Raw genomic sequence first — 72,089 nt, forward strand, 5'->3', positions numbered from 1 at the left:
CTATTTTTTTTTTGATAACCGTGGTGTCCAAGCCACTTTCGTGCAGCTCGACTAAATCTACGGGATACTTGCCACCTCCAACCAGCAACAGATACTAGGTAACTCTGTCCACCAAGGCTAGGAGGACAGATGGGAAGAATCACCTAATATTTGTTTCCTCTGCTGGAATTCGACCCTTAGACCTCAGTTTCTCAATCCAGTTCATTGACCACTAGGTTACAACTTACACCCTTGGGTGCTTTGGCACCTGCTACCTTTGTGTGATGTGAGTGCTTGTGAACTTGCCTGATGGACATGCTGGTTTCAGGGGAATTATCAATACCGTATCCTCCTCAAAGGTCATAATTTTTGTCTGCTTTAGCATTTCTACTCCGGGGACTGTCATCTAGTACCTTCTCTGCAATGATCCAGTCACTTTTTTTTGCTGTGATATTTGTACCCTTTCTATAGCCAAATAATGTCTATGACTCCAGATTTTTTGTTCAACATAAAATCTGAATGGTGCCATTATTTCCCTACTTAATGAATGAAGAGGAGACATCACTGGTGGATAGAAACAGAAGAATGTTTGCAGATACTTTGATGAAGTTAACTTGTGTATATTGCTGTTTTGACAAATCATCAAGGTAGCCCTTTTGGAGTCAGTTTTGGCTTAGATAGTCGATCACCTGCTCCTGTAATTTTGACATAACTACGTCTATGATCTTCTTACTGTCTTGACTTATTTGCTTACGTAGAGTGTGCTTTACATGGTCAATCTGCATTTAAGTAACATGGCATTTCCTAATATGATATGATTTAGCTTCTCTTGTTTTTGTTATATGTAGCTCTAGTATTTAGACTTATCTGGATAGAACATTCAAACTTTCAACATTCACTGGTATCTCTTGATTAATGAGTTCCATAAGGATGGATTATGATCCATATGGCCCCGAGATCTGATTTGCTTTGAGAGGTGTACCAGGATTGACAGCAAGAGTTGGTAGTGTTTTTCCTCCATTTCCTTCTCTTTCTTTCTTTTGTTTAATGAGATTTTGTCGTGAGATTCCGTATCAGTTGCATTGATTTCAGAGGTACTTGGCCAATGCACGTGCTCAATGCAAAACAAATACATGCAATGTCTTGTTTAAGCTTTCATTTTCAGTCTGCCTAAACTTGTCCAAAATAAGTGCTGAAGTGTGTCTACCACCTCATCTAAAAGCTTAAAATTTCATAAATTTATTTTATTATGGTGTGGGCCTGACTCTTTTTCATGGGACAAACATGTGGAAATGATTTTTATTAATCAGTGCAAGACTTGAAATTCATGATCTATACTTGCTCAGATGTACAATTATTGCCTGTGAGATTCAGCTAAAATATTATTCTTATCTTTCCTAGAAAAGCTTATTATAGATGAGTGTTTCTTCTGATGTACAATTCCCCCATCTTATTGCTTTTAAGGTCTTTGGTTCAATTACTGGGGTTAGACTCATCATTGCAGCATTTCCAAACATAGGACGTGGACCTCGTTTGAGCATCGACATCCACCGAGGTGCATTGACAGAAGGATGTTTGACATTTGCAATTGTTAGCATTTCACTTGGACTTTCCAGAAGAAGTCACGCGAGTACCTTCATGAAGACATGGATATCCAGTCTGTCCAAACTGACTCTTCACATTCTTGGTTCTGATCTAACAGGGGGATGCATGAATCCAGCTTCTGTAAGTACTTCCTTGTGCTATAAAGTATATGTTTTATGATTTGAAGTTTGTGTGGACTTGACATATATTGGGTTAAATACATTTTGTAGGTGATGGGGTGGGCATATGCGCGGGGTGATCATATTACTAAGGAGCATATACATGTTTATTGGCTGGCTCCAATACAAGCAACTTTGTTGTCTGTTTGGACTTTCAATTTGCTAGTTTCCCCACCAAAGGACGAAAAAGACAAGCAGAGGGAGAAAAAGTCGGAATGATGAAGGTCCTGAATTATTGGTCTGTAACTCTATATCGTATCTTCTGGTTCAGAAACTACATGCATTAACTTCTCTTTCTTTTTAAAACTCAACTAGTATTAGGACATCATTGAAGAATATTAATCATATTAAAATTATGATCTCGCTTATTCAAGTACATTGAATATATTTGATATAACAAAAATTTTCTTGTCATCTAATTTTTATGCAAGGTACCCCATAGCAATTTTTTTTATAAAATTCAAAGAAACCATAGTTATAGATGAAATCATAGCATATCATAATTAGATCATTTTGACACAAACATATCAAAACACTAATATCTGTTTTAAATCATTGCATCTCTATTTCTTTTACTTGTTTACTTTTGGGATAATATCTGAAGCCTTCCCTCAGGTTTGTTCTCATAACACTAACCTCCTTATAGTTTATGATAAAGCGCTTACCTCCTTATTTTGATACTAGTTAGAGTGGACAGGCTCAACATTTATCTAAATTAATATTACAATAATAATAAAACAACAACATACCCATTATATTTCCATAATGCGGGTTTTGGGGAGCGTTAGTGTATACAGTCCATAACACTACCTCAAAGGTGAGATACAACGATTTTCGATAGGCCCCCGACATAAAACAAAAACGGGCTATAAACGAAATAGCAAAGAAATAATAGGTATTAACGCACTAAATGATAACATAAGCAAGACTATCACCAAGAAATACGACAAACAATAACACTCTCCAAAACAAGACCAACGCTATGACTATTAGTACGGATAACAAAACAAAGTTCTCCCACCTACTAGCAAGGGTGCCCTCTTTCCTACTATCTATCTACCCTAACTCGCCTTTTCCATACCTTTTTATCTAGGGTTATGTCCTCGGTAAGCCGAAACTGCTTCATGTCATGTCTCCTCCCTTCAATATTTCTTTAGTCTACCTCTACCTCGCCTAATTCCATCCTTAGCCAACCTCTCACACCTTCGCATTGAGGCATCCGTGCTCCTCATCATCATATGCCTGAAACATCTCAACATTACTTCCCACATCTTGACTTTCACCGAAATCACTCCTATCTTATTTCGAATAACCTCATTTCTAGTCCTATCTTTCTTGGTAAACCCGCACATTAATCGAAGCATTCTTATCTCTGACACCTTTATCCTTTAGATGTGGGATTTCTTGACTGGACAACACTACACCCCATCCAACAAGCTGATCTAACCACTAGTCTGCAGAACTTACCTTTGAGTTTAGGAGGCACCTTATTATCACACAAGATTCTGGAAGCGAGCCTCCATTTCATCTATCCTTCCCCAATACGGTGAGTGACATCCTCGTCAACCTCTTAATTCCATTGGATTATAGATCCAAGATACTTGAAAATATCTCTCTTATGAATGACCTAAGTTTTAAGCTTTACCACCACATCAGTTACATATGTCATCTCGTTAAATTTGCACTTCAGATACTTCATCTTGGACCTACTCAACCAAAATCCTTTAAACTCAAGGATCTGCCTCCAAACCTCTAACTTACTATTAACTCTGCCACATGTCTTGTTAGTCAGAACTACATCATCCAAAAATAGTATACACTAGGGTACCTCACCTTAAATTTTTCATATCAATACATCCATCACTAATGCAAATAAAAACAGGCTAAAATTTGATTGCTGATGTAACCTCATCAAGACAGAAAAGTGCTCTGAGTTTCCTCCCACAGTCCTAACATAAGTCTTGGCTCTACCATTTCACTAATCGCCCTAGTATACTCCATCGGTATACCTCTAGCCTCCAAACACCTCCAGAGAACCTCCTTAGAAACTCATCATATGTTTTTTTTGGTTGATGAACACTATGTGCAAGTCTTTATTCCTCTCCCTATATTGCTCCATCAGTCTCCTTACGAGATGAATGGCTTGAGTATCGAGTGACTTGGCATGAAGCCGAATTCATTCTCAGAAATAGTGTCAATCCTTCTTAACCTCAACTTTACTACCTTCTCTCAAACTTTCATATTGTGACTTAAAAATTTAATATTCTATAGTTGTTGCAATCATGAATGTAACCTTTGTTCTTATATAATAAAATCATCGTACTCCATCTCCAAGCTTGGGGCATTTTCACTGACCTAAAAATGATGTTAAACAACTAAGTCAGTCACTCCATACCTACCCCGCTTGTGCATTTTTAAAAATTCCCTATAATCTTATTTGGCTCAGTCGCTTTACCCCTATTAATCCTACAAATAGCACCCTTAACCTCCTCAACCTTAATGTGCCTACAATAACCAAAGTCATGAAGCCTCTCAAAGTTCTTCGAATCTTGCAACACAATGCTAGTGTCCCTGTCTTTGTTCAAGAGTTTATGGAAGTAAGATTGTCATCTCCTTCTAATAAAAACCTACGCTACCAAAACATTGTTGTCCTTATTCTTTATGCACTTCACTTGGTTAGATCCTGATCTATCCTCTCCCTGATATTGATTGGCATGTATTGCCACCTTTACCCTCTAATGCTTTGTACAAGCTTTCAAAAGTTGCATTCTTAGCCATCATAGCCACTAACTTAGCCTCTTTCCTAGCAATCTTTTACTCCTCTCTATTCTTTCTCTTCTCCTCCTTATTTTTACTATCGGCCAATTTCATGTAAGTTCTTTTATTAGCCTCTACCTTCCCTTTTATCTTCTCATTCCACCACCAATCCTCTTGGTACTTGCTAGAGCGTCCTCTCGATACTACCAAACACCTCTCTAGTTGTCTCCCTGATGTAACTGACAGTCGTATCCCATATACTATCTGCATCCCCTCTACCAAGTCCCTGGATGTTTGAGGCAACAGTACAACTGACACACATCTGCACAGCTTTATTCGTTTGTGTAACACACTAGCAGGTGTTGCTTGTACTGATTAGGACAACTGGTCCAATGACATTTCAGCCCTAATCATCACTCTTCTATAAAAGGTTTAAAGTTTTTTCTTCATGAAATAGTTTTTGCAAATCCAAAGAGTAAAATAAAGGCATCAAAAACTCTATATTCAACACTGCTCAAGTTCCTAGCTATATGTGTGTGCTTAAATAAAGAGTGTCTTGAGTGAGTTCTGATTTGTAAACAAATACTCATGTTATAAGAGTAATGAACTTTTTTCTTGTTTGAGAGTATTTAGGTAGAGTTATCTAAGGTGGATATTGGTTATAGTTAATCAATATCAGGGTGTGTCCTTGGCAAATTTGTCAAGATGAGCTTCTAATAGAGTTATTACAAGCGGAAGGAACCTAGATTTAGGTTCATTGAAGGTTGTAATTAAGAGTTTGATTATAGTGGATTTTGAGTTGCTTGTGAGGGAAAGTCGTGGTTTTACCTTCCTTGAGCGAGGGGGTTTCCATGTTAAATTCTTGTGTTTTTACTCTTCCTGCACTCTCTTACTTCCTGATTGCTTTACTGAGTTTTGCCTGTGATTGACTTTGAGGGACCTGGTTCCTCACTGTGTGGTGCAACCCTTAGGGTTTCAACAATTGATATCAGAATTGGTTCACTCTAAAAGGTTCACATCTAGAGTGTCTTGGTTAGTATGGCTACTCTACCTAATCTAGAAGAAGGGCAATCTACCACCAGACCACAAAGATTCAATAGGCAGTATTATGGGTGGTGGAAAATCAGGATGTTCTTCATTATGGTTGAAGATAGTAAACTGATGGACATAATCCTTGATAGGCCTCATGTTATTGTTAAAGTAGTCAAAGAAGGAGAAATAACTTGAATGGATTTTAAAAGGCAATCCAGTTATCTATGATTCCTTGTTTGCATTCCTAGCAAACATAGAAGATGAGAAAGAAAAGGAGGTAACTATTTTTGTTATTAAGGAGAATCTAGATAATTACACTTCCAGAAAGATAAAAGGGCTTGTTAAGTGTCTTGATCGACTTTGTATGTGAACTGGCTGCTGAAAAAAATACTTTAGAGGAGAAACTAGAAAATCAAGAACATGAATTGATTGCCTTAACTCTTCAGATATCTGAAACTGAAGAAATAGTCACTAAATTAAATTTTGAAAATTTGAATTGTATGAGTCAACTGAAGAAGGTAAATGATGTAGATTATAAAGGAAAGAATGAAGCCTCAAGGCTTCAAATTGATCTTGAGGATAAATTGAAGGCTTCACAAAAACACCTTATGTCAGAACTTCACAGGAATAAAGAGTTAGAAAGGGACCTAGTCTGTTTGAGAGAAGAGCTCAAGAAGTCTCTTAGATAGACTGTTTCTTCACAGATCTTTTCTAATTTTACTAATAAAGGTGTTAATGATGGTAGAGGTCTAGGCTATCAAGGAGAATTCCAATCTATTGAGTCTAAAGGAAAGGATGCTCATGATGATAGAAACAAAGGGAACAAACTCTTGTGCACTCACTGTGGAAGAGATGGGCATTTAAAAGAAAGATGTCAACACTGGCTTAAGGCTAAATTGAGGAATACTAAATACATTCAGCATGAGAATGTACATCCTAAGGGCTTCACGTCACTGAAAAAGATGAAGAGGAAGCTATCACTGCCTAGATGAGCTAAGAAGAATTTAATCATATCATTATCTTCCTAATGGGAACTCAAACTTAAGTATGTTCCCAAATCCAACTTGTGATCATGACTCCAGGCATGGGAAGGGGTTGCAGTCAAGAATAGCCCGTTGATTGAAAGGGTTCAAAGCTTAATGACGAAAGGTCTGGCTGTTTTCTCTCTTTCTTCTAAGACACTTCAAGATGGAGGTGTCTCATTTTGAAGTAGATGATTTTAAGGGATTTGGTCCCTAGAAAGTCCATCTCAGAAGAAGAAGCTTCAGCAGAATGAATAACATATAAATTAGTGTCATTCCTGAGAAAAAAATTGTCTATGTTTAAGAGGCAGGAATCCTTGGTAAATTAGGTGCATGTTAGTCTAACTCAATATTATACCTTTGTAGGTATACACCGAAGGGAGCAACTTTGGAAGTGGACAAATGTGACAAGCACAAATTTGAAAATTTACCTAAGGGAGAGGGACCTGGTCCCATCTCTCAGGTTAGTACCTATACAGGATGCTCTAATGATAATCATAGAATGTGGTCTAAATAAGCCTTGTGTATTTTTCTCCTCTGGAAAAGCAATCAGTTTCGTTTTACAAAATTAAGGGTCACACTCGTAAGTTCAAACATGTCATTTCAAAGGTCTTTTTTAAACAACTGACACCTCTATAAACCATCATATTAGATCTTCACTCATCTTTCTTAAAAAAGTTTAACTTATCATCCAAAATTGACTTTCCTCTCTAACCCAATTGGTCCCATTTCATCTCTCTCAGCCTCAGAACAAATGGCTAATAATTCTGCCTCCTCAAACCTAGGTAAAAGTTCTGAGGTAGAAACACCCTACAAAATCAGGCTAAACTGTAACACCCCGTACTTAATTACGTGCATTAGTCATTGTTATATGTGTTGGGGTATATGTATTGATCCTAAGTTAGGTATATATGAGTTTAAGTATGAGTATTGATTATTTTGAGATGGTTTCAAGTGTATAGTTTGATTATAGGTGTATAGGAATCGACTTTATTTATATCGGAATTTTCCCGTCGATGGTTCCATACGAAGGTTATTGAATAAGCTTTCCAACGATATAAAGATTTCCAAAAACGGATAAGCTTCGGATATAAGCGAGCTCGTTCGAAACTTTAAAACGGTGGCCGGGATGTGAACAGTAAAATGTGCAGGAAACTACTGAGGCCTGCCAGTTTTTTGGGTCAACTTTGAACGATCATAACTCCCTCAATATAATGAACTGGTTGAGCTACCATATATCAAAAGAAAGATCTTTGAGTCTTCTTTCCAATGAAATTGGTTTCATCCAAATCCAACATCTGAGTAAGGAGTTATACTCGTTTTACTTCAGCCTCTCAAAACAGATTTTTAGGGTCAACTTCAAACGATCATAACTACTTGTACAGGACGAACTGGGTGGATTAATTTATATTAAATGAAAGACCTTTGAATTATCTTTCTAACGATACCAATTTCACCCAAATCCGATATCGGAGCAAAGAGTTATGACCGATTTACTTTAGCCTATCAAAACAGTCCACCATGGACAGATTCGGATTTACTTAAATTTTTAAGGGCAATATGGTCATTTTCCATCACCTCATGGACGAAAATTGGTCATTATATACATATACTTAGCCTTATATCCACCATTTATCATCCAAATCATTGAAGAATAAGAAACCCTAGCCTAAGTTCAACTCCAATTATCTTGTGATTCAACCGTAGAAAATCCAAATTGATTCCGTAGTTGTGTTCACCGTCTCAAGGGCTTCGAGAAGCACCCCTTATTTGTGCCAACAGGACTTCGAAATCAAAAGGGCCATTTTTTTTTGGTAAGGATGTAAATTATGTTGGTGTTATTTATATGGATATGTATATATATATATATATGCATGTGAGCATAAGAAGTATGTTATTTGATTGTTGTTGAAAGATGATTGGAAATGATGTTGGATTATTCTTGTGCATGGTTGGATTATGTTAAATTGTGAAGGAATTTGGGGTGATGATGTGGTATTGATGATGTGGTATTGAGATGATGATTATATACATATACACACATAAACCTATTGTTCAAGTTGGTTTTTGGAATGTTTTGCAAATATTGGTAGTATGGAATTATGGAAGAGAATTGTGGTGTTGGGTTGCTAATACTAGATGCCAAACATTTCATTGTAGATAAGTGATTTGTAAAGGCGGGAAGTTGTGTTGAATTGGTATCCGAATCTACAACGAGGTATGTAAAGCATACTCTAACAATGTTCTTTGGCATGAAAACACCAATGTTCCATCAAGTAAGATTCCGAGGTTGTCCAAAAACATGTATTGTTCTACGTTACCAACGAAGTTGTTTCCATCCTATAAAGTGTCAAAATGTTCATTGATATACCAAAAGGCTCTTATTTCATTGTTGTGATATTGATGATTCTGAAACATATTGTTGATGTACCAATGAGTCCTTATTACATCGTTATTGTATAGAAGGTCTATTACTTGGTTCCTATTGATGTATCATTGTTTCAAGGTATCAAAAATGTGGTGACGACCGAAATAACAATCTCAAAGATTAATTGAACTAAGTGATGAAAGTTCTCTCTTATCGGGTGGTATCCCAGGGGCATAAGCCTAGCATGGGTCGATCCCTATTTCATGTGTTTATGGGTGGTATCCCAGGGGCATAAGCCTAGCATGGGTCGATCCCAGTTGATATGTACTGGAGGCATCCTAATGGTCACAGTACAGTACAGTAATGATTACAAAGACGATAAGAACGAAGGTAAAGTGATTGAATAAATACAATGTACAGGTTGTCACAAGTTCTAGTAAGTGTGGTCCACTCCTATTACGACTTATTCACTTGTTTCTGATTTCTATTGAGCTCCTATATCATATGTGATTATTTACAGCTTTACATACTCAGTACATATTTCGTACTGACGTCCCTCACGGGGGACCTGCATTTCATGCTGCAGGCACAGGTACCTCAACTCATACACCGCACAAGTAGGAGCCAGGTCATACAGCTATTGTTGGTGAGCTCCAGTTTGCTTCGGAGCTTTCCGAGTCGGTTCCTTATGTTTTGTTATTGTACATGAGTCACGTGTGGGCGGGGGTTTGTCCCGACCCTAGTTATGTCATGTATATCCTAGAGGCTTTGTAGACATAAGGAAGGGTAAAGTCATGGAAGTTTATATAGTAACGTTATATTTGTATATGTGGTGGCCCCGACGGCCAAGTATTATATATATATATTTGTGCGTGTTGTGCTGATACAGGTAATTAGACCTTTCTATATGCAACGAAGTGCTGTCCAATTTTTTTGGTGACATGTAAGTGAAAGTACAGGTATTTGAACGGGTTCTCCCGGGCCTTCTCGGCTTCGGGTGCCAGTCCGGCCCGATGGGATTTTGGGGCGTGACATAAACATTCCCAATACTCTGATCCTTCAATAACAAAAGTCATAGAAAGCATCATCTTGAGTCTCCAACCAGAAACTAAGTCAACTTTACCCACTGAGTCATCTTTACAAGATTTGAAACCCCTAAATGAGTCAGCTCTCATTGAACCTTCCTCAACTGTAAAAAGTTGTGCTCAACCAATCATGGTAGAAAATTCCAATTGAGGCTTTGGGTCACCAATCGGACAGGAAATCTCTCAAATTGAGATTTCTCACTCCCCAGAAAGCTCAAAAGTATCTGAAAATTATCAGATCCTTGGATTGTCAGAAGAACTCAAAAAGACTAATACTTCTAACAATTTTCAAGAATTAGACTCTCCTAGTCCCTCAGACTCAAACCTTATCTTTTCTCAGTTATTTGATGAAGAAATACCAGTAAAAAGAGTTGATCTTTCCTGCAATGAGAACTGTGTGGCATAAAAGGTTCTGTTTGGAAGGACGTTTGATCCAAAGATCTATGAAAATCCTAGAATGATAGAGCTAATTAAGTATGTCAGATGCCAAGGTTGGCCGGATTTGTTTGAGGAATCAGCCCCCATAGTGTCTGAAAATAAGGCCAGGAAATTTTATTACAACATGGAATTCTCAGAAGATGGGCTATGTTTGAATGCCCAAGTACAAGGGAAACCAATTAAATTGGGTGAAAAAAAATTAGGCAGAATTTTGGATGTACCTATTGTAGGTGTGAGAACTATGGTAAATCAATAGCCTACTACTGAGTTTATGATTGAAGCATCAAAGGTAGGAGGAACATCAACAATTATGGTGAAAAAAAGTTCCTAAAAAGTGATTGTCAGCTGGTATTTGAGTTCATCAACATGGTCCTGTTGCCAAGGTCTGAAAAAAAATAATTGCCTCAAGTGTTGACCTGTCTGCTCTAATAATAGAGCATATGCATAAACTGATTCATGAAAAGAAAGGCAAACATGGAATGCCATATGGATATCTCTTGAAAAAGGTGTTTAAACATTATGGTGTGAATGGAACTAAGGTAACACCTGGAACAGCGAAGCAGATGTCCAGTCTAATAACTCTTGTGAAGAATGAATGCATAGAGGGAAAAGATGGATCAGTGTCTTAAGTATCTGAGTTACTAGTTGTTCAAGATAAGTTGGGAATGGAAATGGAGGAGTTAAGGATCAAGTTAGGTGACAAAGATGTTGAAATAATGCACCTAAAGTAATCGAATCAAAAGTTGTCTTCTGAGGGACTAGGTGCCACTGATGAACTTACAGCTGAAAATGCTAAACTCAAGGCAAAAGTGGCAGAACTGACTGGTGAAGTTCAAGAACTGAATACTCAAGTGAATATACTCACCAACCAATTGTTGGATTCCCACATTTCTGAAAATACAAGAATGAAGATGTTGCTTAAGTCCTTTTCCCCCAAACCTCCCTCTACATAAGCCCTGTTACCCCTTCTCTCTCATTAAACCTGTGTCAGTTTCTTGTCTTGATTCTAATATTATCTTTTCAAGATAGTTGTTTTATGTTGATTATCTTAGCTTGCTGCACTGGTGCTAACTTTTATGAATGAATGAATTTCTATTTATGGGCCTCATCTGTTTCTTTTATTTTAAAGTGGTTCTTCATGGTAGTGTTGCCCTAGTGGCCATGAGTTAATTAGCCTGTATTTATCTTTACTCTTGGTTTACTGTTAATCCTTTTTAATGATGCCAAAAGGTGGAATATTGACTTCATATGTAAGGCCCAGGTGTGTGTGTATGTGTGCTCATGTGTGGTGCATGTTGATAGGGGGAAGTATGGTAAGGCACAGTGATAGGGGGAAGCAAATGTGCTCAGATTTTTTGCTGCAAATAACAAAGGACCAGGTCCCTGTGTTGCATAATGATGGAAGTATGATGATAGGGGGAACATTCATCTTCAAAGTGGTAATCGCACTGATTAAATATGATGAATGTGCATTGATGCTCAAAGCTTCGTGGTTGGTTTATCATCTTCAAAAGGGGGAAATTGCTATATGTAGTTTTGATGATGAGCAGATGACTACAATAGACTAGGTCCCTGGATGTTCGAGGCAACAGTACAGCTGGCACACATCTTCACAGCTTTATCCATTTGTGTAACAAACTGGCAGGTGTTGCTTGTACTGATTAGGACGCCTAGTCCAATGACATTTCAAGCTTAATCATCACTCATTTATAAAAGGAAAAAAATGCTTCTTCATCAAATGGTTTTTGCAAATCCAAAGAGTGAAAAAAAGGTAGCAAAAACTCCATATTCAACACTGCTCAATTTCCTAGCTATATGTGTGTGCTTAAATAGAGAGTACCTTGAGTGAATTTTGATTTGTAAACAAATTACTAATGTTATAAGAGTAATGAACTTTTTTCTTATTTGAGAGTGGTTAGGTAGAGTTATCTAAGGTGGATATTGGTTAGAGTTAATCAATATCAGGGTATGTTCTTGGCAGAGTTGTCAAGATGAGCCTGTAGTAGAGCTATTGCAAGTGGAAAGAACCTAGAGTTAGGTTCATTGAAGGTTGTAATCAAGAGTTTGATTATTGGATTTTAAGGTGATTGTGAGGGAAAGTCGTGGTTTTTTCTTTCTTGAGCAAGGGGGTTTTCACGTCAAATTCTTATTTTTTTACTCTTCCTGCACTATCTCTTACTTCCTGGTTGCTTTAATGAGTTCTGCTTATGATTGACTTTGAGGGACCTGGTCCCTCACTGTGTGGTGCAATCCTCAGGGTTTCAACAATCTCCTTTCCTATCTCGAGTGCATTAGTTATAGTCAAGCTACCTCATTTAATCCTCGATCGGTCCTCCATATTTCTGTTCCTTCGCTCCTTCTTGATCTCTCAATCCATCACTAAAAGCCTATGCTGGATCGAAAGATTCTTAGTTGAAATAACCTTGCAATCTTTATAAATACCCCTATCACCCTTCCTAAAGAGCAAAAATTCAATATGAGTCCTGGCAATCGAAGTACAAAAGGTAACTAAGTGAACCTCCTTCTTCTAAAAGCTCGGATTAGCTACCATCAACCCAAAAGCCCGAGCAAAATTCATAAGTGAGGCTCCACTTTCGTCCCTCTTACCGAAATCAAAGCCTTCATGCATATCGTCATAACCCCTTGATGATGACCCGATGTGAACATTGAAATCCCCTCCTATGAAAAGCTTCTCCTTGTTAGGGACACCCTTACGATCTTATCCAAATCCTCCTAAAAGCTCTTCTTCTCTTTCTCACCCAAGCCTACACGTGGGGCATAAGCACTAACAATGTTCAAAGTAGATCCTCCAATGACTAAATTAATCAGCATCATCCTATCTGACCCTCCTAACCCTACCACTTGCTTTCTAAGATCGTCATCTACCAAGATACCTACTCCATTCTTATTCCTCGCACTTTTTGAGTACCACAACTTATACCTATCTACTACCCGCGCCTTAGTATCTACCCATTCTGTTTACTAGAGAAAAACTAAATTAATCCACCTCTTCCTAAAAAATTTCACTAGCTCAATGGACTTTCTCGATAAAATACCCTATGTTTGGATAATATTTATTTATTTATTTATTTATTTAAAGAAGTTTTTCCTTTCTCTCTATTTAAAGAAAATAATTAATCTATTATATGTTGTTGCTACTTCATCCAATCTTAATTGGTTTTTTCAAAGAGTGAACTTTGACATAAAATTATGCTTTAAAGAAATAGTTTACTTATAAGGGTAAAAGAGTCATTCAATAGTTGAAGGCTATTTTGATCAATCAATATTTGTATTCATACTTTTATAATAATATAGATAGACGTAGAGATATAGACTAATATCTATGAAAGTGCTTTGCATGTTATCTCATATCAACCTCAATCATTGCAAAAAATATTAGATAATTATTAATAACTTGTATGAATTATTTTATGAGGTACAAAAATGTACTCTGATCCTGACTTTAGATCCCTACCTCGATTTGGATCCCCACCCTCTACCCTGACTCGACACACGACATGAGATCTTGATTCTTAATCTAACATGGGATCTGAATCTATACCCCAACTCGTGACTCGACCCTTGACCCAACTCCAACCCCTAAAATTTGAATTCCAATCCTAACTCAATACATGACCTGATATCCTGATTCTTGACCCGGTATGAAACCCAGACTTGTGACTCGACTCTTGACCCAACTCCAAACCCTAAAAACTGACTCCTTATCTCAAACCAAACTCAAGGCCCTGAACCTGAGATCCAACCTCGACATGAACCCAACTCTGTACTATACCTCAATCCATTAACTCGACACTCGATAGGAGATCCCAGTTCGGGATCTATCTTTCGATCTTGACTTTAGATTTGATTTTTGATTTCAATTCAGTCGTTTTTCTTAAATTTGAGAAAAATATGTATATTTGATAAATTTTTGCCAAACATGAAAATTGAAAAATATTTCACTTCTTATTAAACATACCTTTAATGGTGAATGTAATTTGGAGTTGAGCCAATGTGTACTTATAGAAACTAGTTTAACCGCACGTGCCTCGCACGTGTGTGAAGATTTTTTAAGAAATTCAAAAATATCAAATCACTTCTTAAAGATCCTTCACACTTTAGTATAATAATGTAAAAATAACATATAATTTATTGTAAGCACATATATTTTACCACCAGAAGTTACAAGTGGTTAATGGATATCACTTTTGTGTTTGTCATGCAGTACCACGTTTCCTTACTGGTAGAGACTAAGAGAGATGCATCGATTTGAATAATTTGTAGTACGATTATTTCTTTTTTATTTTTCTATATTTAAAATCTTTATTTATTTTTAAAGTTAAACCTTTAGAAAATCTTCTTATTCATCATTTTCATATTTATTTCTAGATTTTTCTAATCTTCTAAACATCAACTTTAATTGATTTAGAATTGTTAAACTAATGAAAAAGGTAATAGCTATCATTAGTTGTGATGATCTAATAAGGAAAGGTTTACTATAAATATTTAATTAATTTTCAAATCATAAATATTAGAAAAATAGTGAAGAGACGATTTTGTCTAAAGCAGAGACTTTTAATAAAAGGCAAAAAGTTCAAACAATATTTTTAAAATCCTTCACACTTTTAATATAGTATAGATAAGGATAACAGAAAGCAAAAGTAGTGTATATTAGGGTACATTTTTTGACCTATTTACATATGGAAAAAATAAAAATAAAATGCAACTGATCAAAGATTAGATATTGAATAACAACTAAAAGACTTGAACTTTACTTATGCTTGAGAGCTACTTTTTGGTTCTAACCAAGTTCGATATCATTGTGATCATTTGGTTATATGAATGGGCGTATAATTGCATAGTATCAGTGAGCAAAAAGTAGTGCTACATAAGGACAAGCAAAGGTTTAAGTTCGAGGTGTTGATGAGTGACAAATTTACCACTCATAGACATCCAAATTCATACACTACTATGGCTAAAATTGTGTATGTAAGCCCGATTTTCCATTGAAATATGTTAATTTTTTATTTTTGTGATCTTGCAGGTCCTATGATGAAGATGAATGGAAATCAAGCTGAAAAGAAAGGAAAGTAGGTAAAAAGGGACAAAATATGGAGAACAGGAGGCCCTCAGTTACCGCAATCGCAATCCTCAGAGTCGCGGTTATGGTCAACCAATCAGATATCATAAGACCCTCAAGTGACGCGATAGTGAAAAGATTCTATGTGATCGCATAAGCGCGATCATGAGCCGAAGATCGTGATCGCGATGGAGCAGCTGAATGTCCTGGGGGTAAATTTACCAATTCACGCAGCTAAGCCAAAAAATTTCACAAAATGACAAACCCTTACACATTTTTGGGGATCTTCCTACAAATTTTTGAAGCATTCATAGAGAGGGATTTTCTAAAGAGAGAAGAAACAATTGTTCTTAAATCTCCAAGAGATATTTTTTATTGTGATTTGAGATTGGATCTTTGGAATTACTTCTGCTTTGTTTTTAATGAATGAAATGAATATCAATTTGAGTAATCTTCTTTTCTCTATTTTCATGAGTAGCTAAATATCCATCTTGGGGTTATGTTTGAATAGGGTGCAAATGTGTGTGGGTCTTGATTGTAGTTTTAATTCTTTGTTAATGATGTTGGGTTTCACTAATACTTGATTGGTAAATTGAAATTTGTGGGTGAAAGCCCCAAATCTCCCTACGTCCCACATCCTTGAAAGAGGGATGTGGGTGATAAGTATTTCTGGACAATAAAATAAATTTTAGTTTATTCCTTTACATTATCTTAGAAAGAAGGATGGATTGTGAATTTGTTATATCCTAGAAATAAGGATGCCCACATTGAGGTTTTGAGTTGATTTGTTTGCCAACCCCATGAGGTATTCAAAAGAATCCATGGGTGATATTTTATTATTTTGTTGAAAGACTAACATCAAAATCTCTAACCTAGCCTACCCATGTAGTCATTAACTAGAATTTGAACTTTAATCTCCTGTACCCATACACTATTTTCCCCCATTTTCCCCCAGGAAATCATAACCCTAAGACTATTTTCTTATTGGAATTCAAGTTACAACTACTGCTCTCCATTAGTTATTCAAGTCAAATTTTATTTGAATAACCTTCCAAACCATAACCCCCCCCCCCCCAATTTAAATTTTATGTCTTGTTTTACATTTACATTGCGGGTGGATACTTAGAAACTTTCAACATATATAGGATTCAAAAACTAGTTACACTCTCAGTGGATTCAACCCCAACTCAAGTCGGCTTATTATATTGACAATGATCATCTTGCCCCAAAATAATGGAGTAAGTTGAGCATGATCAAAATGATGCCATTGTCGAGGAGTGAAACTTAGTTTTCGTTTATGTTTTGTTGATAGTAACTTTAGGTTCACCCGTGGTAATGTATTTCACTTTTGTTGTTGTTGTTTTTGATTAGGTGATTATTATTTCTTCCAAATAACCATGAGTATATAAGGGATCATCCACGACCCATCATAGGAACATATTGAAGTTACGGACTTTCTTTGTGACTAAGAGCATGCTAATGTCATCCGTATTCCCTTTATTGAGAGAAGTGGAGTATTTTATGTCACAAATATCATGCTCTACTTGCTTCATATGAAGGGTTTGCTCGGAGGTCAACCGTATGAAGATGTCAACTTCCATTTGAGGAACTTTGTGAAAATAGGCTCTCCATTTGATTTTTCTCATATCACACAAGAATCTATTTAGTTGAGGCTTTTTTCGTTCTCTATAACGAGTGAAGCGGTGTTGTGGTTGAGATATCTACCCATCGGGTCCATCACATCATGGGTTAAACTTACGGATCCTTTCTTGGATCGATACTTCCCACCTTTAAAGATGTTACAGTTGCGTGACGAAATTAAAAATTTTCGTCAACTCAATAAGGATCCTTTGTATAAAGCATGGGGGAGATTTAAGGACAAGATTATGAAATGTCCTAACCACGAGGTGCTGGAGCAGATACTTATCCAAATATTCTATTGGACGTTAGATCAAGTCAACAAAACCATAGTGGACAATGCATCCAGCGGATAACTTATGAAATTGCCTTATCAAGTTGAATTAAATGTGCTAGATCAAATGGCTAGTCTAGCTAAGGGTTGGCACATGAAGGATTTTGAGGTGGCCACGGGGTTTTCCTCTTTATCCTTTGTGTGTTAAGATCTAAGAAAAAAGAGGAGAGAGATGCAAATATGTCAAGTTGATGTCACACCTTGAACTTCTTACTAAACATGTGATAAGATCCTCTATTGAAAGAGTCAACACTATAGATACAAGGGATACTATGGCATGTGAAGATGCAAAAGAAGAGATACTTGATGACAAGATGGGATTGTTGCCAAATTATTTGAAGGGTTTTCACGTTGCTTATCAAAGGCAAGGTAGGAATAAAGGTCAAAATAATGAGAATCGAGACATGTCTCCATGTGAAATAGAGAGGTACATTAATGGGGATGTTTTGAGTCGAATTTTGATAGGAGTCAAGGGGACCAACATGATAGTGAGGGAAATAAGGAGTGACTTCTCCAAGTTACACCAAATGGTAGAGTCTTATTCAACCTCCATCCACCACCTAGAGGTAAAATTGAATCAAATATCGACGTACCTCTTGGAAAAACAAAATAAAGAGATGTCGAGTGGTATGGTAACAAATGCTTTTATCATGAGAAGTAGAAAAACTCTTGAAAGGGCATAGGACTTAATGATGACCCCAGAAAAAGAGAAAATAATAAGCAAACAAATGTGAAGAGAAAGAGGCCAAATGATAACGAGTTAAAGCCAAGTGAAGATATCATTAAAAGTTCGAAGGTGAAAGACTCCCAAGTCATCCCCATGCCACCAATTACAATTTCTTTCTTTTTTTCTCAAAGGCTCAAGAAAAAAAAGGGAAAATACCAAGTTTAAGAAATTTCTTGATAAATTTAGCAATCTATCCATCTACATTCCTTTGATAGAAGCTTTGCAACAAATGTCGGGGTAAGCTAAGTTTATGAAAGAATTAGTCTCTAAAAAGTGACTTGTGGAGGATGAGACAATAGAAGTGACTCATAATTATGGTGAAATTATGTCAAGCACGATGGCGGAAAAAAAAAGACTCCAGTGCTTTCACAATCCCTTGCACCATTGGCATGTTCAATTTTGCAAAGTCCTTGTGTGACCTTGGGGCGAGTATCAATTTAATGCCATATGTCGTATTTCATAAGCTAGGGTTGGGAAAACCACACCTACCACCGTGATATTATTAATGTCTGGACAAACCATCAAGAAATCTATTGGGATACTTTATGATGTGCTAGTTAAAGTTGACCGATTCATCTTTTCGGCCAACTTTGTGATCCTTGATTGTGCTTTAGACCATGAAATTTTTATTATTATCAAAAGGTCATTTTTAGCCATCGGGAGGGAATTGGTAGATGTGGAGTGCGGCGAGATGAAATTCCACCTAAATGTTGAAGAAATTTCTTTCAATGTATGAAAGTCTATGAAACAACCAATGGACTTGCAAGTGGTTTTGATGATCGATGCCAGCGATGATGAGGTGTTAGATTTTGTTGATGTGAGATTGGTGAATGACCCATTAGTAGGAGTCTTACGGAATTATGAGAGTGACGAAGTTGAAGCATTCGATAAAGTGGTTGCATCTTTAATGGGACTTGGATCCTACACAAAGAACATGGTGAAGTTGGATCTTGATCTAAAAAATTGTGAGAGTCCACCCCCGAAGCCATCCATCCTTAGGCCACCTCAAATTGAATTAAAACTATTGCCACCACACCTTCGATATGTATTATTAGGTGATGGTGACATTTTTTCTATCATTGTTGCTAGTGATATCAAACCTTAACAAGTGGAAGCTATCAAATTGGTAGTGAAAAAGTTTATTCGTGTCATCGGATGGACACTTGTGGATATCATAGGCATAGTCCCCAGCATTTGTAACCCATAAGATCAATCAAGAACTAGATCATGTACTAAGTATAAAACATCAGAGGAGACTAAATCCACCCATGTAAGAGGTGGTAAAGAAAGAAATTATAAAGTGGCTTGACGTGGAGTCATCTATCCAATCTCCAATAGCACTAGGGTAAGCCCGGTGCAATATGTTCCAAAGAAAGATGGCATCACAGTAGTTGTGAATGAAAATACGACCTTGTTCCCATCTATCGGTCACGAGGTAGAGGGTATGCATGGACTAGCATAAGTAAATTCTTGGATCTAGAAGGACCATTTCCCCATGCCCTTTATGGATCAAATGCTAGATAGGTTGGCCGGAAGGGGATGGTATTGCTTCTTAGATGGTTATTCGAGGTACAACCAAATTTTTATTTCCCCAGAAGACCAAGATAAGTCAATATTCACTTGCCCTTATGGCACATTCGCATTTAAACAGATGCCTTTTGGTTTGTGCAACGCAGCGATAATATTCCAACAGTGCATGTTATCAATCTTTGTGTATATAGTTAACGATTCGATGGAAGTCTTCATGGATGATTTCTCAGTAGTAGTAAACTCATTTAAGTCATTCCTTGAACATCTAAGCAAAGTACTTGAGAGATATGTGGAAACCAAACTTGTCCTAAATTGGGAGAAGTGTCATTTCATGGTCATGGAGAGTATTGTTTTGGGCCACAAAATCTTGGGGAAAGGAATACAAATTGATCAAGATAAGGTTGAGGTAATTTACAAGTTATCCCCTCGCTCCTCCATAAAAGGCGTGCGCATTTTCCTTGGGCATGCCGAGTTCTATATGTGATTTATTAAGGACTTCTCTAAAATCCTCATCCAATATGCAAACTCCTTGAAAAGGAGGAAAAAATTAATTTTGATGGCGAATGCTTGAAGTCCTTTAATTGTCTCAAGGAGTTGCTTATTACATCCCCCATCATTGTGGCGCCGTTTTGGTCATATTTGTTTGAGGTAATATGTGAGGCAAGCGAAATTACATTAGGGGCGGTGTTTGGACAATGCAAAGAAAAGTTATTTTATCTGATCTATTATGCGAGCATTACCTTAAATGATGCTCAACGTAACTACACAGTTACGAAGCAAGAATTATTAGCGATGGTATATACTTTTGAGAAGTTTTGTGCCTATTGTTGGGCACCAAAGCGGTGGTGCACATGGAATATGCCACCCTTAAATACCTTATGGCAAAGAAATAAGCCAAACCATACTTGATTAGATGGATCTTGCTCTTGCAAGAGTTTGATTTTGAGGTAAAAGACCGAAAGGGTTGCGAAAATCAAGTGGTCAGCCATTTCTCGTGCCTTTGAAATAATCTTGAAAAGCATGGGGAGATTGAGTTTGGTGATGACTTTCCTGATGAACTATTATGTCAATCTCGGGAAATGTAACACCGTAGTTTGCAGATTATGCTAATTATGTGGTGATTGGAGTACTCCCCGAGGATCTTAGCTATCATCAAAAAAAGTGGTTCTTGTTTGATGTAAAGAAATATTTTTGGGACAAACCCTTCCTACTTTGGGAATGCGTGGATGGTATGATTCAGTGTTGTGTTATGAAAGCGGAAACCTCCTCTTTCGGTGGTCACCATGAGGGGATTCGAACTGCCACCAAAGTTCTTCAATGTGGTTATTATTGGCCCACCATTCATAGATATTCCATTACGTGGGTCAAAGCATGTCATCAATGTCAAATACAAGGTGGCATCTCGAGAAGAAATGAAATGCCACTTAGGCCCAATCTTGAAGTCAAATTTTTCGACGTGTGGGGGATTAATTTTATGGGTCCTTTTGTGAGCTCCTTTGGTAACAAATATATATTGGTGGTGATTGATTATGTATCTAAATGGGTAGAAGTCGTGGCCCTTCCGAACAAAGAGAGCAAAAGTGTCACTTTCTTCTTGAAGAATTACATTTTTACAAGGTTCAAAATATTGTGTGCCATTATTAGTGATGGAGGATCACACTTTTGCAATCGGGTTTTTGGGGATCTTCTTGACAAATATGGGGTGAAGCATAAGGCTGCTACCCCATATAACCCCTAAACAAGTGGTCAAGTCGAAGTGTCCAATCGAGAAATCAAAGTTGTACTTGAGAAGACCATAAATGTAGACCAAACTAATTGGGCAAGGCAGCTTGATGAGGCACTTTGGGAGTATATGATAGCCTACAAAACCCCAATTGATATGTCCCCCTATCAATTAGTGTTCAGGAAGTCATGTCACTTTCCCGTCGAGCTTGAGCACAACGCTTTATGGGCATTGAAGAAGTTAAATATGAATTGTGAAGAAGCTTTCGAGTCAAGGGTCACTAAATTTCATGAGTTGGAGGATTTTCGACTCAAGGCCTATGAAAGATCCACTTTATATAAAGAGAAAATGAAGAAATGGCATGGTGCTAAGATCCTAAGGCGAGAATTTTATGTAAGAGATAGTGTACTTCTCTACAACTCTCGTTTGAAGCTTTTTATGGGGAAGAATCGTTCAAAGTGGTCGGGACCCTTTGTGATTTTGAGTGTTTACCCTAGTGGTGCTATCGAATTAGAGGACCACGAGAAAAAGAGATTTTTAGTAAACGGACAAAGGCTGAAACTCTACAACGTAGGAGGCCTCACGCAGCCAAGGTGGAGTTGGTGTGTTTCAAAGATCCTCAATATTGATAAAAGAGCATCATTTTGCAACGTCAAATTAGGCGCTTAATGGGAGGCAACCCATCGGTTACATGTTTATTGCATTTTTGATGTTTATAGGTGTTTCAACACAAGTTGGAAGTCCAAAAATAATGGGAAAAATAGAGTTGGAAAGTTGGCAGTTGTGTAGAAAAATAGAGAAAAATAGGGGAAAATCAATTTCAGTTATCGTGATCGCAGTACGTGGATCGCGATAGTGTTCTTGCAATGGCATCACATCGTACCATGATCATGGTATGTGGATTGCGATGGCAGTCTCGCAATCTCTTCACATCCTATCATGATCGTGATAATCCAAAAATATGCGAGTTGCGGCTTAAAGGAGCTCTTTCTAACCCTTCTTATTGTTTTATATGTTGCAATGAGGGCACTTCAACCCTTTAAGTTGGGGATGGATTTACATTTGTGTTCGCATTTCATAATCTAAAGTCTCACCCCAATCATAGAGATTTTTGTGCTTTTTTTTGATTGATTTAGGATGAGTCTTCCCTTATGACAGACTGAGTGACTACATTCTTAAGGTAAAATTTTCATGCTTGGATTTTGAGTCATAAAAGTAGGAAAAATCAAAGTACTCGTAACATTGGAGTTTCGGGATCACCCGTATACCTATGGTGAAGTCTGAGTAGCCATATGGTTTACCCTCATGAGAACTAAAATGTGAGACAGCGGCTTGATTCGGTGCCATCAATAGCAAGTTTTTGCATAGTATAAACGCGAAGCAGCACCCCCATTCATTCAAAAACTTTTTTAAAAAAAAACAAGGGCATGGACATGAACAAATTTATAATAATGCTTTTCCTCTTTCTTTGTGACTCCAAAGTCCTTAGTTGGTAATAAAGGGTAAATACCTCCTTTTGTCTCTAGTAGGAAATGCAATTGAGCATTCTTGAAAAGTTTGCATGTTATGTGCGGTGAGCGTAGTTGTTTAACTCTCATACTTACTTGTATCATCTAGAAATTATTTTGTTAGTCCCTCAAGGTTAAGTGTAATTGTGATTGGTTGATGAAATAATCTTAGGACTTCTATGTGAACATAGGAACCCACTTTAGCCTAAAGACCCTACCCATACATAGAATAGTATCCCTAGTCACCCATTTTAAGCCTTTGAACCTTTCTTTGGCAACCTCATTATAATCCTTGAACCATTTGAAGTTTACCCCTCTTTTGCAACCTACCCTCCTTGAACTTAAAAATAAAACTTGAGGCCAAAAGCCTAAGTTGGGGGTGGTAAGTCTTGGAAGGGTGACCTTGGGCCATGGTGTTGTAAGTGGATGCTTAAAAGCTATGCAAGTGAAAAAGTGAAAAAGAAAGGAACCATCAAAAATGGGAAAAAACAGATTGCATAAAAAAATGAGAAGAAAATGTTCTCAAAAAAAATGGGTGAATCAAAGTAGTGAAAGTAGGCACATGTGTGAAGTTGGAAATAAATGAAGTGGTCCATGGTCCAAAGTTCAATTGAATAGTGTGATGTAGATATTCAAGGAGGGTGTAGTCACTTTGTTCCCAAATGATATCATACCTTTATCCGAGCCTACATTACAAGCTTGAAAAAATCGCTCGAGATCTCCAATCAAGTGTAGTCAATGTAGTGGTGATTGAAATAAGAGCTAGCATATGGTAGGATACTTGTTCGCATTGAGATATTCTTTGTAAGAGTGAGCGGTAGCACTTAAATCCCTTGTTTCATGATAGATACTTTGGTGTGTGGGATTTCCTTTCGGGTGGAGGTATGTAGACTAATTAAGGTGGGTGAAATTATCATCTTCTGAAAATAAGGCAAAGGAGTATAGTTGAGTCGTTGTTGATGGAGAGTCACTGCTAGAGAGTTAGTAATTGATGCTTAGTTATTCTTTAAAGTCTTTTTCATTCTTGAAAGTGTGATTTAGTTTGAGGGGAGTTGTAAGAATAGCTTTACCCATGTTTGAGAGCTACTTGTTGGTGCTAACCAAGTTTGATATCATTGTGATCATTTGGTTGTATGAATGGGCGTATAATTGCATAGTATCAGTGAGCAAAAAGTAGTGTTGCATGAGGACAAGCAAAGGTTTAAGTTCGGGGTGTTGATGAGTGACAAATTTACCACTCATAGACATCCAAATTCATACACTACTATGGCTAAAATTGTGTATGTAAGCCCAATTTTCCATTGAAATATCTTAATTTTTTATTTTTCTGATATTGCAGGTCTTATGATGAAGATGAATGGAAATCAAGCTGAAAAGAAAGGAAACTAGGTAAAAAGGGACAAAAGTTGAAGAACAAGAGGCCCTCAGTTACCATGATCGCAATCCTCAGAGTCGCGATTGTGGTCAACCAATCAGAGATCAGAAGACCCTCAAGTGACGCGCCCGTGAAAAGACTCTATGTGATCGCATAAGCGCGATCGCGAACCGAAGATCGCGATCGCGATGGAGCAGCTGAATGTCCTAGGGGCAGATTCATTAATTCACGCAGCTGAGCCAAAAAAATCCACAAAATGACAAACCCCTACACATTTTTGGGGATCTTCCAACAAATTTTTAAAGCTTTCATAGTGAGGGATTTTCCTAGGAGTGAGAAGAAACAATTGTTCTTAAATCTCCTAGAGATATTTTTTATTGTAATTTGAGATTGGAGATTTGGGATTACTCTTGCTTTGTTTTCAATGGATGAAATGGATATCAATTTGAGTAATCGTTTTTTCTCTATTTTCATGAATAGCTAAATATCCATCTTGGGGTTATGTTTGAATAGGGTGCAAATATGTGTAGACCTTGATTGTTAGTTTCAATTCTTGGTTAATGATGTTGGGTTTCACTAATACTTGATTGGTCAATTGAAATTTATGGGTGGAAGCCTTAAATCTCCCTAAATCCCACATCATCCTTGAAAGAGGAATGTGGGTGATAAATATTTGTGAACAATAAAATAGATTTTAGTTTATTCCTTTACGTTGTCGTAGAAATAAGAATAGATTGTGAATTTTCTAGATCTTGGGCATCATCCTAGAAATAGGGATGCCCACATTGAGGTTTTGGGTTGATTTGTTTGCCAACCCCATGAGGTATTCGAAAGAATCCATGGGTGATATTTTGTTGTTTTGTTGAAAAACTAACATCAAAATCCCTAACCTAGCCTACCCATATAATCATTAACTAGAATTTGAATTTTAATCTCATATACACTATTTGCCCTTAGGAAAGCATAACCCCAAGTCTATTTTCTTATTGGAATTCAAGTTACAATTTTTGCTCTCGATTAGTAATTCAAGTTAAATTTTGTTTGAACAACCTTCCAAACCATACCTCTCAATTTTAATTTTATATCTTACTTTACATTTACATTGCGAGTGGATACTTAGAAACTTCCAACATACATAGGATTCGAAAACTAGTCACATTCCTCGTGGATTCAACCCCAACTCAAGTTAGGTCATTATATTGACAACGATCGTCTTGTCCTAAAATAATGAAGTAAGTTTAGCATGATCAAATACCCATGATATGCAACACAACAATAGAACTGCAAAAGCTTTCTGCCTATCTCTACTCTCTCATTATCTTATTGTCTCCATATTTGGTGATACTTTTAAGAGCATAAGACGTTTAAATTTATTTGGGCCTCTTTTCTCTACAAAGTCAAGCTGAGTCACTTATAGTATCTTTTAGTTTTGACCCAATCACTGAATTAGCTTGACCCTTTTTCTTAATGTAGAAATTGTTGTCAAGTTATGTCCTTTGGCTGGCATGTAATGGCTTTCGACCATTCGCTAGTAATTGGCTTAATCACATTTTTGTAATAGTTAAAACTATTGGAGAGCTCTATTCGACATTTTTGACAATTCAATTAATTTATGAATCAACTCTTTTCTTGATCGGGATCCCCCCCCTCCCCAAAAAAAAAACTCTTTTGTTGGTTTGTCACTATCTAACTAACCGTATCGTGCGGGCACCTACTCTAATATACCTCGATAGGAGAACCAAACCCTTACCACCCAATTAAAAACATGCGAAAGTCATTTAAAAATATCATTAGGCTCTTCAAATTCTATTAAACTTATTACAAAATCCTTAACATACATCAAAGAAATCTTTTTCTCAGAGGATCTAGTCTAAACATATATAAGAGCTACTAAATAGAATAAGAAATACGTAAGACCAACTTTCATGGAGGAATGATGGAAGTTGTTTGAGATCTCTATCCGCATCAAACAAGAAACCTCAATTGATCCTGCAATCAGGCTACACCCTGAAAAGATATAGCAAGAGTAGTATCAGTACAATCACTTGTACTGATAGGTATCATCAGATGGCCCAAGTTAAATCATGTACATAATACAAATAGGGTAAAAAACATAAATTCCCTAGTTAATGAAAGTAATTACACAAAATCCCCTCTTATTTTCTCTCTCCCAAATTTTGGCAAATATACTCATACATTCGCTCAACTAATGTACATTGGCGAATGTATGATAAAACATCCATTCCTAAATTTAAGGTAATTGAAATAATTAATTTCTTTACTTTTCCTTAATTAACGTCAATAATTAGCTAGCTAACTTTTCTGACCTCTGAAATCTGAAATCTTCCAAAGAACAGAATCATTCAATTTATTTTTATCTTTCTCTCTCACTATTTTCTCCCACAATTTCAATTACTTTTCTTGCTTTATTTTTTTTTCTTTTTTTCTTATTTTATTTTTTGCACTCTCTTTTATCTATCTCCCACTGATGGGAGATTAGTTGTAAATTATTTTGATATATCATGGATAATTTATTATAAATATTACAACTGAAATGGGTATCATCAGAATCGGTTGATTCAGAGTCCTTTTTCTAGGCTTAATAATTGTAATTTCTTGATTTTTTTTTGTGAATAATATGAATGTGAATTGCAAAATTGTTGATTGCTTGATCACTGTGATGTTCTTTAGCTGATAATTTTTTGTTTTATTTTTTTCTTTTTTTTTGTTTAGTTGTGTCTTTAACACTGTTCTATGAGAGTTTCCTTTGCTTCTTATTAAAGATTGCAAAAATTAGGATATCAAAATAGTGAAATATTTTTGAGTTGGTTATGGGAATTTTCAATATTACATTTGCTCCCTTTTTGTATAATATGTTAGCATAAATTAAAGCCGATGTATACTAAAATTGTGTCATTCCAGTAAACTTACGAATGTATAACATGTTGTTATACATTCAAATCATTGTATAATAAAACTGTGCCATTCCAGTAAATATTCGAATGTATAATATTTGATTATACATTCGTCTATGTATATAATGAAAAATGCCGCAATGACAGAAATTGCATTTTGTTCTGGTTTTATTATTTTTAACATGTTTGTTTAACCCATTGACTCAGTGTAAAAAAATTTATGCAGTTATGTACTGATTTATCGTAACAAAGACTGCAAGTGGGTGTTGAAGGTGTCTTCTATGAATGAATCGAAAATTGATGCTTATATAAGAAGTGGGTATTGAAGGCTTCTTATCCTTATTCATATTCCTTATACATATGTTGTGGGTGTGTATATACTATATAATTTGGCAACTATTATAGTAAATAGTTGTTAATATATAATGTGTATTACACAATTATACACTAAACTTTCATATATATATATATATATATATATATATATATATATTTAATATGATATACTATTATACTTTATTAATATGCTTGATGTTTTACTAACAACAATGACTTTTAACTAGCTACATGTATTATTTTTTGTTTAAACAACATAAGAAATGGCAGACTTATGTAACATAATTCATGATAATTTAAGTGGCCTTTTTCATTTTGTTTTATGTGTATGGTTATAGATTATACTTTTGTGTAAATGTATGATACATTCACAAAGTATTTAATGTAAAAAATATATTAAAAGTATGTTAATAATGTATGATATAGTGTTATAGTTTAAAAATATGTATGACGTTAAATATTTTCTTTATTTTCTATTAAGTCATGAACGTTTAACAACATGTATGATGTTATGTAATTGTAATACTCCGTACTTCTACCTAACTTAAATTCATCCCGAAGATGTCAAAAACATGCTTTAACTATGAATACACTTTTATATATGTGAAATTTTTAAGATTTGACTTTTTGTTGTGTGAAAAATTGAATAAGCCTTCCATCGATACCAAATTCGTCTAAATCCAATAACCGGGTAAGAAGTTATGGCGATTTAAAGTTTCAGTCGTAAAACACCGTCATTTCAGCCAGTGGCGCATCGCACCATAAGCCAAAATGACGTTTGTCAGTTTCCAGTAAGACTCTGCGATTACACCGCATCGCGGAGGGCTCCTAAATCCCAATTGTCCTTTTTCCAGTGAATCTCTGTGATGTCTCCGCATCACGCCAAAATTTCAGGTCGCAAATAAAGTGGAAATGCGATAGCTCCGTGTCGCGCCATCTCCCAATTTTCCAGTTGTCAAATTTCAGAGACATGGCGCGATAGCACCGCGTCGCGCCAACTTGCCAAATCGAGAAATTTTGACGAAAAATAAATATTTTATCCAAGGATAAATTGGTCTTTTCACAAGGTTTTAACACATTCAAGTGCGGGATTTAATCCCTAAAAATGTTTCAAATCATTATTTACTCACTTTTTTCCCAAATCAAGAACATTCTCTCCCAAGAAATAAAACCCTAGCTTTCAAGAAATCAAAGCCAATTTCGAGAATCTCTCCAAGAACTTCAAGAAAATTACAATCAAGGTATGCATAGTGTTCATTCATGGATTCCTTTCGTCCATGAAGCCCAAGAATCAAGTTTTAAATCATGTATTATGAGTATTATGTTGTGGGTTGATTATGTTTATATGATTGTTGTTGTATGGTTCTCAACTTGGAATCTCAATGTATTTTTTTTATGAAATTACATTAGTATATGAGTTTAAATCCATGAATTGAGTAGTTATGAGGTGTTAATTGATGATTATACCTATGCCCTAAGTGGTGCATGTAAGGTGTTTGATAAAATGCCTAGAAGTCTAGAAATTAAGACTAGAAATTATGTAATATAGCTCAATAGTTACTTAAGTGATGGATTCATGTTTTACTCTTATGTTAAAATTACTCCCATGCTATTGATGTGCAATGTAGATGCTTGTTGAAATGTTCATGATGCTAGAATGCGGAATTATGACATTGATTATATGCATTCCTCCATGTACAAGATTATGATAACCATGTACTTCATGAAATTCCAAACTTATTGTTTTATGAATTGTTGATATTGGTCATGTTTTCACAATATCCTCAGTCAAGCCATGCTCAGTAGAATTCAGTCAGTCATGTGACTCAGGAAAACTCAGTAAACTCAGTAATCTCAAAAGGCTCAGTACTTCAGTAATCTCAGTAGTATACCGTTAGTCAACGGAACTCAATGAACTCAGTCCAGTTCATTTCAGTTAATCATGTTCATTACCTATTCAAATAGGAGTAGGATTTAGCACCGAGTGAACCCAAGGATGAAGACACACACTGACAGTTGAGGGTGTGATCCTTAGAAGCAATCCTTGCGTTCCAGAACTATGTAGCCAGTATAGGTTGAGACATCAACACTGACAGCTGAGGGTTGATGAGGTGAATAAACACTGTCAGATAAGGATCCCACCGTTCTCTTTTGGGAACACTATCAGATGAGGGTTATCCACAGCTTGTCTTTACCAGTGGCGCGGTATTGACACCCTTCCAATTGGGGTTACAGATTGGACCTCAACCTAGCTATATTGATTTATTTGGGGCATGTCGGTTAGATGACTACTTCCCACAGTTACAATTTCAGACTCAGTCTCAGTAATAAAACTTAGATAGTTCTTCAGAATTTTAGGACTGTCAGATACAGTCAACTCAGAATAGTATGAAACTCAATTAGTTCCATCAGAACTTAGACTGTCAGATACAGTCGCTTAATATTAGTTATATCAGTTATCAGTGACTCATGTTATCAGTAATCAGACTCAGTAGTCAGTACCATCATGAATTCAGTCGCAAACACTTATTAATGCATGTATTCTCACGTTTATATTATTCAGTCAGTTAGCATTGTTCATGCATTTGAACCCTTTGCATTCAGCCTACCTCGCTTGCATACCAGTACATTCAAACGTACTGACGCATTTGCACTATGGTGTTTTATACCATAGGTTCAGAAGTACGAGCTCCGGAGCATTAGTCGCATTCCAATTTCAACAGTCAGAGTTAGCAGTGAGTCCTCATCCTTCGAGGACATGATAATTACTTTATTTCTTCATTAGTTTATTTTAGTAGTTGGAGTTAGTTGGGGAAATGTCCCATCAACTCCTTATTCAAACAGTTTAAAGGCTTTCAGACTACAGTGTTTTCAGACTAGATGTTTTCATACATTGTTTCAGTGTTGGTATTATCGTACCACATTATTCAAATATGATTTTATCAGATGTTTATCAATTTTGAACCTTATGGCATGTTGCAGCCTACTATTTTCACATTTATATAGTATATTATGCAGTGTTCAGGTACAGATATCAGTCATTGGTTAGCTTGTGGTCCTTTGGGGTTATAAGCACCGTGTAACATTCCGGGTACTAGATTCGGAGCATTACAGTAATACATATGTTTTAACGTATGAGACACTTGTTCAATGTATTATTAACTTATAACATAATTTACCTACTGCTAAAAATTCAATATGTTGATATACAATAACACATTCTTTTGTAATTTAATTTTATATGTAATGTATAATAAAATGTAAGGCAAACTCAATAACTACCAAACTATATTAGCAACATTACAATATAGTGGAAGTAATTGCAAAAGATTTCTTCAGAAGTTATATTTGTATAATAAGAATAAGGACATCTATAAAATGTGAATTAACATCCAAAAAGTAACATTGTAACCATTCAACATCAACTACAAAACCAAGAATTAGTTGTTTCAATGCCGACTATTATAAAAAAAATGCTACTCTAAAGTAACAAGTGCACTTTCATCAATTGTTTGGAGATAACTATTCCTCGGTCGATGAGGATCCATTATTACTCATGTACCCTTCTTTTGCCTTTATCACTCCATAATATCATAGTAATAAAGCATAGTGTGCATCAAACCCACATGAATGGACTTGCTGCCTTCACTTAATATTTCTACATAGGCAGACACAAAGACGCCACAGTCCCTGATGTAAAAAAAAAAAAAAGCAATAAAGTCACAGTCCGTTCAATAATTATAACATCGTTATACATGTAAAAAAATCAATTTACTTAAACAGTTCAGTCGGTATTTCATGCCCTGAAAAAATAAAATCAGACCCTAATTACACAACAGTTACACATATATGATGATAACTTATACATTTAAAAAATAAATCAGACCCTAATTAAACAACAGCTAAACATGTATGAGGGTAACTTATGCATTTAAAAAATAAACTGCAGTAATATATAATGTCATAATACACAGTTTCATCTTAAATATGTATGACCTATATGCTTGTTAGAACGTATAATGTCACCTTTCAAAATAAGTAATGTATAAGAACTAATATATTATAACTTATACATTATAATGTCATATTCCATAATGTATAATATCACACTATTAAGTGCAAAACTTTGGCTAAAGTAAGAATGTATAATGTCACCTTATACAATATTAAAAAGTGTAAAACTTTGACCAAAGTTAGAATGTATAATGTCACCTTATACAATATTCAAACATTCACAACGTATAATTCCACTTATTACAATAACTGCCTCTTTTATGTACATCTTTTTATTGTATAATATAATGGAATATAACGCAGAAGACTAATATTATACATTATTTTGAAAAATAAAGTAACGTTAAATCAAATAATATAAATGTATAATATCAAATATGCAAGGAACAAAACCAACAAAAATATTTTGTTTTTGAGCATCTAACTGACTAAGTCCTAAACTAAAGCTAGGACGAGAATCTATTATCAAATATATACTATATTGGTTAAGCAATCGCAACTATAAACAAGAAATTCAAAGATCGGACTTGTATTATATGAAAAAAAAATGAAAAAAATCGACTAACAAACTAGAATGGGATTGCAAAATAAGGTAATTTCATAAAAATCAACATGCAACCAAACAAGAATCCGAATAAGAACTAACAACTTTAAAACAAAAAATGCAAAGATCTAACTTTTAATAAATGAAAAAAAATGATATTATCGAACTATCACACTGAAATGGATTTGCAAAAGCAATTAATTTCATAAAAAACAAACATGCAACCAAAACTCGAATCAGATTGTGATTTGGTAATGTTGAAAACTAAAAATTATTAAAAAAAATCAGTTTATAAGTCCAATAAATGTTTGATAACTTACAAATTGGTAACCTCTAAGTATATGATTGCTTGAATTTGAGCGTGAAAAAAGGTATTCAATAATGGAGGAACAATCGGTTGTTTAATGGAAGAAACAAATGAAGCACATATGAAAAAGAGAGAAAGTAAATGAGAAAGAAAGAGAAAGTAAAGAATTGTTTAATGGGAGAAAACAAGGGAGTAATAATGGGAAAGAGAGATAAAGTAACGATAAAGATTCTCCTTATTGGATGTATAAGAGGAATGAGACAGAAAGTACAAAAATAGGGGATTTTAGTAATAAGTTTGAGATTTATGTAATTAGTTTGTTAATATGGAATGTGTTGTAATAAGTTAAAGTTAGTGTGTGTATATGTAATTTTTAGATACAAATATTCGAAATCAAACATAAACTTACGTGGTATGCCAAATCAATTACTTAATCTAATATCTTTCACTCACCACTCTGCCTATTAGATTCTCACTATTGGGCCTTATTAATTTATATTAGTGATGCTAACGACAAGTCGATCCACCATACAACATTCGCTAACTGACCACCTTCTTGCCATTACATGAACTCCTAACTACGTATACATCATTTATTCAATTAATGAACCGGATCGTATATTACCAAGAACAGAAGATTAGTAAACCATTCAAATTGAACCCATTTATAACAACATCCTCAGAATACCATACAAATCATGAACAACACATGAATTCGCCTTTATGCATATTTGTTATACGGTCTAAGGTCAAGCAACACCAAAACAACTCGTAAGATCAATTTAAGCATGACACTTAACAATAGGCATTCAACCAGTATTATATACTAACAATTCCTCCTTAACACAATCAATTGACTAAATAATGAATCACTTTTAAATTCAACTACAATGAATGCCAAAGTAACTCAGTTTATCACTTTCTCATAAACACTTTATTTGTGTACAACAGAAAGTATTAGCTCATTTCAAGTACCATATCAACTACCCGGCTAACAGAAATATCCAAATATAATAAATAATAATATAACCCGATTCACTAAAGAAATCATCAAACTCTAATTTACCATGTACACTTATGTCATGGGTCTTATTCTTATATATGCCCACTAGCCATGACTTAGGAGACAAGCTTAGTCCATGTACCAAATAATCCAGACAACTAGTGTCTATCACCCTTATCCCAAGCAAAGTGTTATACCTCCTTATTCCAACGTATCATCCTTATCCTTCCTGAAATCCATCAATTAAATTTTGATCAACCTTTATCGATTCATCTAACAACAACAAACAGTATCATAAACAAAGAAAACCACATTAACAAGTAAATCAATCACCTTATACATCAAATAAGTATTTTTTTACCAATCTTATTATAGATTATCAATTTTCAACTTGCATTTACAATTGCCAAGTTCAACATACATCAGCATATATGCACTGCAACAAATAGACAAATAGTCGGTTAATATGCACGTATACAATCAACTTGAGTTTTAACTACAATTCAACCATCACCTACTCAAACAATAGTACCCGATTTCAAGCATATATATAAGTATAGACACAGCAAAATTGAGTTGACCTTCAGTTTATCACACCAGGGAGTAGCACAACTCTTTCTACCTATAACACCATTAACTCCTCAACTTCCATCCTAACTCCACGTCAGTAAAGATTGTATATTACACGATTAACTCTACATTCTCCTCCCGTATACTAACACACCACATTTGCACTCTTCACATAAGCTTATACTGAACAAATTAGTCAACTCTAACTACTCTAGGCTTAAGACATCAACACCAACTCTACTGTTAAAACCTGTTTCTCTTAACAACCCCCCACCAAATATCACTAGTTCATTCCCACCTACTTCTCAGGCAACATGCAACATCATAAGTAATACTAACATTTTACCACACAAATTCATAAATACTAACTTCATTCGTATTATCCTAAATTACTTGTTTAATTCATGAAACGCCTTTTCCACATGTCTAAATATGAAATCTCCCATTAATCTATATTATGAGTGTTCTATCTAACTGAGGTCTACTACTCAAAATAAACCCAACTACCTGGACTTCAAGTAGCTGCTACGAAGGTATGAACTCACATTTCTTGACGCATTCTACCGATTTCAGGCGTGAAAACAGCAAAGGATCTTCAAAATTTTGCCCCTCCTAAGTGTCTCTTCATTCTTGTAGTTCTAGAGCCTTGAGGAAGCCCTAAAGGGGTTTTAGAAGAAGGCCTTGAGGAAACCCAGGGGGTCTTAAAAGAAAACACTGTACTAGTTTAAAACTGAAAAAAAAGAGCTTTAAAATTTCGAATGGACTGTTTCGGGACCCCCCTGTAGCGGCCATCATGCCGCTATCGCAGCACCGCTATAGCAGGGATCAACATGTTCCTCTAAATTTTCTAATCTAAATTCGTTCAATCCTAGTCTTTATCGAACCTTTTAATGTCCTTCGAACACGGTGATTATAGTAACAACAAAATGAATTGCTACATGGTTACATCTGGAATCTATTAGAAGAAGTGATATCACTTTATGCTGCATTCACTCATATATCGAGAAAAGAAATGTTCACCGAGCCCGGGCAAAAGATTTGAGCAATTATTGCGTTCTGGGTTTAGGCTGCATTTGTCTTTATTAAAATTCAAACTTTTGAATTTAAATGCACAAATTATTGTTTAATTGAAAAAAGAAGCATTTATGTTTGGTAGTGATTGGGATGGTTTGTAATGGTGATTGTGGTGGCAATAATTGGCGTTAGTGATTAGTAATGTTGGTGGTGATAGTTATGATTGTTGGTATTGTAGTAACTTTAATGATGGTGGTGATTGATAGTGGTGGTGGTTGTGATGTGAAGTTGGTTGATGTTAGTAGTTGAAGGTGTTGATTGTGATGGCTGGAAAATGAATGATGGTTGATGATGTGTTGATGATAGTTGGAGACGTTAGCAGTAATGATGGAGATGGTTGTTAGTAGAGATATATTGTAGCGATGATAGTGGTTGAAGTGGCAATAAAGATGGCAACATTAGTGACAATAATGGTGATGGTGATCAAAGAATGTGTGGAAGTTAATAATATATTAATGGTTGTTTGCAGTGATACTAGTTGTCATAGATGAGTTAGCTGATTGTAGGGATTGGCTGATTGTGATTGATGATTGTGGTGTCATTGACAGTGGTGGTGGCAGCAAATATAATTAGAATAATGAAGGTGATAGTGTGGTAGCATTTGATAATAGTGGTTGATAGCGATATTTGTTGTCAATTGGTGGTTGTGATGGTAGAGGTGGTTGGTGATTGATGGTAGTTGACAATAGCGGTGGTGGTAGAGGTGGTGATTGATGATTATGAATAAAGTGGTGGTGAATATTATCCAACACAAAATACCGCTTAATGATATTAAGACTTGATTCTGATTAAGACCTATTCAAATCTATTAAGAACAAAATCTTAATAAAAAATAACTACACTTAACTGTCCAAAGTTTAAACCATTCAGATTCAAACCTCCATTATAAGTGCAGCAAAGGCCTTAGTTTAAAGTGAAAATTATCCCAAATATACTTTTTAGATTATTAATTACAAGTTACAGTATAACTTTTTATTAATTACTAGACTTAAGAAATAATTACAAGTTATAGCAACTTTTGAGAAAAACATATTTTAATTAAATTTTCGAAAATCAATTTTGTAATATTTATGATTTGTATTATTTTCTTATATTTAGCATTTAACATTTATCACTATTAATTAAAGATTTTGGATAATTATGGCAAGTTAAGATATCAATATTTTTTTATAATAATTAAATATCAAAGTTTATCCACAATTTAAGGAGATATATATGGTAAATATATTTTTTAAACTTAAGATCTGATTTTATATTTTTTTATTAACTTGATTATATTCTTTTTCATATTTTTTAGTATTTAATTATCAATAGAAGTCTTATCTCATTACGTTTTTTAATTACCAATAGGAGTCTTATCTCTTTAACTTTCATTCATTAAATTTCTTCTAAATAGTGAATCTTCCATTCATTAAATTCTTTTCATTAACTTTTTTAATTACTAATAATCTTCTCGATCATTAAATAGTGATTCTTCTAAATTGGACAATTGTTTAGATCAATTTTATATTAAATTAAGAACAAATAGTAAATGTTAACATTTGAATTATTGTTGCTTTTAGTTTGTTTTCATGCTTAGGTAGTGCTTAATTATTAATAGTTATTTCATTCTAAAAAAATTAATTACTTTCAAAAAAATAAATCTTTTTTACAGTCAAAAGGCAGTCTTGTCAATTCAATTTTGTCAAATAGTTAAGTGATGATAACATATATATAGTTTTATTTTGGATTTTAATTAGTCATCGTTTTCCCACGTCCATATAATGCATACCATAATTAACTTTTAATATCATTGCTATTGTAGTATATATGTAAAATTGAAATCAAAATACACACCAACACAATTTTGATTTCACATGTATACCTTGAAAAAAAAAACTTGTTCTTACATTCATCCAGAACTTCAAACTCGTGTTTGGCTCGTTGTTAACATCTGAAAGATAGTTAGGCAGAGCACATTTCATTGTTTTACCTGTAATGTCCATATACTTGTAATACCCTAAAAAATTCAAACCAATATTAGAGCCATGTACCAAGCTCATGCATAGTACATCATGGTTCGTTTATAGTTTTATGAGTAGTTTAGATGTATATTAATATTTCAAATAACTCCCAGCTATCAGACGAATCAAAACATTCCTCACCGATCGAATTCTTGAGAAAGATATTGCCATAGTCATATTCAAACGAGAATATCTCCCATTATACTTGGAATTTCTTTATCTCATGACCTATCAACAGATAGATAATTGAATTAGCTTTCCAACGATACCAATTTCGCTTAAATCCGATATCGCAGCAAAGAGTTATACCTATTTTACTCCAGCATGTCAGGCTGGAAACTGTGTGACGACATTCGTGGTAGCTTACCACATTTGTGACTCCCTACCACGAAGGTCGTCAGCCTTAGGCAGAAATCAGCTCCTGTGTGACGACATTCGTAGTAGCTTACCACATTTGTGATGCCCTACCACGAAGGCCGTCAGCCTTAGGCAGAAACCAGCTCCTAAGTGACGACATTCGTGGTAGCTTACCACATTTGTGACGCCCTACCACGAAGGTCGTCAGCGTTAGGCAGAAACTAGCTCCTAAGTGACTACATTCATGGTAGCTTACCACATTTGTGACGCCCTACCACAAAGGTCGTCAGACTTAGGCAGAAACCATCAATTCCAGCTCATGTGTGACGATATTTTTGACGGCTTACCACACTTTTGACGCCTTGTTTCATAAGGGTATTTTGGTCTTTTCCCTTCACTTTCCACGACTTATAACCCTCAAGGAACGTATTATCTTCTATTTTCTTTAGTTCAAACATCTCAAAAAGCTCTCTCATATACTTTCAATCACAAGATTAGGGTTTTCTCTCAAGATCATCTCCTCAGGAACAAGAGCATTCTTTCCCAAAGGGGTTAAACCCTAGTCAATAAAAATCAAGGGCAAGCCTAAGGAATTCTTTAAGAACCTTCAGAAACATTAGATCTTTTTCAACATTCAATCACTAAGGTATGCGTAGTGTTCATCTATGGATCCAATCCGTTCATAGAGCTCAAGAACCATGTTTTAAATATTATTTTGTAAACTTTTTGTGGTGATATGAGTATGTACATGTTGACGATTGTTGTTTAAGTTTCAAGGTGATGTCTAAAGGTGTTTTCATGGAATATATATGTTTGTTAATTGAAAACCATGAACTTTAGGTGGTTTAAAATGGTGCAAGTATGAAACCCACCTATGCCTTAAAAAATGCATGCAAGGTGTTTGATAAAATGCTTAGGATACTAGAAGTTCATATTTGTATGGTTCTATGATGTGTAAATGACAAGTTTATGTTAGCCATATACTCCTATATGAATTCCATGTTTTTCATGTGTTGCTATTGTGGTGGTACTAAGCATGCAAGATAATGGAGATATACAATATGTACACAAAATATATCTATGCATTCCCTACAATGTTTAAGATGTTGAATAACTATATGAAATATGATATCCCCTACTTATGATATTATGAATTGTGGACTCAAATCTTGTGATCAAGTCATGTCATGTGTGTCAGTTTCCTTCTATCGAGTCACGGGGGTATTCGTACCCGAAAAACATAGTTGTGTGCCTAGATCCATGTCATGTTGTCACGATAATATCATTCAAGCTATAATCTATAGAACTTAGTTAGTCATGTGACTCAGGAAACCTCAGAAATCTCATGATCTCAATTAACTCTCAAATAATAGTACTACTCCGTCAGTCAATGAAAGTCAGTTAATCTGACCATGTACAGTCAGTTGAATCATGTTTAGTCTCTTCAGATGGGAGTAGAAGTTAGCACCGAGTGAACCCAAGGATGGGGACTCACCTACCAGTTTTAGGGTGTGATCCTTAGCAGTCATCCTTGTGTTCCAGAACTACGTAGCCAGCGTAGGTTGAGATATCTTAGCCTGTCAGATTAGGGTTGATGAGGTGGCTTAACCTGTCAGTTTAGGGTCCCACCGTTCTCACCTTGAGTACCTTCCAGTTAAGGGTCACTCACAACTATCCTTACCAGTGGCGCGGTATTGACACCCCTCCAGTCGGGGCAGAGATTGGACCCCATCTTAGCCATAATGGCATACACAGGGCATGTTGGTTAAACAACTACCTCCCACAGTTTCAGTATCAATCTCAATAAAGAACTCAGACAATTCTTCAGATATCAGTATACCAGGACTGTTAGATACGGTCAAATTCAGTTATAGCACGAAACTCAGAGAGTTCAACCAGATTCAGGGCTGTCAGATACAGTCATCCATGTTATCAGAATTATGGTTCCAGCCATGTATTAGCGTACAGATTTAGCCATTACGTACTCACGATCTTAGTTACTATGTATGTATGTTTACACTCTTACGTTCATATCAGTCAGTCAGTTAGCATTGTTCATGCATGCAAACCCTGTTTATATTTAGCCTACCTCACTCGTATACTCAGTACATTCCCTCGTACTGACGCATTTACGCTATGGTGCTTTCTTTTCATGTTACACCATAGGTTCAGAGACACAAATTCAGATAGCAGTAGTCGTAGCATTTCCAGTTGCAGAGATTCAGTGAGTCTTCTTCATTCGAGGACAATATGATTGGATTTATTCATTATTATTTTAGCCAGTTATCAGTTTACGGAGTTAGTTGGAGACATGTTCCTTCAACTCCTTATTTCAGACAGTACTTAGAGGCTTTCGGATTTACGCTCAGATTTAGCTTTCAGATTCAGTTTTCAGTTGTTTTGAGTATTTTTCACTCATATGGATGTTATATTATTTCAGTTGAACCTTATGGCCTATTGTGCATGTTTTCCGCATTATTATGTCATGAATTGCAGTATACAGGTACAGATATCAGTCATGGGTTTGCTTGTGGTTCCTCGGGGTCATAAGCACCGTGTAGCGTTTCGATTCAGAAAATTGGGGCGTTACAATACTCGAGGAAGATAAATGAACAAGAAGACATTCATTTTTACGATATATTAGCCAAACAAGGATGTCTTTTATTGAGTTTTTTTTCGTGTGAGGCCTTTTGTAGATGTATTGATTAATCTGCAAGATTGTTGTACCATCAGTTTATCGATCGAGGGATGGTTCCAATTAGTGTAATGATATTAATTGTCAATTAGTGCAATGATGTTAACTAAGTTTTGATGAACATATTTTCCTAGGATAATTCCATTTTTAATACGTTGAAATCAATTTATATACTCATTTCATACTTAAGTAACATTATTATTTTGAGTTCTCAATGTATTAAATTAATATCGATGAAGTTTCGCATATATCACATTTGTATTAAATGAGTTTTATGAATATGACAATCGATGAGAAAAACTATGTTTTATGTTACATAACATTTTTAGTGTATGAATGGATATTATATGAAAAACTACCAACGGAACTGTTGAAAATAAATTAATTGATAGTTGTTTGATGTCAAATAATTTTTTGTTGTAATAAAAAAATAATCAATATTAATCAAGATTGATATTTTTGTTTGCTTTCTGACAAGATGAAGAACATTATATAAATACTATATTAAATAACAAAACTAAACTTTATTCATACCAACAATCTTATACAAAGAGTAATGAGCACCAATAAAAATCAAGATTCAATATTCATGTCAAATGTTACTAATTGAAGAATCGAAAAATGTATAATTTGATGTAGTTGATATCAAATTTAATACCATCTGATGCGACTTAGTTCATATCAATTTTATTCAACGATGTAAAATACGAAACAAACGTTAGAGTAGCATAACATTATATAAATACTACATAAATACAAAAAATAAACTTTTTCATACCCACAATCTTATAAAAACAAACAGTAATAATCGAGCACCAAAAAGTAATTCAAATTATTAACTATATTAGAAAAACAAACAGTAAATAGAAAAAATGATTCAATATCAATTTTATACCAATTTAATACCAAAAAAAAATTAAATATTTGCAAGTTTGTATGTGCTGCTATAGTCCATGAATACAACTTTGTTACTACCACATCATGTAAACGCTTATTAGAAAAAATAAAAAGAAATAAAAATCGGGGATGATAGACATGATCACTAAGTGAGAAAATAACATATAAATGACCAATCATTCGGCAACAAGTACTAAGAATTCATTGATATGCATGTTGATATGTGAATTTATCAGAAGAAGCTACTTAAATGGTGTATAAGAATTTGATGAACTAAAAGTCTGTATGCTTTTTCTGTAAGATGAAAGATATCCCAAAAAATATAATCGGAATCATCGGAACACGCCGATGTACATAACTCTGCAACTTCTATTTTCCCTGTCTCACAACATCTGTTTTCTGCTACTTTGAATCCTGCACGGTCATATAAAGAAAGAAACGGAGATCTTATCGATATTCAGGAAAAAGGCAGCCATATTTGTACCATATTTCTGAGGGTTGTTGATGACATCAAGTGAAAGATTATATATATCTACATACAACAATCTTGAATTAGGTACTTTGTTTTCCAGAAAACTTAAGTCATCTACCAACTTGCTGTTGAACAATTGTGTTGCTTGGTTCAAATAATCAACATGTTTCCTTTCTTCTCCTCCTCTCAGTGTTCTTTGTGATGGCATGCATCCGATTGGTGGTATGCCAATAAATATTTAAATTCGTTTAGAAGGCGTAAAAAAATTAACAAACCTGAAAAAACCCATCTCCCTCCATGACGGATCATAATTGAATGCAAATTAACAGAATTCATAATTTTTATCTAAAGAAATACTTGTGTTTTGCTTTTCTATCAAATTCTAATCAACATAGAATGCGTTTTTTGTTTGATGGTAGAAAGAAATCGTGTAAAAAGTGACAAGTAGTGTATGAAGATGCAAACTCTTAATGCAAACATTAAAGTAGGAAGATAAATAACGGTTTGAGGAATTAGGGGTGGATAAATATCAGCAATTAAGGTTAACTACTTTTAAAGAAGGCAAATTGTACATTAATTGTATTAAATATTAATTTTCCCTTTTCAGTAATTGCTTTTCTATATTTTCAACAAAAGAAAAAAAAAACTTTTTATATATTTTTTTAAGATAAAAGTTGCTATAAACTTGAAAACTTAAAAGTTTTGCTATAAGTTATAATAACTAATCTAATAAGTTTATATAGTTAATTTTCCCTAGATTAAAAGATGTAAAATCCCCAACCCACAACCTGCCCCACGTGATATTTCTAAAAAAACATTTAAGCCCGCCCCACCCTTAACAAAAGCTCAAACCCACATTGCCCTCAAACATTGTAACCCCGCCTGCAACCTACACCCGCACCGTCCCATTGTCAACAACATACCCAATGTATGATCTAAGGGTAGAGTGTACGCAAATCATACCACTACTTCAAGCAAAGTAGAGAAGCTATTTCCGATAGACCCCCGACTTAGGACCAATAACAATGTAACAAAAACAAAAAATAAGTACATATAAACTAGTACGATATGCACCGTCCCATTGTCATCCCCACATAGATGGAACTTGCCGTTGTGAAATTCCATGGCACCTATTACCCTTATACAATGAAATAATCACCTCCACTTAATATTTCTTGTTAACTACCGAAGGCTGCAACTGGAAAATTGTCCGGCTTGAATCAGACTACTACAAATTCAGAAGTAAATAGCAAACAAAACTCCAAGACCTAAAGGCAAGAAAAGATCACAATCAAAGCAACAAATAACCATCATTTATAATTTAATCCTCGTACCATCCCACGATGTAAAGAATTCCAATATGACTGGACCAAAACTGTGACAAGAGCGTCTCCCTGACGACCCTTGAGCTTAAAACTCATTTGATGAAAAAATAACTCTCAGCAAACCATAATCACCAACAGATCCTTACTGAAGGATGGACTCAAATGCAACACTTATAATATACACATCCTACAAAAAGAGGAGTTTCCCGCCTTTGCTCACTCTTTCAACCAAAGAACAGGCTGATGCATGACCTCAAGAATGAAATGTGTTCATAAGAAAGAATTGATAAACAAATATTTCATACACACGAAGCAACAGCCTAGCAGCTTCCATCGCATCGGAGATTGTCATCCTCCACAACACTACGATGATAGAATGGATTGCAGAGCTATCTGCTGCTGAGGCTGCAAGGAAGACCATGTTGAGGCCAGGGTCGCTGGTGGTAATGTTTGCTGAAGCTGTCTTAGTAAATTAATCATCCGACTAGCAGTTTGCTCGGTTGCAAGGTCCTTACCAGTACATAGAACCTACAGAAGAAGCATATAGGCATTTACACAACGGCAGAGGCTACATGAAAATCAATACGATGAAGTAAAATTAAATAGGACAATCATGTTAGCTAGCTGATCAATCATCTACGGATGCAATGAGGGGAAAAACAAACACCGCCACCACCCACCCCACCCAAAAAAAAAATCACTGGAGCACCTAAATAAGAGATCAGGGAGCGGGTATTCCCCATCATCTCCTCCTCCACTCCCCCCCACCAAAAGAAAGCAAAAAAGCAAACCACTATCTGAAAATTTCAAAATAGACACTGGTTCAAAATGGGAAATCTAGTTTAAGACTGCTACCTTTTTTTCTAAACCAAAAATATTCGACTTACACAAGAAGCCATAATAACTCACCTCAGCAAAAACAGATACGATCTTTGGAAGGTACTGATTGTTGGGACCCAAAAGTTCTCCATCTGACCTGTAAGCAGGAGAATATGGTAAAATGTAAGAACTAGATAAGACATTAAAACATCATATGATATAATGGCAAGTTTGAATTAACGCGGATTGGCGAATGTCAAAACATGCCAAAAATGACGCAGATCAACCACTCACATATCAAAGAAGCATTCAACTGTTACATAAACTGGGTTAATGACAAAGAACGCGCTTTATTAGAAAGTTGCAGTTGTTGCATACTTCAAACTTACTTGAAGATATGATCAACCAAACTGTATCACATAGCTCCATAGGAACTTCTATAAAGTGCCTAAGTTACAATTTTGACATGCTACTTCAAATATTTAGCTAAGTTAAAAGTAGCTTTTTTCCCAATAATTAAACAGAGCAGTTTATTTGCACACATGCAGCTACAATGTTAATGATACCGATACAGGGTATTTGGAGCACCAGAAAATTACTGAAAATAAGTTGCAACATATTGTTTGACAGGCCGAAACAATAGCTGGAAAATGCATGGCCCGTTCATAAAAATTTGAAAAACAGAGGTTGATCCATATCCAGATTTTCCCATCATCTCTAAGGTAAGTAAAAAGGCCAAAAGGATAAATAAAACTCGTATAATACCTTTCAACCATTGAACAGAGTTGGTCATGAACAACCTTGGCCTCGATCAGGTCACCTTTTATGGGTAGGCAATTCAACCAAGCAGGAACAACCTGCAAAAGATAAAATAAGAAATTTGAACAATTAAAACAGGGTACCAAGAAGTAGAGAAAAATGAATCATCTACATGCGAATCTTCGTGCAAAGGCTACATATGTTAGATAAATTTTGACATGCAAACACATGCACAATCGAGGACAGACAAAAAAAACCAGCAAGCGCACTTATACTCGGGAAAGTATAAATCTATCCCTTTCAGAAACTAAAGCCCAAAGATATTCAAAGACAAACTGATAATTGACCAAGATTTTGCCTCCGCAACTAAAATAAAGAAGGGCAACAATACACGTTATTTAATGAAAATGTTTTACAGCATGTCCAAAAGTATAGTCTAGACTACATTTCTATATGATTATGAATAGAACTGTAGGAGTTGCAAGCACTTGACAAAATCACAAAAGAAATGATAATGCTCTTTTAAATTATAGCAAGCACTGAAAGGTGAGTACTCCATCTCAGGCATATCGTAGTGATGAACATACAAGTATATCTAACAAAAAAGAAGCTCGATCCGGAAGAATATACCTGGGCTGAGTCAATACTGTCACGATGAAACTGACATATCTTCCCCAGTGCTGAAACAGCATTATCATATGCCATTACATTCTCGGGTTGAAGAGCATTGGGATGCCTTATAACTATGTTGAGCCTTGAAAGAGCCTCTGAATTATTGAGGTCATAAAATAAAATTAAGATAAGAACATGGTAACCCCATTGAAAAAATCTGAGCAAATAGTAAGAAAGCAACAGTTTTAAAAACCATGGTCAACTATATCATACCTCCAACAAGAGGTTTGAAAACAGAACCCCCATATTCAGCACATACCCCAAGTCCATAAACAGCAGCCTGAACAAACCATTGTTCGGATTTCAGATAACAAACAGCATGTGCAACTTCTGTCTGAAAAATGCTACCACTATTAAATGCATACAAACCTGCCGCACGTCTGGGCTTTCATCATTACATGCTTCCAAAAGGAAAGGCAGATATGTGTCATAGTACCTATTTTGAGAGGAAAAACAGTCAAATCTAATACTTGGAATACTGGCAGCTCAGTTAAGATAAAGTCATACAAATAGACTTGAGATAAAGTCATACAAATAGACTTACTTTAATGCTGCTTCACGGCACTGTTCTGCAATGTCATCAAATATACAGATTGCAATTCTCCTTTCTTCAGCTGTTTTATCCTTGCCCTTAATAGAGATGTGGGAAGGGATCAGGGAAAAAGAATTATACAACGAAATGAAAACAGCATACAAGATGAGAGTTGTATGGAAATAACACAAGATGATCCTTACCCACATAGGCATTAGATATGACGACAGTTCGTCAAAGAAAGGCAAGAAGGCTGCCTTGAACGTCTTGATCAGTGTGCCCAATATCTCACCAACCTGATCAAAAGAGAGAATGAATTCAATTAGTCAGACTCACTCAGACATATAATAGATTCCAACATTTGAGATTTTAATCAAGAGGCACCACTTTAACTTATCCAAGAACTTAATCTTAAGTTAAGCATACTTGGTCAAAAACTTCTTCTTCTTGCTCATTTTCCTCCCGGAGCAACTCACTTTCCTCGGCATCAAAGTCTTCAGCTTTAGCCCTTTCTGCACGTTCTCGTTTCCTACTTGAACTGGCTGTGATAACCTGTTTTATTTCCTCCACGATACTTCGGACCTGACCTTCATCCAGGAGTGATCCAGAGATCTGAAGAAAAACAGCAGAGCAGGATTCTTAGTGAGATTAAACATCTTATGCCCCACATGGAATACTGACAGAAACATATATTGCAAGATGCATTTAAGCCTTATGCAAGTTCAAAAATCATTTCACAGGTTTCTAGTCATTACTTCTGGAAGTCATGATCTGGGTTTCCTAGTTCTCATGCCTCACTCGTCTGCAATCTGTGTTTTCTTCAATAAATAATGGATTTTACAAGCACATTGTTTCTCTGAAAAATTGTTAAGCTACAGAGCTACTACTCCCACTTCTAGCTATTTTTCAAATGGTGGTGTCTGGGCCACCATTAATTTTTTTTTGATAACCACTAATATGATGATGTCTTACTTATTTCGCACTCATTTAGTATGATAATGATATGAAATGAGATTAAATGAAGAAGAGGGTATTCAAATAGCGAACCCCAACTTTATTGGGACTACAGCATAATAGTTGTTGTTCTTGTATATCTCGAGCGCCAGCCTGCATGCACCTCAATACTCCGACTCTAGCTTTGACTAAAGTAAAATGGCGAGATTCGAAAATGGAACCTAATGAAACATTCAAACACCATAGCCTCAACTAGCCAGTTAGCTATCTAGGTTTGCTTTTCATTGGGCTGGGCCATTTGGGTTTTGGGGGGGGGGGGGCAGAGAGGTTCAATGATGTAAAGACTCTTTTTTCCATCAATCTAACATCAAGTTGAAGAACTGTTTGCTGGTTTCACTAAGTTCTCCATCAAGGTATTTTGTAGAATTAGAATGTGCACCACTCCATGCATAAAAGGTATTTTAACAAGATAATTGATCATATGAATGTTGGCTGTTGCATTACTATTGCAAACAAATGAATCTCTAATTTCCCATGTGCGAACCGTTATCATTAGGTACATGTAATCAAGACAACAGAAAGATTTTAGATACTAAAAACAGTAAACATAAATGGAAATATAACAACCACAATCAGAAAATGCTGCAGTGGCTTGACTTCCTCGTCATACTGATCACTTAAAAAGGACAAAAAATTTAATAACAAGCTTATAATGGTTAACTCAACAAAAGAAATCAACAATCTTCAAAGATTAACCAACCTGCACACACTCATTCAATGCATCCAACATACTTGCACAGATTTCTGTATCAGGCTCCTGCACAAGATAGCAACAGAATGTCAGAAAACTTCCAATCCCAGCATAAGTACAATAATCACTTTCTACAGAAGAAAGAACACCAAGACAATAAATAACTAGAGGTCAACCTTATGCAATGCTTCAACCAAAGCTGGAATGATGTAGTCTGATAATTGCTTGACATAGGTCTCGTTTCGGCCCTGCGCAATCCCTTTCTCTACAGCCAGTTTAGCAGAACGTAACAGCTCCGGCATTGCTATAAAGACAATACAAAATTAAATCAGTCTTCTCCCCAAAAAAATAATAATTGGAGAGCTATAGAAAAATAAGAAATCTCACCTGACACCGCCGCTTTCCTGACCTCCTCATGGAAATAGAATTTGAGAAGTGGAACTAACGTCGGAGCAACCTATTTAATGCATTAACGCCCCTTGTTAAATGCAATTTGACTCAACATGTATGAAAGAATATTAGTGCTTTTTTAAAGCCAACCTGATCAATCCATGGGTAGAAACCTTCCTTCAGCTCATCGGCGTAGCAGCATAGCATATTACAAGCTGTAGCCTTCTCTTCTAAGACACTTGTTTTGATGCCTATCCTTTTGTCACCAAGAGTTATGGTCTCCATACTGCAAGACATGAATTTAAGTATGACAAAACTCCAATAGAGTAACCAGTTTCCACAAATATGTAGCTGATACAATTCATACCATAAGAAAAAAAAAAGGAATAGGTCATACACATTTACAATACATAGTTAAAGTTGTTTCATGTCAGAACTTCTGAATGTAAGAATGAAACATTGATGGTTTGATCCAAAATGCAACATAAGCACATTGTTGATTTGGCATGTGATCTTTGTCATCCACAAACTAATGTAAATAGACACAACCATACCACAATAACCATGGGGCTGACCATGTGGACAAGATATACATGTACACTAATTATTTAGGCCAAATACATTGCCATTGAAACTTAGCATGAATATCATTTAGACACCTTATCTTCAGCCATGACCAGTTGAACAGCTTTACTTGAGTGAACTGTGTCGCTTGTATACAAAATGTTGATGTGGCAAACCACGTGCATTATACTCAGTTTTGAGCGCGTGGATACAAAATGCTGATGTGGAAACCATGTGCATCATACTCAGTTTGCAAGTAGACATACTTCACGTCTCTTTTTCAGCTAAATTTGATGTGGAAACCATGTGCATCATACTCAGTTTGCAAGTAGACATACTTCACGTCTCTTTTTCAGCTAAATTTCTCATTCTCTTCTAAGAAGATGAAAATACCTAATTCCCCCCCACTCACCATCATCTCCTGTTTTTGCCCCAGCAATTACAGTATGCAACTCTGAGTCGTCTTAAGCCTTTGTAATGCTTTTACAAGTACCTACTCTTTTTTTTTTGTTCCTGAGTTTAGCCTCTTCCTTTTTCCAACTACAGATAATTCGTCCTTATTGAGTAATTAATAGTGTGGGCCACCCAAAAAAAATGTTCTTACTAAATAACTGTATCATATGGTGGAGAATTAAGAAGAAACTCATCTGCAATTGTTGCAAAATGCTAATGTGGCAAATCATGTGCATTATACTCAGTTTTGAGCGCGTGGATACAAAATGCTGATGTGCAAACCATGTGCATCATACTCAGTTTGCAAGTAGACATACTTCACGCCTCTTTTTCAGCTAAATTTCTCATTCTCTTCTAAGAAAATGAAAATACCTAATTCCCCCACACTCACCATCATCTCCTGTTTTTGCCCCAGCAATTACAGTATCCAACGTCGTCTTAAGCCTTTGCAATGCTTTTTCAAGTACCTACTCTTTTTTTTTGTTTCTGAGTTTAGCCTCTTCCTTTTTCCAACTGCTGATAATTCGTCATTATTGAGTAATAGTGTGGGCCACCCAAAAAAAATGTTCTTACTAAATAACTGTATCATATGGTGGAGAATTAAGAAGAAACGCATCTGCAATTGTTGCCTTGATTTGGATTCTCTGGGATTGGACCTAGCAGAATTTCTTCCATTCTCGTGCTTACCATTTTGCACATTTCGGCTCCTCCTTGTCCATCGCTCGCCCAGTGATGAAGTCATTCTCAGCTTGTCCAATTCGTCCATGTTTCTTGATCAGCTAGATTAAGCAATGTTCCAGTTTGTTTTAAATTTCTATGTCGGATGGGAAAAAGGAGAACCTTGGTGATGGGGGAGCTTGACAAGTTGAGCTTGCAATGTTAAAGATTTTGGGACTCAAGCAAATAAGAAATGCATCTGTAGTTGTTGCCCTGTATTTTTTTTCTTGATGGTACTGTTGGTAATGACCCATAACTTGTGACACCAAGTTGCTGCTATTTTCTGAAGGATAGACGGCTAAGGGAAGGGTTCTAGTTTTGGGATGAAGAAAGGAGAGAATGGGGGTGTGGGGCTGAAGAAGCATTTTTTCCAAGTGAGATTTTTTTAAGGGATGACATGAGCTTTTTGAATGACATGTGTCTTTATTTCATTGCCCACACATTATCAGTGTGTACAACTCATGTGCTTGGTTTTGTTTGGTTTTGTTGACTGAGGGGTTCATGAGACACATTTTTGTCACGTATAAGTGTTCAACTGGTCAGCTAAAATTAAGGTATCTGAATGACATTTTGTGCCAGTTTAAGGGGCTAACTATATAGTTAATCAATTATTTAACAGGAGTGGAAAAACAATAGTAATTTTTCTCTTTTCGAAGGCTGTGCCAAATGTTTTGCCAAATTTGTACTTTTTACCCAAAATTTTCTTTAGAACATAAAAATTCAAAATGACAAATACGGCCAGCTGAGCGGAACTCAAATCAGCAAAGAACTTCATAATAAAATGTATAAGACAAACTTCATTGAGAAAATCTAACCTATCATCATCCGAGTCATCAAGTTCATTGTCTGAATCTGCAGATGATATGGTCACGTCAGGCTTTAGTTGAGCAGACTGAAGTAAAGGAGGCATGACTACACTCATGTAAGGAAGGAAATCCTGTCCCAAGCACTTGCAAAGCCTGGCCCATGCCTACAATGAAATCAAGAAAATAGTGATGACAGTGTTGAGATAAGTTCTGTGTCTGTGGAATCAAGAAATGCACTCGAACCTGCAACATATAACTAGTAGTAGGGTCATCTGTCTCCATTTGTGATCCTTGTAGTGACATAAGCACTTCCATAACCTGTAAAGACAATAAAATGTAAGTTTAAGCATAAATGAAGTATCAGCATACTCTTTCTGGATGCACTCTTTTCAGCTTTTAACTGCTGGCATACATCAATAAACTTTACTTCATCAAAAAAGTTTCAAGTGGAAGCAATGTGCTAAAAATTGAACTAATCAGAGTGGAATAGATAGATGAGGGCCACTATTTGTAAGGGCCATTAATATATTCATCTAACAATGTAAAATTAAAATCTTATTCAGCAAAACTAGTAAGTTGATCTGTATTCTCATGCTGACCTGCTTAGCATCATCTCTGAATTTGTCTTTGCCAACAGCCATCCCAACCAAGCTTATGCACTCCATGGCTTTGGCTCGAAGCATACGGTTAGATTTATCATTCGCACTTACCAGGATGGTTTTCAAATATGGCATTACAGCATCATAGTACTTCTGGAAGTGCTCCTGTTGAATTTAATCGATTAGCAATTGTAGTCCAAAATGGAAGTCTAAATAAATGGAATCAGAAAAACTGAAACAAGTTAATACCTGGGATGAATCAGCCACCGAAGCCAAAGCAGTTAATGCTCCTTCTTGCACCATTTGTTTTCCATTCTGTATTCAGACAACAGAAAAGAGCAGAAAGAAATCATGAACATCATTTGCCAGTAGTAAATGCTATAACACCATATATTCTTGTGTGGATTACCTGGAGAAGTACAAGTAATTTGCTAACTATTCCATCTAAATAAGGTGTCAAAATTTCTGGGGTGCAGTTCTCACTGAAGTTGAGGACAGCTGACGCAGCATGTGCCTGTCAATTAAGGAAAAGAAAGCGGCTAAACCATAATTTAACTGCATTAACAACCAAACCAAGCAATCACGCATAAGCACCATAACCAACAGTAGTGCATAGTGATATTTTGAGTGTAGAAGAGTTCCCAGAAAAATTATAAGCAGAGAACTTTCATAGTTAAGAAAATTCACTATCAGCAAAGATTAATGAGGTACTAAAAACATTTGGTTTCGCCAATAATTGATTAACTATAGTTACATATAAAATAATTAAGTAATTTATCACGCTTTCCACAAGTGTCAACAATCAGTTTCACCTCAATCCAAAACCTAAGTGTCTGCTATGCTCCATTCACACCTATTTCATTCCATCACCGAATAATTAGTCCTTGAGGCAAATTAAGGGTTCTCCAGGACTAAAGGTCCTTATAAGAATCACTCTATCCGTACAAGAGGAGGGTGGGCTGGCTAACCAGAAATTTAAAAAAAAAATGGGAAAAGAAAACTTTAGACCTAGTGTAAGTGTACCAAATAGAAACAATATATCATAATCTCGACCAATTGGTGCAATCGATATAAATCATTTGTTCCCATTGTGTTCTTTCTTTAGATGGCAAGAGTCAATAATGAATAATCCAACAGGGATGCTGTTAAAAAGTTATAAAGTTTTTGCTCTCGCTGTTACGCACTATCTTATGCTGCTATTCAGGAGGGGTATTTGACAAAGATCCAGCATCTATAATGGGTTCACAAACCACTAGGACACACCTGTACTCGTGGATTTTGGAAATCATCCATAGCTGTTGCCAATGCTGGCAGTACTCTGCTGTGGTACTGTACTTGCAAATCTGGCCCCAAGTCGGTAGATAACTGGCCAATTGCATTAATAGCTGCCCATCTCACTCGAGGATGAGGATCTTGGAAACAGCTCAAAACCATGTTTACGACTTGCTCCAAATTCTTAATCATTACCTATTACAGAGAAAAAAGAAAACCAACAGAATTGAAATCGAGAAACAAAGAAAAATAACAAGACAAATTGACAAACAGACAGAATTCATACAGATGGCTGAGTGAATGTCTTCCACTCATAAATAAATACTTGCATGAGTGGCACCAATGAGCAGTTCACAAGCCAACACTAGTACAATAACCTTGCTTGTAAAATTAACCAAAATGGCCAATGAGAAGAAATAGTAAATGGGATATGTAACTGTTCAGCACTGATAATAGAAACAAGTAATGAACCAGCAATAAGCACCAAATCTCTGCTACAATGTTTGATATAGATAAGTTTAGAGTCATCAAAATTAACACCTAATAAATACTCCCTCCACCCTAAACTATGTGACGTCTAACTTGTATGGAATACCCCAAAATGTACAATTCCATTTGTATACAACTTTTACAATTTCAACAATACATGTTAATATACTATTCAAATTTTAACTTAGGCATTATCAGACTAATATTTACTTTAGCATGTTCTTCCATCACTATATGATGTAAACACAAGAGAATAAACATCATTTCTATTCCAAGGTGTGGAGTTTGATTTTTCCCATCGGCCCATTAGCAGAATTCAGTTATAAAAAAATTCTATATTTCCATAACAAAATAAACTCTCACATAACCTTGAATCGAGAGAGTGCAAAGACAAAAAATGGAAATTTCATTAGTACCTTAGTGCAACCTTCGGCGATCTGAGCAAGTGCAATGAGCGCAGCATGGTGCTTTTGCCATTCAGGAGCAGCCAAGTAAGGAGGCAACTGTTCTGACGCAACAGGAACAATAGTACTACCACCCAAAGCAATTGCCAATCGATCCAAACACTCTTGACCAACACTGTAATTACTTGTTTCCCCAGCATCCTCGTGCTCAACTTCAGCACTATGCCAAACAGGTTCATCATCGATATCAAGCAACATTTTCATCAAAATGGCAAACAACCTACTAATAAACTGCGGTAATTTCCTCATCATTCCAGGAGCCCTTTCCCTAGCCTCGGCCAGCGTAATAACAAATTCAATAGCCAAATGCCTTGTCCCCTCTTCTAAACTCTCGGCCTCAGCTATTTGCAACATGGCACCCACAACATCAACAAGCTGCCTCCTCAAAAACCTAGGCTCAGTACCTGCCAATTCAATCAACAACTCCAAAGCTTCTTGTGCAGTGGCCTCTTGCCCACTATTCAAAGCCTCGGTCAAGGTCTTCATCATTGCAGGCAATAGATCCTGAAATCTATCCCTGTCATTTGAGCTCGATAAACACTGAATAAAATTAATCACAGCACTTAAACCAGCAATCCTCACATCGGGATTGGGCGAGTTATTCAATGTCTGCATAAACATTGAATGCAAGTCCTTAATATAGGGAACTAACATCTCCCCTACGTATTGAGCTAACAAAGCAAAGATCAAGAAAGCAGATTCCTGTAAATTAGGTAAGTCTGAAGTAACACACTGAAACATAAAGGGTAACAACTCTGGCCATTTGTTATCCGGGAGAATTGAAGAAGCAAGTTCGGAAACGGTATCACAAAGTTTCTTGATGATGGATTTAGATTCTTCGCGTTGGATACATGTGAGAAGAACAGTTTTGATACCGGATTGAGTAGACTCAGTGAGGCGGGGCCAGATGAAGGAGTCATCTCTTGTGAGCAACTTACGGAGGAGGATTGCTGACATGGCACGGGCTTCGTGGTGAGGGGAAGAGGTGAGGAGATTAGCAAGCTTGAGAGCGAGTGAATTGGGATCGTTTTGTTTGATGAGATTGAAGATTGACTCAGCCTGAGATCGTTGTTCATTTGAAGTTGACATGAGATGGGAAATTAGGGTTTCGAATGGTGCTGAATCGGGTCCCAAGATTGCAGCCAGTTGAGCTTGCTCGGCAGCCATGGCGAGATAGCGGGGGGGGGAGGGCGAGGGATGTGTGGATGGATATGGCTGTAAAGAGAAAGAAGGTGGCTGGCCCTGCCTGTGTGCTGCGCTTTGTGAAATTGGGGTTTTTCTTACATTCCCTTGTGTGTCGCTATGAATATATAGAGGCGTGGAATACTCACTGGCGCACTCCTTGTACTACGCGGAAATAGAGAGCGTGGGAATTAGGAGGGTTTTTTCGTTTTTGAATTTTTTATTCATTAAATAAAAAGAAAAAGGAAAAAAAAAGGTATTATATCAAACAACTTGAGTTTGATTTGATGAATGTCAACTAATATCCACCATTAGATATGCCTCAACACGAGACAAATTAGGCAAAATGATTTACTAAACACTTATACTTGTAAATGAACTATCTGTTTAGATAAACACTTATATTTAAATGTGTAATATAATTATCTCCACGTCATATTTAGATGTTGCATTAAATTTCACGTCATTTTTAAAATACTACATAAGAAATTAAATATTAAAATAAATTTAATTAAATAAATAATTTTTACAAATTATAGAAGAAATTTAATTTCATTCCAAATAATTGAAATTCCTCTCCAATTAATTAAAATTTTTAATTTTCAATTTTGAGTATCTTGGACAAATCAGAAAAACTCATTTATTGTTCTTCAAACTTGAACTTCAAACTTTTTCAAGTTTATCAATGGAGTTCATTAATTTTTCAATATCTATTATCTCTCACTTTCAATTCAAGTTTAAATTTTAATCCTAAAAAAATATTAAAAAGTTTGAATTGTGCAATTAATTTGCAAAAAAAAAAAAAAAAATCCAAAAAAAAGGGAAAAAAAATTTTGAAGAAGGAAGATAAATTATTTTTTTCTTTTGGATGCGGTGGGGGTGGGGACTAAAGAAAAAAATAGTGGGGTAAGGTGGGGTGGTGCGGATGGAGTGGGGTGACAAAGAAAAAGAAAGAAAAAAACTGAGGGGGGGGAGATGGGGTGGGGGTGATAAAGAAGAAGAAAGAAAAAAAAATTGAAGGGTGGGTGGGTTTGGGGGTGGAGGACGAGGGGAGGAAAATACTAGTTGGGGGGGGGGGGGGGGGGGGGGGGGGGGGGGGAAGAAAGGGGGGTTTTTTTTTTATTTACTATTTTTAAATTTTTAAAATATTTTAAATTTTTTTTTTATTTCACTCGCTCCAAAAAACGTGTGCAAACATGCGTTTTTTACCTCATCAATTTAATGTCATATATGGATTAAAAGGATTTTAAAATATTAAATTTTATTGAGTTGAGGGGTTCAGATGACAAAAGTCTAAATAAAAGCGTTCACTTTATAAACTCGAATTAGTACAAGGGTCCACCAAATCATTTTATCGATAAATTAATGTAAGATTTCTTCTAGCAAAAATAAAGAACACAAATCATGAAAAAACTTTAATATCATGAGATAATGAATTTAAAGAAATGGAATTTCATTTCCTACTGAACTCAATAGTCTGTTTGAACAAACTTCTAAAATCAACTTATTTTAAAAAGAATCCTTTTTTTAAAAATACTTTTAATGAGACACAGTTTGTCTTTAATCAATAAATTTAAAAAATATTTTTGAATAACAATTAGTGTTTGGTCAAACTTTTAAATTATTTTTACATATATTTTTCAAAAGTATTTTTGTAAAAGGTATTTTTAGGAAAAAAAAACTACTAATTAGTAGCTTGAAAAAATTGAAGGAAAGTTGTCTTTTAAATCTTGAATAAAGGATTGGTGACATTGACCAACAGATAGGGTCAAACATCATTAGGAAACTTGATTAAGTTAATTGTGGACTTGATTAATATTTTCAAAACTTTCTAATCTTTTCACAAATACAAATCAACCCAACCCACACCCCTCTTCAATCCAAATCAACCACTCTCTCCTCTCTCTCGACAGTTTCTCTCAACTCTCTCCCAACCAATAGTTCTGCAAAAATTTTTCCTTCAAGCTCCGACGACTTCTATCTCCAGCGATAAATAGTTGGGCTTCGAGTTCCCCTCTTTTCTCCCTTCAACCCCCGGCGACTTCTACCTCCTACGATAAATAGTTGGGCTTCGAGTTCCCCTCTTCAATTCAATCAAGCTGTCTCTCATCCCTCTCTTGACAGCTTCTCTCAACTCTCTCCCAACCAACTGTTCTGCAAATTTCTCATTTCAATCCTCGACGACTTCAACATCCGACTACAAATAGTTGGGCTTCGAGTTCCTTTTCGACTTCAACCTTCAATTGACGTGACAACCTTGCTCTCCGGCCACAACAGCTTCAAATTCTTCATCGTTCCTTTTCTTCTTTCATAGGTAAAAATTTATGGTCTTTTTAGTTTTGAAGAAAACGAGGAACTTGAGCCAACTTCTCTTATAGTATTGGTTAACAATTTTAATATTTATTGCACTAATTTGAAATGCGGTCTAAATAAAACCCTAATTTCTGGTATTTCTTCTCTTCTCTTTTCTAAGTGAATTATGATATTTTATTATTTATTGTATTTTTTTGAAGTTTGATTTTTATTGTTTGTGTTTATAAAAACAAAATGATAATTTGGTTTGATTTGTTCTGTTCTTGTTCTTGGTAAAAATGGTGAAATTATTGGTTTTTGTTGAACAAAATTGTGCTATTGTTTTTTGTTTCCTCTGATAGATTACCCATCTGGTGCAACATATTAACCATATATACATTAGAGGAACCATCAGATTATAATTCTGATGCAACAGATTAATAATATGATGCAACAGCTTTACCATATGTTGCAACAGATTAAGCATCAGATAAAAAATCTGATGCAACTAATTAACCATCTGGTGCAATGGAAGAACCATTAGATTAATGATCTGATGCAACAGATGAACCTCGTGTTGGATAAAATCCTATCAACTCTTCTTACAGAAAATGTCCAAGACTTGATTTTTCCAACTGATCATTCACCTACCGCGATAGACGACCCTATGTTGGAAGAAATCTAAACAATATTGACCGTTGATAACTGTTTCAACAGATCACTCATGTGTTGCAACAGATGTATGACCTATTGCATAGACCATTCATCTTTCTCAATAGATGAGTGATATGTTTTGTATTGTCATAACAGATCACTTAGTCGTTGCTGAAGGTTAGTTAACTGCTCTGACAGATCACTCATAGATTGTAATAGATGTGTGATCTGTTGTACAAATCATTCATCTTTCTCAACAGATGAGTGATATGTTTTGTATTGTCACAACAGATTATTTAACTGTTCCAATAGATTACTTATATATTGCAACAGATGATGTCATAATAATTGTGTGATCTATTAAACAGACCATTCATATGTCTTAAAATATGAGTGATATGTTTTGTATTATTGCAATAGATTACTCATCCGCTGCAACAATTTTGTTATATGCTGCAACAGATATACTACCTGGTGCAACAGATCGGTGATTTGTTGCAACTGTTATTTTTCTGTTTTGCTTATTTGATTTATTGTTATTCTTTTTTAATGATGTATTAATCAACAATAATATATTATTTTATGTTCCTGTTAATTTTAGATAATATGGTTCCTAAAAGAACAGAAATCAAATCAAGTCCAAGTAAAGGAACAAGTGAAGCAGCTAGGCTACATCCACCACTCTATGAGCTTGCTTTACAAGTGTTATCTCAATCGGGAGCAGAATATGATAAATACGGGAAGGAGGGATGTTTCAAAAGAGATGATGCAGATGCTAATAGACCTTCCACCGAAGAGCTGGTCAAAGCCTTCGGCATTTATTGTTATCCTGTGAGAATGCAGTGCGATGGTGCCGCAGATTTAACGGGTGATTTTGTTGTTAAATCAGCCATGGGAAAATCTTACAACGCCTTCAGAAAAATACTTTGAGAATAAAAATTGGATGCTTATTTCAGGGACAACTGCTTTGGGAAATATCTTGATTTGCCGGAGGACAACAATGCTCGTTTCCAAATGAAAATAGTATATGAACTTCTCAAGCGTAGGTTTATGTATGAAAACAAAGCTAAGATGGATGAGGTGTGAATAAATTACTGTGGCATGCCTGTTTGTTTTGGTTGGAAGGAGTTTGCCATAGTTACTGGACTAAAATGTTATCCTCCTTCTCAAGTTATACCTATTCTAATCCAAAAAAAAAACACCCCGCACACCCAAAAAAGGCAAAGACAAGTTGTGTGATCGTGATGACCTGGTGTCCATTATTGGTCCAAGCTTCAAAAATAAAAATTTGATAGAAGCATTGAAAGGTAAAGGACTTTTAAAGAAGCACAAGCAGTCATTGTGCTTGGTTTGGTTTGTACATAATATTCTTTGGGCGAGAGACGTTAACAACAACATAAGTCTCAGTTTAATAAAGCTCTCCGAGGATCTTGAGGCATTTAACAGCTATCCTTGGGGGTATAAAGCTTCAAAATGACTGTCAAATATTTGTTGACTTCGTTAGCGCCAAAGACAGTCAACTTATATGGCTTCCCATGGGCTTTCATGGTAAATGTTTCTTTCTTCTATTATGATATCATTCATTTTTTTCGCTCAATAATGGTTTTGATTTATTGGCTTTATTTTATAGGCTTGGGCGTTTGAAGCCATTTCTTATTTGCGACAACAAGTGAACTACCAGGGAGGAGTTTCCTGTCCAAGAATCTTGAGATGGTTGTCGGCCAAAGCTGATAAAAATGCAAAATTTCTTGATCTCTTCAACCCCCCAAAGGATGCAATAAGTATAATTATAATTAATTTTTCTTTTAATTAATAATTTTTTTGAATAATCTAATCATCATTCTAATATATGTAATGATTTATGTTAGATTGTGCATCCGTCGCTAGTTCCAACCAAGCGAGAGTTGAAGATGCTATTTTTTTTACTTTACGATCTGTGCAAACTTTATCGGACCCTAAGGTCATTGACAGAATAAAAATAGAATTATTTAGAGCAACAACCATTACAAAAATAATAATTTTGGAGGGTGAGCTTATTGTTGTTGATGGTCTTAGTGGTGATGGCGCTGTTGGTAGTGGTAGTGGTGCTGTTGTTGGTGCTAATGATGCTCTTCTTACAGTATTTAAAGCAAACCATTATGAGTATGATCATACTGGTTATACAGATTTTGCCTCTCCCAGCGAATATTCTGCATTCAAACGTCAAGACTGCAGGGCGAAACATAATGTAGTGATTAATGCTATTAATGCTTTAACTGCTTCTGTAAAGAAATTGACATCTAAGAGGGGTCTCATTCCATCAAAGTGGATTTTATTTCCATCCGCTCCATTAGAGATTAGGGCTAAGAGGAGAAGAAGAGTAATTTCCAAGCATTATCAAGCATCCAAAAAAGTGAAATTGCAACTCCTCTGTTTGTGTGTTGCACTGAGCAACATACAATGTCCAAAGCAGAGCAGCACAAGCTAAAAAAGGTGAATTTATTATATGTCTTCCAACTGACAAAACAAACAGACACATATCTGTTTCAACAGATAACATATCTGCTGAAAATTATCAAACAGATATATACATCTGTTGCAACAGTTGACTAACCTGTTGCACCAGATACTTTATCTGGTGCAACATATGTCTCGTCTATTTTAGCAAATCAAACAACTCTTCATACCACTTTTATTTGTACCAACAGATGACCTATCTGCTGTAACAGATGATTTATATGTTACAACGGATGGTTCATCCGTTAGAAATTATCATACAGGGTCTTCCTCATGTAGAAATTTGTCCTAACAGTTGATTCATTATTGCAACAGAAATATAATCTGTTTGGAATAATATAAAATGGGAGGAAGACCTGTTTGATTTGCTAGAAGAGATGAGTTATCTTTTTCCGTTTTATTGTATCTCCGTAATTAGTATTGACCAATTATGGCTTTCCAGGTGGATGTAGAAGAAGCTACTGCTGAACAACATTGACAATATGCTACTCTTTTTATGGAAATACAGAGAACAGAAAGTGCAGAAATCATACGTAAGCAACAATAAAGATCCACGACAAGCAAAGCCGAATTCCTTAGCACCGGATGAAGAACAACTTATCCATACTGAGTAGATCTTTATAGCTTGAGCCTGTCAAAGCAATCCTTGGTACTTTACTTAAATTGTTGTTGATGTATTTGTTGAGATCTGTACCGATAATATTTTTTTTATATTTTATTTATTCGTTGACTTATTTCAGCTAATTTGTGAAGGCTTCAATTTATTTTATTTTGTCTATGAATTTTATTTATTCCTTAGATTTAAACTTATTAATTGAAAAGGAATACTAGATTCAAATATTGCAACAGATAATGTATCTGTTGCAACAGATGACATATCTATTGAAAAAATCAAACAAATTTAGGCATATATTGCAACAGGTAGGTGATTTGTTGGAATTTATCAAACAGGTCTTCCCACTGTTGCAACAGATGGACTTTAGATAAAAACATCGAGATAATACAATAGATGATCAACTTATTACAACAGATAAACTATATGTCAGAACAAGTAGGATAACTGTAATGGATGGAGAATCTGTTGCATTATAAAAATTCAACTTTCGTTGGACATAAAAAATTATCACTACGTATAAAAAGGTTAAAGTGAATTAAATTATAATAAAAAAGGAGCAACCCATCGACGGTGTTCAGTTCAAACACCTAAAATAAAATAGGCATCAAGTAGATAGTGTTCATTTTAAACACGTAAAATAAAATAGGCATCAAATGTGTCAGTGTCAGTCTGGCACATTTCGCTGACTTGCCGTCACTTGGCCCCCAATGGTCATTCCCCCCCCCCCCCCCATTATCTTATATATTCATCTTCCTTCTAAAATTTAACCTTAAATTCCTAAATCTTCTTCTTCATCGTAATCTTCTTTTATCTATCCAAATTCTTCAAATTATTTCTTTCATTTTTTTCAACTTAGTTTCACAATGTCGAGCGCATCTTTCACTATTTTTTGTCATAAAGATTTTTGATATTGTAAGTGCGGTCATGAAGCTCTGTTAAAGACTTCTTGGACTTAACAAAATCTGGGTCGTAGGTTTTTTACTTGTAAGATTTCAATGGTAATATTTTTTTTATTTAATTAGTTGATTAATTATTGGCTTATAATTATTTTATAATTGTGTTCTCTTTTTTATAGAAATTGGGTGGATGCGATTACTTTGATTGGTATGAAGAACGACACCCTTCACAAGCAAATCGTGTAATCTGGGGTTTGTTGAACAAAGTCAAGGCTTCTGAAGAGAAACAAAATCGAGCAAGAAGATACTACATTATTGTCGTTATTCCTACTGGTTTGGTGTTGTTGGGCACATGGATATTCAAGCCTAGTTGCTGAAATTTTCATGGTGGTGTTTGTATTTGCTACTGGTTTGGTATTGTCGAGCACATGAATATTCAAGCGTAACTGTTGGAAAATATCAAAAAGATTTAGGCATATGTTGTAAAATTTAGGTCATCTATTGAAAATTATCAAACAGGTCTTCCCACTGTTGCAACATATTAGACTTAGATTATTAGATTATTCATAGAAATAACATTGGCGTAATGCAACAGATGACCAACCTATTACAACAGATAAACTATCTGCCAGAATGGATTAAATATATTTTACAACAGATTGACAATCTAATCTATTCCATTATAAAAAACTCAACTTTCATCAAAAAAAATTATTACCACTACATGTATATGTAATAAAGTGAACGGTGACTTGAAATTAAAAATTTCTATTTCATAGGCTCTTCTATATACACAGGTTTCAAACGTCCAGTTAGTACCCCATAAGCCCAGACCTCTTACAGGTTTGCTACAGCATGGTCGCACAGAAAAGTCATTGGCTCGGTCATTTCTGTACCGATCAGCAAACATTCGATGTATGCAAGAGCGTGTGAGCCGCTCGCTTTAGCTGCATCATCTTTTGGAAGGATCATTCCCCTATTTTGACTTTCAAAATCCCATGATTTCTTCATTAACACTTTCTTTGGAAAATGATTCATCAGTTTACTCTCCCTCAACAAGATTGGCAACAACATCATCAGTGGCTCCACGAGGAGAAAAAGATCGAAATCGTTGATGAGAGGTACGTTGGAGTCATAAATATTGATAATTACCTCCTCAAGTAGTATCTCAATAGCTCGATAATGCATGCTATTCACACTAATAATTGCAAGAATCCTTTTTGCCTCGGTCTAGCTCTTGCCATGTGGATTTGGCCTGTCCCCTCTAACATATTTTATCATTTCTTCTTCATCCAAGACCAACGTAGGAACTAGGAAATCAAGTCCCATGCCAAGGGCTGAAGCCTCTCCATTGAGTTGATCGTACCTATCCTTGAGCTTCTTGCAGAAGTCGAGGTCCATTATCCTATCGACAACATCATAAGCTTCCCAGTACGTTAATTGTCTTTTCCTCAAGAGGTAGAGAATTATGTCAGCATGCTGTGAGATAAGAAGTCAATTTTTAAATAGGTTAGTAATTGTAAAGATGCAACGGATGGTCCATCTATTGCATAGGGTTCTCTGAATTAATAATCTAATGCAACTTATGCAACAGATGAATAATAAGTTGCAAATGAGCCACTACCAGTTGCACCATATACCCAGCTGTTGCAACAGATGTGAAATCTGTTGTGTAGCTTCTTCTTTACGGGGTAGATTAGAAGGGTTAGATTAGGAAAAGTAAACTTATCTTGTCCTCGTACGACATACGCATATCAGTCATAGTCTGGAAGTCTTGGGGGGAAAAGGGAGGCCTAGGGTAATCTGGTGCGCCTAGCTTGGCATTCTTGGCCTGTCGCAGATCCCTCTTCTTTTTGGTGCCAAGTTCCGCATATATGTCCACCTTCTTGACTGACCCCTAAACTTCAACAGCTTTTGGAGAGAGAGTAATTGTAATTTCTTTTAATTTCTGAGTGGAGAGTACGTCTTTAATTGCTCTTTTCTTTCTCCTAACCAACACTGTAGGAGTGTGCGGCTCCCTCACCTTCTTGGATGGTATGACACACCTCTTAGGTTTGAATTTCTCGATAGCTTTAGAGATAGCCTCTTATTTTTCAAATAGTTTATCATGTCTGTCCTTGCACTCATCACATTTGCAACAAGAACACGAGGGTGAAGAGAGGTGAGAGGGACCTGTGTAAGGGCGAAAAGGAGTGTTTTCAAACATATTTATTCTTTCTTGAGCATCAACATGCTCATCATCACGAGTGGTTTCAGCATCAGCATGCCTGCCACCAACACCAACAACTCCACCAGAAGAAGCACCTGGATTTGCCTTAGTAAAAGGTTGGTCATGAAGAGCCTCAACATTAGGCTTCTCAATATTAAGCTGACCTTGCATAACTGCTCTTCTTATGGCTGTTGCTCCAGCCAATTCCTTCTTTATTAACTCCACCGTTAGGTCTGCTATAGTATCAACATGACCTAGAGTAAGATAAGAAGTCATCACCGACTCCTCCTCAGTAGGCACGATCCATGGATGCATAATCTATAAAAAAAATAGATGCATTTAAATCATATAATATAGTAATTTTCATAGTTGGGCTACATTTAAAAAAAAAGACCCATCTGCTGCATAGTTTGTAGTATATGGTTAAAATTCATTTGAGTCTGGTTCAGAGAAATAGAGCAACACATGGATAATATGATGCAAAATATCAATCATCTGTTGAAACAGTTGCACAAGACGGATAATCTGTTATGCAACAGATGATCTGTACATCGCAACATATGAGTAATATGTTATCAGTTTAAATATCTGTTGCATAATTTGCAATAGATGGTTAATATTTTAGGAGTCAGGTTCAGAGAACCAAAGCAACAGATGGGTAATCTGATGCAAGATATACCCTGTCACAATAGATGTCCCATCTGGTGCATCAGATATAATATCTGTTGTACCAGCTATAACATTTGTTCAATATCTTTCTTATCTTTGAGTAGAATTATTTTACTTGAAGAAGATGTACTGTATCATCCGAGGGTTAAAGAGATCAGCCTTCTTAATATTGGTGTTGTTGCTCTTTGCAACCAACCACTTAAACATCCTTGGATGAGAAATCTCATCCGGGTAATCCATTAACTACTTTCGGAGGGGAGGAATGACTTCAAATGCCCAAGCCTAAAAAATGTAAACAAAAAGCAAGCAAAAAAAAAATCATAATAACTATATTCAATATAAATTAATGGATAAGTAAAATTAGTGATTAATTTTACCATGAAAGCCCAGGGAAAGCCGTATAATATGGTCGTCCCTGAGGATAGCTTTGTCAGTAAATATTGGACAGTCAAGTAGAAGCTGCCATATCCCCAGGGATCATGTTGAATTTATCAAAATCCTCATCACGCGCCAAAAAATCATCTTTTGTGACCTTGTTGACGTCTCTTACCAATATAACCGAATGGCAAACCAAACTAAGCATAATTGCTCCCTGTACTACTGTGGTATGGTTTTATCCTCGAGATCTGTTAATGAATCCGATGCTTTGTAGCCACATCGAGCAATGTCAAACAACCTATCTATTTTTTTCCTGCATTTTCTTGCCTTGGATATTTTGCGGGGTGGTAGTCCTTCTAGACGATGGCATCTCAAGCCCGTCACTATGGCAAACTCTTGCAAGCCAAAACAAACAGGCATGCCACAGTAGTTGATCCAGATTTCATCCATCTTCTTTTTGCCCCCTCCTTCGGATCTTTATCATCCCCTGCGTACTTGATCCTGTTCTTGAGAAGACTATATACCATCATCATAGGGAAACTGACACAGGCAGAAGAGTCCTCAGGCAGCTCAAAAAAACGTCCAAAACAGCTCTTCTTAAAAAGTCCGCCTATGTTTTCGTTCTTCATAATTTTCATAAAATGTTCAAAAAATTTCCCTATCTGACATTTAAGTACAATTTGACCAGTTAGTTGTTTTCCTTCTGGGTCATTTATCGATATCGCAACTTAAAACCTGTCAATACTAAAAGTTTTGACAGGATCATACTATGATGTCGATATTAACTCACGCCCCAGGGGTGATCCATTATCATCATGTTGATAATCATCCTCTTTCTCTTTCTCACTCTCTAATTCCTCCTCTTTCTCATTTTTATTTTCTTCATCACCATGTACAGACCCTTGTCCACCTCCCTCAATGTTGTTTTTATATCTCTCCCCAACTTCACTTTTTCCTAACTGAGATTGTTCAGGAAGCTCCTCCAAATCCCTCTGTACTGTAGCCTTTTTTTAGTGGTCAGACGTTGATCCACTTTCACTTTGTTTTCTTTTGGGAGACATATTTTATACAGATAAAGAAAAACAAAAATTACATTATAATTGATGTATGCATAGATTTTAAAAAATACATTACAAACACCATGAATACCGACACACCAACAGCCACCACCAACTAATGCCAACAAACAAACAAATACCACGAATATCGACACCACCGATAGCCACCACAAACACTACCAACCAATGCCACCACCAGTGCCACCATGACAACCACAAATACCACCACCACCACCACCATCCAATAATACCACGACAATCAGCAGAACACTGTGATGGAAACTAGGGATTTCTCGAGTTCTTCCTATAATTTTACCATTAAAACTCAAAATTGTAAACCTATTCTTGAAGATAATACAACTAAAAGTTTTATTTTTTACCATTAACTTAAAGACCCTTATTTTTTAGAAAAAATAACAAATATAGAGCTTTTCTCAAACTCTGTTGCCTATGAAGACAAAGAAAATGACTGATACAAGCAAGAATGAAGTTGAAAATAACACCTATATGGTTGAAAATGAGAAGAAAAATAATTTGTTGTAGAGGGTTGAGCAAATTTATTGAGTAGTTATTGTCTGTACTGTATTGTTAAGTGAGAATGAGAGAGAAAGACCGAGACCTCGAGATTTGAAATGATGAAACATTTTGTATGGGTTGATTTGTATTTTGAAAAAGAATGACAAGTAGTTTTGAAAATGTTAATTTGGTCCGAATTAATCTTAATTATTTTTAAAATCATAAAATATATGCGTAATTTTTAATCCTTTCATCATGCAATTGCCAAAAGGGTAATTCAATTGAAATTATATAAAAACAATTGAAGTTGTAGTTGACCGAGTACTCTAGAAGGTGACCCTATGAAAACTCACCCCTGGTCTTAGATTAATCAATTTAGGTACTATTAGTCTAACATATGAACTCAATTAAAATTGTAAAAAATAAATGTTCAATATGTTGCGTCAGATTTCTCATCTGTTGTAAATTATCAATCAGATTAGGTAACAATAAATTACAAATCTGATGTAAATTATCAAACAGATTAAGTCATCTATTGCGACAGATTACCCATCTGTTGTAAATTATCAAATGGATTGTCATATGTCGCAATAAATTACCCATATGTTATGAATTATCAAATAGGCGATGCCATCTGTTTTGGCTGACCCTATGAGAACTCACCTCTAGTCCTAGATTAATCGATAGTTTACCGTGTGAGAACTCACCCCTAGTCCCAGATTATTCAATCAGGGTATTAGTACCCTAGTCCTAGATTAATCAATTAAGGTATTAGTCTAACATATGAGGTAGTAAGAATCAGTTCAGCGTAGAGTTATCGATCAACGACTCTGGTCGGGAGAAACGCAGTACCGTCTCATCTTGCAATTGCCGAAAGACTCAATTGAAGTTGTAGTTGACCCTATGAGAACTTACATTCGATTAAGGTATTAGTATAACATATGAACTCAATTGAATTATATATAAGTAAATGTTCAACCTGTTGTAATGGATGTATTTTCTGTTGGATCAAATCAAACAGATTATGTTATCTGCAGCAACATATTATGCATCTGTTGTAAACTATCAAACAGATTATGTCATTTATTGCAACAGATCACGAATTTGTTATAAACTATCAAACAGATTAAGTCATCTGTTGCGATAGATTACCCATCTATTATAAATTATCAAATAGATTAAGTCATATGTTGTTATAGATTACCCATCTAATGTAAATTATCAAATAGGCATTGTCATCTATTGTAGTTGACATTATGAGAACTCACCCCTTGTCCTAGATTAATCAATTAAGGTATTAATTGAACATATGAGGTAGTAAGAATTGGTTCGGCTTAGAGTGAACGATCGACGACTCTTATCGGGAGGAACGCAGTACCGTCTCATCATGCAATTGATAAAAGACTCAATTGAAGTTGTAGTTGACCCTATGAGAACTCACCACTAGTCCCAAATTATTCAATTAGGGTATTAGTATCCTAGTCCTAGATTAATCAATTAAGGTATTAGTCTAATATATGAGGTAGTAAGAATCGGTTTGACTCAGAGTTACCGATCGACGACTCTAGTCGGGAGAAACGCAGTAGCATCTCATCATGTAATTACCAAAAGACTCAATTGAAGTTGTAGTTAACCCTATAAGAACTCACCTCTAGTCCCAGATTTTTCAATTAAGGTATTAATACCCTAGTTCGAGATTAATCAATTAAGGTATTAGTCTAACATATGAGGTAGTAAGAATCGACTTGGCTCAGAGTGATCGATCGATGACTCTGGTCGGGAGGAACGCAGTACCGTCTCATCATGCAATTGTCAAAAGACTCAATTAAAGTTGTATTTGACCCTATGAGAACTCACATTCAATTAAGGTATTAGTCTAACATATGAACTCAATTGAAATTATATATAAACAAATTTTCAACTTGTTGCAACAGATGTCTTTTCTGTTGGATCAAATTAAACAGATTACGTAATCTGTTGCAACATATTATGCATCTGTTGTAAACTATCAAACAATTACGTCATTTATTATGACAGATCATAAATCTGTTGTAAACTATCAAATTGATTACATTATCTGTTGCACTTAAATATTTTTAGATCTTTTTTATAAAGCAATTTAGGTATTTCCTGTCCGAGATCAAATAGTTAAAATACTAAGGCGGTAAAAAATATTACTTGATACTACTTGGATAACTCAAAAATCTCCTGAGTAAGTAGTCTTATCTGATCTTTTCAATGTCACCGTCTCCTCGTGCCCCTCAAAAGTTGTTAATGAATATTTAAAACCCCACATATCTAGAACTCTCTCTCCTTCAGCCATAAAGTAGTCTTTACTCAACTCATCACTCTTCTTTATTCTTTATTCTCAATTATCTTTGTTGTTTCCTTTTTTTCTCTCTTTTCTCTCTTTTTTCGGATGAGGATACTTTAAGATCTCAACCAATCAATATCTTTTCTCGACTGAACTGGATGTTCTGATCTGTTTATATTTTTAACATTGCAGGTATGGTTCACTGTTGCTCTTTTCATCTCGTCTTCTTCTTTGTATGTCATTTAAATTAGATATTTACATCTGTTGCTATTAATGATTTACCCATTACCAGTTTCTTATTTATTGAGAAAATTAAAGGAAAGGTGACTTTTAAGTCTTGAATGAATGAACCGTTGTTTTTATTAAAATATGCAAAAAAAGTCATCTGTTGGGAGAACTTAAAAAGCCTTGTTATCAGTATAGTTTTTTTAATCTTTTATTTGGTATTTTGGCGGTGGTGGTGGGGGAGGGGGGTTGTGTTGGAACATGTGATATTTGTGTTGTGGATGATATTGGAACATATGGTGTTATTTTGTTTGTTTCTTTGTTGTTGATGCTGTTGTTGGTGGTGTTGCAACAGTTTCCTCAATTGTTGCAATTGATGAATTAGCTGTTGGAACAGACGGAGCAACTATTTGAAGAAATTAAACCAGTAGCAAGGCTGGTTTGATTTATTCCAATAGATGACCCATCTATTACAACATGTCATCCATCCTTTGCAAACGATGCCTCATCGATTGAACAGATGGGTAATCTGTTGCATCATATTGGTAATCTGTTGATTCACTCAATTTTGTGTTACCCTTTGTAATATTCTTTTTGTTCTTCTCTTGTTTGACATCAAATATATTTCTCTTGTTTGCAGACAAAAGAAAGTGAAATTATATCCACTTTTGCCCGGCCAGCATTAAAGGTTAGAGTAAAGATGAGTTCGGAGGAATAAGCTGCTTGCAAATGGAACCACTTCATATGTGGGAGGTATGTATTACTGATCAACCTATCATGAAAACAGATATCCAGTACAATAATTTTGTAAATGTTTGTTCTTTACCTATTAGGCATTAATCCTTCAAACAAGAAATAGCATTTTACAGTTAGGATTGTTAGGTTCGAACGGGTAAGGCTGAGGGACCAAGACGGTGGTGTCAATACCCTATTACAATTTAATGACGGTTCATGCTCATGTTTTTGTGTTAAGTTTGGGGAAGGGTTTAAGTTTTTGGTGGCAGTGTAAATATCCAATAGTGATTGGACCCATTTTAATGGCGTAATGGACTTGTTGAAAGGCCTTCGAAGCCTCGCAATGCAAAACAACAATGGATCTAATAGAAATTTTCCTGGTTCAAATTTATATGGATGGGTTGTTGGAGGAGACTATTATACAACAGAAGGTGTTTGGGAGAAAACCTGTGCGGGAAGAGGGAGGTTGAGAAGGCCATATATCATCTCAATCCTTGTTTAAGAGGATACACAGGGTCGAAAGGAAAGTGTAGCAAAATTATTTATGAAATTGACATGAAAAATGAAAAAACTGGATGAGATGCGAATGTGAAAGTGTATCCAAAAATAAAAATCCATCAGTCGCTGAAGAAAAAGAAGAATGGTCAAGAGGAATTGAGCTGGTCATTGAGGCCACGTTCGCTAGTTGTATTCTCGAGCAAAATGTCCATCTCCAATCCTGTTGACCATTTTTTTTTATCGATTGACGGATTTTTATATTTTGATACACTTTTATATTTGAAGCTCATCCAATTTTTTCGTTTCTTATGTGAATTTCATTGGCCAATTTTGCTACACTTTCCTTCCTACCCCGTGTTTCCTCTTAAACAAGGTCTGAAATGATATATGGCCTTCTCCACCTCCCCCTTAGTGCATTGGTATTCTCCCAAGCACCTTCTACTATAAAAAAGTCTCCTCCACCAATCCATCCATATAAATTTAGACCAGGGGAATTTCTATTGGTTCTATCATTATGTGTTGCATTGCGCGGCTTTGGAGGTCTTTCAAGAAGTCCATTATGCCATTAAAACTAGTCTAATCACTATTGGATATTGACACTGCCACCAAAAATTTGAACCCTTCCCTAAACTTGACACAAAAACATGTGCATGACTCATCATTAAATTGTAATGGGGTATCGACACCACCGTCTTGGAACCTTTCCGCCTTATCAGTTCGCACCTATCAAACTAAACTGTACAATGCAGGATCTTGTTTGAAGGATCAGTGTCTAATCGGTAAAAAACTGCATTCACAAAATCATTGCACTTTATGTGTGTCTTCACGGTAGCCTGATCAATAATATACATAACTCGCACGCATGAAAATGGGATCCATTGCACGTATCTTATTCTTCCTACCCCATCAGGATATGTCAGACAGTGTTGTTTATTTATCTGCGCGAATATGATGACTACTATTAAAATAAAGTATGAAGAGTCGTGAATTTTTATCTTAACACATTCAAAACAGTTGATGAATCAAAATCTCCATCTGTTGCAACTAACGAATCAGCTGTTGGAAGAAATCAAAACATCTCCTCCAACATATGGTCCATCTGTCGCAACAGATAATCTATATGTTGCAACAGATGGTAAATCTGTTGCGATAGACCAGACTTTTTTTCTTTTTATTCATTTGCACGCATGTGATTACTTCTTTCTAAAAATGTTTGTTTCAATTTAGTTTTCCTATTTATAAAATCAAGAGAATTTTATTATATTCTTCCAAGATTACCCCTATTATTAAATGACTACATAAAGTATATTATTCACATTTATATTTTTAAATCATAATTAATAAGGCCAATTTGGTAAAATAATCACCTAATTTATATTTTTTATTAATTGGTGTGCCAAGCTCATAGGGCCCAACTAATAAGTAACGGAGGAACTATTAAAAAGAGGTGAAGACTTTTTATCTAACACATTCAAAATAGCTAATGAACCGAATACTCCATCTGTTGAAATTGAAACTGATGAATCAGCTGTTAGAAGATATCATAACATCTCCTTTAACTTATACTGTCCATCTGTCGCAACAGATAATACATAAGTTGCATCAGATGTCTTATCTATTGCATATACAAACCATCTATTGCAACAGATGGTAAATCTGTTTTAACAGTAGTCTGTTGCACATTAAATCTATATGTTGCAACAGTTGCTAAATCTGTTAAAAATACTGGACGATCTGTTGCAACAGCTCAATAATAACGATTTTTATCGAGTCTCTAACCGCTATGAAAAGGTGAGAAGTAATTAGTGTAAAAGAAAAAGTCGTGACTTTTCACAGAAAATAAAATGCCACCAGTTTGAATGTAATTAATACAATGGAGCTGACCAGTCCTGCATTTTGGCCTGACACGTCCAGATTATAGGCCCCTTCTTGATATTCATTCAACTCTATTTATTTCTTGCATTTTTTCCTTTCGTGTGACATCTTCAACCACATCTCTTCAAAGAGCATATTCCTTTCTCGTTGAGGTAAGTTTTTTTCTGGTGTAAATTTACTAGTTGGTCGTATATGTTGTATTACATTTTGAACTTTTTTCTTTACATTTGTTAATTCATGCGTGTTCTAGATATGGCTGATCTTTTTTCGAACACTGCTATTCTACGTGACACAGTGCGGAAACTTCAAAGGCAGGTTAATGACCTGCAGAGCGAGTTGGTCACTGTGAGAGCGACGATGTTCA

At 35.6% G+C, this 72,089-nt stretch overlaps 2 protein-coding genes and 1 non-coding gene across 4 annotated transcripts in view; 1 reads left to right on the plus strand and 2 right to left on the minus strand.

Annotated features, from left to right (window-relative positions):
- LOC107878073 (probable aquaporin SIP2-1) overlaps nucleotides 1–2,156 on the plus strand; it is a 19,536-nt gene extending 17,380 nt beyond the window's left edge. For both annotated transcript variants that reach the window (XM_016724955.2, XM_016724951.2), the window contains 2 exons: nucleotides 1,444–1,704; nucleotides 1,794–2,156. In XM_016724955.2, coding sequence (XP_016580441.1) covers nucleotides 1,444–1,704; nucleotides 1,794–1,961 — 429 coding nt within the window. In that variant the 3' untranslated portion in view covers nucleotides 1,962–2,156. The remainder of the gene's footprint in view (nucleotides 1–1,443; nucleotides 1,705–1,793) is intronic.
- Nucleotides 2,157–17,327: 15,171 nt separating this feature from the next.
- LOC124892300 lies at nucleotides 17,328–17,433 on the minus strand. The gene has a single exon (XR_007050175.1). It is a non-coding gene; the product is annotated as a small nucleolar RNA R71 (small nucleolar RNA).
- Nucleotides 17,434–42,837: 25,404 nt separating this feature from the next.
- LOC107878062 (importin-5) lies at nucleotides 42,838–54,401 on the minus strand. The gene is made up of 20 exons (XM_016724935.2): nucleotides 53,065–54,401; nucleotides 52,151–52,354; nucleotides 51,297–51,401; nucleotides 51,137–51,202; nucleotides 50,888–51,052; nucleotides 50,532–50,606; nucleotides 50,298–50,452; nucleotides 47,899–48,034; nucleotides 47,746–47,815; nucleotides 47,535–47,662; nucleotides 47,368–47,424; nucleotides 46,080–46,265; nucleotides 45,857–45,949; nucleotides 45,666–45,751; nucleotides 45,491–45,557; nucleotides 45,335–45,401; nucleotides 45,080–45,216; nucleotides 44,456–44,547; nucleotides 43,781–43,847; nucleotides 42,838–43,399 (listed from the first exon to the last, which is right to left on the minus strand). The coding sequence occupies exons 1-20, from the start codon at nucleotides 54,277–54,279 to the stop codon at nucleotides 43,235–43,237; spliced, it is 3,336 nt and encodes a 1,111-aa protein (XP_016580421.1). The 5' UTR covers nucleotides 54,280–54,401; the 3' UTR covers nucleotides 42,838–43,234.
- Nucleotides 54,402–72,089: the final 17,688 nt, after the last annotated feature.

The sequence above is a fragment of the Capsicum annuum genome, chromosome 1 (genome assembly GCF_002878395.1).
Source record: "Capsicum annuum cultivar UCD-10X-F1 chromosome 1, UCD10Xv1.1, whole genome shotgun sequence".
NCBI lineage: Eukaryota > Viridiplantae > Streptophyta > Magnoliopsida > Solanales > Solanaceae > Capsicum > Capsicum annuum.

Bases quoted from the DNA above. Each gene is read 5' to 3' on its own strand.
- LOC107878062 (XM_016724935.2), bottom strand. From the start codon at position 54,279: ATGGCTGCCGAGCAAGCTCAACTGGCTGCAATCTTGGGACCCGATTCA. The intron at 51,203-51,296 runs GTAATCCACACA...GTCTGAATACAG, and splicing joins AATTACTTGTACTTCTCCAG to AATGGAAAACAAATGGTGCA. The intron at 50,453-50,531 runs GTTCGAGTGCAT...ATTTCATTGTAG, and splicing joins CTACTAGTTATATGTTGCAG to GCATGGGCCAGGCTTTGCAA.